Genomic DNA, 72,089 nt, shown 5'->3' on the forward strand with positions numbered 1-72,089 from the left:
AGTAGGTCATAATATGTATCCTTGGAGGGAGGACCCACATCAGTGAGAACATAGATTGAGTAGAATATTGGAATAATTCTGACAGATCAGTATTGAAAATTTTGCCAGATACCATTTTCATTTTCATTTGTTTATTTATTATTTCCCAACCAGGAACTCCCAAACATTCTATCCTGTCTTCTAGAGTTGAACAACATATAACTTCCTAAAATAAAAGCATTCATATTTTTTCACAATTTTTCTCTGGCATATACATAGCTTTAAAAGTCCTTGTTCTAAGTGTAAAAGTTAGTGAACATTAATTTTCTCTGTCTAGATGACAATTTTCTTTTAACAATAAAAGAATGCAAATTTCATGGAGTAATGGCACATGAATTCTTATTGTAATAATTGGAAGTGATCAAGGTCTCTATGCTTTCCCAATTACATATATGGGAGAGAAGCCTTCCTTAGAAATCATGCACCTGTGCCTCTGTTTATGTGATACCCAAGCCTAGCCACATCCATGTTTGTTTGTTTTTTTAAGACAGATTCTACCAGTTTTAAGAATCTGTGTAAAATTAAGTTTTAACAAAGACCACATTAACATTGACTTTTGTTTATTGAAAATCTTTCCACATCCACCGGTGTATATTACAAAATATAAGTGCTCAATTGTTTTCATTCAGCTCTGTTAAGTGAAAAATGAGGGTAGTTCACATTTATATGGAACTTTGTGGGTGGGGGTGGGGGGAGTGGAACAAGTATTTATAAAGTACTTACTAACTGCCAGGTACTGTGTTAATTGTCTACCAAATATTATCTTAGATCCTCACAACCCCGGTGAGGCTGGTGCTATTCTTATTGCCATTTCAAAGTTGAGAAGAATGAGGCCTTAAAGCAGTTAAGTGACTTGATCAGGTTCATGCAGCTCTTAACTGTCCGAGGCCACATTTGAAGCTAGTTTCCTAACTCCCTGATGAATGCTCTATACATTGAACCACTTAACTGGCTACAACTAGCTCACAGTGAACATAGAGGCTGAAAGCACAAATTTTATCCCTAATTTACAGAAGAAGAAATTGAGGCTCTGAGGAGTTCTAAGGATATAAAATGGAAAAAACCTAAAAGACTTAGTTCAGTCCCTTCATTTTACAGATGAGGAAACTGAGACTTGGAGACAGAAAGAGAAATGACTTGTCCAAGTTCATGGAGTTGGTATGTGGCAAAGCAAGAACTCATGCCCAGATGTTCTGATTCAGACCACACTGTTTCTCTTTGACAGTAGATGCTTTCACAAGTCTCTGTCCACATAGCAGTTGATTTGTGTAATGTTTGAATTACATATTCATGCTTCCTCCTGCAATTACACTTCTACAGTGGAGTCCTTCTAGGCAGGAATATTAAGGACGGTATAGAGGGATAAGAAGATTACATGGAATTCAAATAGTTTGCAAATACAGCATCTAAGAGCTACAAGGAAACTTAGAGGCAATTTAGTCTAATCCACACCTGAAAAATAATCCCCTCTACAACTTAATTTATAAGTAGCCAAATAGTTTTTTTCTTTGATACGTTGAGAAGGACAAAGACTTGTGGACAGGGGAGAGAAGAAGAAATATGTATTTACTTAACATCTACTACCTGCCATGAAATAGTGCTAAGCACCTGACAGATATCTCATTTGATCAGGGTGTACTGTGTGTGCCCAGGGAAACCCTAATGTCTCAAGCAAAGTGGATTTTAATTTTTAATTAATTGTATAACATGGTCCTTTATTTTAAAATTTTAAAGTTTGGTTTTGATGTGTGATGCAATGAGCATAAAAGCACATAATTTAGATGTTGCAGAATATTTGCTAACAAAATCAGCCTCCATTATCATAGCACCTTATTACAAATGGTCTTCTCCTCCTTCTTTGTTTTGGTAATTTTAAGTTAGCCCATTATCTGGTTCAAGATAAACACAATGAAAATTACCTGCATCTTTAATAACTCGCTTCTTTATACAGAAAAATCTGGGGGTTTTTTGGTTCATTTTTTTTTTGTACTTTTAAAGTTGAGATCCAGAGTAGCTTCATTAAGAGTGAGTCATTTCATAATAAATACATTTCTCTTTTTTTTTCCAGAATGAGAGCAGATGAGGAGAACTGTGTGTATGTAGTTTATTCAGATTTTAGCAAGTCTTTTTTAATAAAATACCTCATACCGTTCTTGTGGATGAAATATAGAGGTGTGCACTGGATGATAATAGACTTACTTGATGCATTTCAGAACAAGTTTGATGGCTAGACTCAAAGAGGAGTTGTTAGTGGTTCAACATCAAGATGGCAGAATGTCTCCAGTGGAATGCCTCAGGTTCTCTTCTGTTTCATGTTTTTAGCAGTGGCTTCGATGATATGCTCATCATATTTGCAGATAAGACAAAACTGGAATGGTTACTAACACATTGGACAATAGAGTCAGAATCCAAAAAGATGTTGATAGGCTAGAGCAATGGGTTGAATTGAATATGATGAAATTCAGTAGAGATCAGTACCAAGTTTCACATTTGGATAAAAAAAAATCAACTTAAAAGCATAAGGTGGGGAAGCTAGGCTAAGCTCTACTCTCATATCACCAGCTTGCCTATTTGACATTTTAAAGCACAAAGCCTGTTGTTATTGTCCAGTCATTTTTCAGTCATGTCAAACTCTTCATGACCCCATTTGGGTTTGCTTAGCAAAGTTCCATTTTCTTCTCCAGCTCATTTTACAGATGAGGAAACTGAGACAAAAAAGGTTATGTGACTTGCCCAGGGTCACACAACTACTAGTAAGTGCCTCAGGCCCTATTGGAACTCAGAAAAATGAGTCTGCTTGAGTCCAGTCCCAGCTCTTTATCCACTGTACTACCTACCTGGCCCTACAAGTCCTATAGACAACTCAAATTCATCATGTACAATACAGAACTGATTGTCTTTTCCCTCAATTTCACTCTTTTTCTGAATGTCTGTTTCTAGTGAAGGGGCCACTTTTCATCCAATCTGTTAGATTCCTGGACTTGTCATTCTACTCAGTTCCTCATTCTTCCTTACCCTACATGGTTAATTGTATGCTGAATCTTGGTGTTTATAGTTCCATAATGTCTTTTGCCACTACTCCTTTCTAACTATTCATGGAGCTACCACCTTAGTTCAAGTACTCATCAATTCTTTCTTAGATTATGATAATGTTCTCCTGTTTGGGCTCCCTGTCTCATTTCTCCCCACTCTTGCCTTTCTACCACCTAGCTGCCAAACTGATTTTTCTTAAGTGTAGGTCTGTCCACTAACTCCTGTTATTTAAAAGTTTTAGTGATACTCTATTGTCTATAAGACTAAATACCAATTCCACTGTTTAGCTTTTAATTCACTTTCTAGCTTGAACTTATGCTTTCAGCCTCATCATATATTGTTCTTCCTCCCATAGTCTATGATATTATCTTTACTTTTTATCTGTTCCTCAGACATCTCTGTGGCTTTTTACTGGTCATCCCCAAAATCTGAAATGCTCTGCCTCCTCATCTGCATCTGATAAAATCACATCTTTCAAGATGCAATCTAAGCACTGACTACCTTTTGCATGAAGCCCTTCCTGGTCTCCTGTAACTCCTCATGTCCTCCTTCTCTAACAATCTTATATTTTCTATTTATTCTCCAAATACATAAATACTTCCTATGACAGCAATAATTTCCATCATTTCTTAAAGCATAGTATCATTCAGTTGTGTTCCCATACCAAAATTTGTTGAGCCATTTCCCCTATGTAGCCCATAAGAATTATTTAACCTTTACAAGTCATATTGTCCTCACTGTAAAAGGGTAATATAAATGGCACCTATCACATAGGATTGTTATGGGACTCAAATACGTATATAAAATACTTTGTAAACCTTGAATGTGCTATATGAATATGAGCTATTGTTACCTATGGTCTTATTGATATGGGCACTGCCTTAGAAGGTACAGAGTACAATTAATCTGTGTTTTCTTATCCTGTACAATCCTTCTTCCTAACCCATTCTCCCAATAATTGTCTTACCATTATTCCTCAAGTGTTGCTAGGTGCTCACTATTTGTGGCTTCTCACCAAGAGCAAGCAAGACTCAATCACGCCTTAATATAAAGTTACTGGACTTTGTATGGTGTTGGCAGACAAGGTAAGTAGAGTGGTAGATTAGGAGAATGTTATAGATATGATAATCATAGATATTAGTGAAGGCAAAGGGATTGGTATCTATATTCTAATTTTTTTTAATAAGTGAAGTTTGTTTATTTGAAAATAAACGTAACCATCTCATCAAATTTACAGAAACTACAAGCTAGGAGACATAGTTAATACAAAGAATGAAAGTATTAAAATCCTCCCCCCAAAATCTTAGGGGACAAAACGTGAAGCTGAATGTCATAAAATGATATTGAACAGGGGTGAATGTGAAGTTCTGTGTTTATGTTACAAAAAAAAAACCCTTCATAAGTACAAGATGGTGTTCGTTTGAAAAATTTCTCAGGGTTTTAGTAACTGCAAGCTCAAAATGAATCAGCAGAATGGTTTGGGAGCTGAGAAGGCTCATGTACTTGTATATGCTTCAAGGGGAGTAAAGTATCTAAGACAAGGAAAGTGAACTCACTATACTCATCCCTGATCGGACTACATAGGGAATAGTGTGTTCTGTTTTCAACATTTTAGGAAGAACTTTGATAAGATATGGAGAATCCAGGGAAAGACGACCAGATGTTGAGCATCTCTGAGATTGTATCATAGGATCATTTGAATAATATGAGAATATTCGGCCAGGAGGAATAAACAAAGAAATTTAGATTTCAAACTGAGTAATGGACATATCCACTTTCAAGCGACTTGCCATTCTTAGAATCAGTGAATTCTAGTTATGGAAAATGATGCCTAAATAGGTTGTAACTTGCCTAAAATAGCACAACTAGTTAGAGGCAGATTTGAGATTGGAACACAGAATTTTTTTATAACTTTGTATGGTCCGTCCATGCTTTTCTTCTCCCACTCCTATACCTAGGATGTATTTACTCCTTTCTTCTTTCTATTGAATTCATATCTGTGTTTGAAATCCTAGGTCAAATATAATTTTCCTTTTTATTTTCCCTAAGTCAAATGTAAAAACAATTTTTCACATTCATGTATAAAACTTTGAGTTCCAAATTCTCTCCCTTCCTCCCTATCCACCTCCCCCTCATTGAGAAAGCAAACAGTTCAATATAGGTTATACATGTGTAGTCATGCAAAACATACCCAAAATAGTCATATTGTGAAAGAAAACATAGACAAAAAAAAACTCAAGAAAAGTAAAGTTTAAAAAAGTATGCTTCAGCATGTATTCAGACACCATCAGTTTTTTCTCTGGGGATGGATAGCATTTTTCATCACAAGTTCTTCAGAGTTGTCTTGATTGTTGTATTGCTGAGAATAGCTAAGTCATTCCCAGCTGATCATCTTACAATGTTGCTGTTACTTCATACATGGTACATTCCACTTCGAATCAGTGCATGCAAGTCTTTCTAGGTTTTTCTGAGAGCATCCTGCTCATCATTTCTTATAGTATAATAGTATGCCATCATAATCACATACCACTATTTTTTTAGTCATTCCCCAATTGATGGGCGTCCCCTCAATTTCTAATTCTTTGCCCCCATAAAAGAGCTGCTATAAATATTTTTTACATGTAAGTCCTTTTTAAAAAGTCTCTTTTGGGATAGAGACCTAGTAGTGCTATTGCTAAGTCAAAGGGTATGCCTGGTTTTATAGATCTTCGGGCATAGTTCCAAATTGCTCTACAGAATGGTCGAACAGCTCCACCAACAGTGTATTGGTCTCATTTTTTCCACATCCCCTCCAACATTTGTCACTTACCTTTTTCTGTCCTATTAGCCAACCTAATAAGTGTGAAATAATACCTCAGAATTGTTTTAATTTGCATTCCTCCAATCAGTAGTGAATTAGAGTATTTTTTCAAATGTCTATTGATATATCACCTGAAAATTGATCATATCTTTTGATCATTTATCAGTTGGGAAATGGTTCTTATTTTTGTAAGTTTGACTTGGTTCTCTATATGTTTGAGAAATGAAGCCTTTATCAGAGAAACTTGCTTCAAAATATTTTTTCACAGTTACTGTTGATAACTGTATTTCCCTTTATCCTATCCCCCTCCCTCATTTATTGTATTCTCTGTCTTTTACCCTGTCCTTCCTCAAAAGTGTTTTACTTCTGACTATACCCTCCCCCAGTCTTCCATCTCTATCACTTCCCCCTTCTCTTATCCCCTTTTCTTCCTCCTTTCCTGTAGGGTAAGAAAGATTTCTATACCCAGTTAAGTGTGTATGTTATTCCCTCTTTGAGCCAATTTTGATGAGTGTAATTTTTGCTCACTCTCCCTCACCTCTCCCCTTCCCCTCCACTGTAAAAGCTTTTTTCTTGCCTCTTTTATGTCAGATAATTTACCTCATTCTACCTCTCCCTTTCTCTTTCTCCCAGTATAGTCTTCTCACCCCTTAATTTTATTTTTTAGATATGATCCCTTTGTATTCATCTTACATCTGTGCCCTCTCTCTATATACACTCCTTCAAACTACCCTGATGAGAAAAGTCTTGAGTTACAAATATCATCTTCCTATGTAGTAATGTAAGCAATTTAACTTTATTAAGTCCCTTATAATTTCCCTTTCCTGATTACCTTTTTATGTTTCTCTTGAATCATTTATTTAAGAGTCAGATTTTCTGGTGTTTTCATCAAGAATGTTTGAAAATGAGGCAGCGAAGTGGCACAGTGAATAGAGATCTGGCCTTGGAGTCAGGATGATCTGAATTCAAATCCTGCCTCAGAAACTTGATACTTATTAGCTGTGAGACCCTGGGCAAGTCACTTAACCCCGATTTCCTCACCAAAGTGGGGGAGAAATGCTTGAAAATCCTCTTTCTCATTGAAAGTTCATTTTTCCCCTGAAAGATTATATTCAGTTTTACTGTGTAGGTGATTCTTTGTTGCAATCCTCCCCCCTTTGCCCTCTGGAATATTATATTCCAGGACTTCTTATCCTTTTATGTAGAAGCCACTAAATCTTGTGTTATCCTGACTGTGACTCTACCATATTTGAATTGTTTCTTTCTGGCTGCTTGCAATATTTTCTTCTTGACCTGGGAACTCTGGAATTTGGCTATAATATTCCTGGCAGTTTTCGTTTTGGGATTCTTTCAGGAGGTGATCATTAGATTCTTTTTAAATTTCTATTTTATCCTCTAGTTCTAGAATATTGGTGCAGTTTTCCTTGATAATTTCTTAAAAGATGATGTCTAGGCTCTTTTCTTTATCATAACTTTCAGGTAATCCAATAATTTTAAAATTATCTCTCCTGGATCTGTTTTCCAGGTCAGTTGTTTTTCCAATGAGATACTTCACATTTTCTTCCATTTTTTAATTCTTTTGGTTTTGTTTTATTGTTTCTTGATTTCTCATAAAGTCATTAGCTTCCACTTGCTCAATTCTAATTTTTAAAAATTATTTTCTTCAGTGAGTCTTTGGCCAAATTTCCCATTTGGCCAATTTTGCTTTTTAAGGCATTTTTCTCCTCATTGGCTTTTTGGACTTCTTTTACCATTTGGCCTAGTCTGTTTTTTAAGGTGTTATTTTCTTCAATATTTTTGGGGTCTCCTTTACCAAGCTATTGACTTGTTTTTCAAGATTTTCTTGCATCACTCTCATTTCTCTTCATAATGTTTCCTCTACCTCTCTTACTTGATCTTCAAAATCCTTTTTGAGTTCTTCTGTGTCTGAGACAAATTTATATATTTCTTGGAGATGTTCAGTGTAGGAACTTTGACTTTGTTGTCTTCTTCTGAGTGTGTGTTTTGATCTTTCTTGTCGTCATAGTAACTTTCTATAGTTAGAGGTTTTTTTTGTTGTTGTAGTTGTTGTTGTTGTTTTTGGTGTTCCTGCTGTTTGCTCATTTCCCCAGCCATGACTTGACTTTTAACTGTGTTAAAGCAGGGCTCTGCTTCCAGGGTGGAGGGTGCACTGTCCCAACCTTCAGGGGTTTTGTGCAGCTGTTTTCAGAAATATTTCCATGGCCCTTTAAGTTTTTAGTTCTCCCAAGGTGGTATGATATAAAGAGAAGTGTTTACTACTCTCCTGGCCTGTACTCTGGTTTGTGAGCAACCATAAGTATTCTTTTTTGCCCTGGGACTGTGAGGAGGGTCCCCAATCTACTGTGACTGCAAGTTCTGTTGTGCTGGTGCTCCTCCTTATCATGGTACTGCCACCCAGTACTGTGACCTGGATCCAAGTATGGGCAAAGCAACAAAGTCCTGCATCAGTGCCAGCCTTTACTCTGCCATCTTGGCTCCACCTCCCAAATATAATTTTTTCGAAGAATATTTTATTCACCCACTCACCTCCAGGAAAAATAGTTTTCTGTATCTTCTGAACTCTAATATCGTTTAATTTGTTCTTATGCACTGATCATATAAAGCTTTACATTTTAATTATTTTAATTTCTGTCCTCTCTTATTAGATTATAATTGCCTTGAGAGTAAGTGTGTGTTTTACTAAAAGTGTCTTTTCTATAAATTGCCAAAATCCTATTATTGACATTTCTTGATGATTATCACTTTGTTTGGAAATTATGAGATTATTAAACTGAATGTTGGCATTTTGCAGGGAAAGAAGGGGACCAGAAATAAGTTCAGGTTTAAAAGGCCTAAGGTTTCTTTTGCACTTTAATCTCTGCGTGAAGAGGATAATTACAGACGACAGAGAAAATGTCCGGAGAAGGAAATGGCAAACCACTTCAGGATCTTGGCCAAGAAAACCCCAAATGGGGTCATGAAGAGTCAGATACAACTGAAACAATTGAATGACACAGAAAGAAAATGAAGGCTTTTTTTCCCATTCATTTTCTCTATGTTGCAGAAACATGAATCTTTCACTCCTACTAGGAGTAGTCACTGCTCCCATTCCTCTATCTACCTTTTCTGTTATTTTTTGAAATAAACTAGAGTAATTTTAATAATAATTGAAATGCCTTGAGACTAAAATCCAAAGGAAGAGAACTAAGGTAGTGCTATTTTGAACAAGAACAAAAACAAAAAATATGAGGCATAATGGAGGAGTACTGTGTGTCAGCATTACTGGCATAGGAGGGAAAAAAAATGGCAGAGATTTCCAGGAATTGACCTAGAAAGAAATACAATAGACTCTTTGCAGTAATCAAAGAAAGAGGAAGTTCCCATAGATGCCTGAAGAGAACTTAGTGTGGTGGGTGGGGTCATGCGTTTGAGAATAAAATAGTTTAAATAGTCCAAAGGCATTTTGAAAATGGACATTAAAGAGACGTAGAAGAGCTATGCATTTTGGATCCTTCATGCCAATGTAAACTTTCTCAGTCCCATATTATATTCTTGAGAATGTGGACCATGTTTTAGGGAAGAAAAAATAAATAGGGTGCAACTTGAGACTTGAGAAGACAACCTAACAGTGGAGAGAAGGACCCAGTATGCCTACTGGGATTGGAGGGTAGTGGCAGTTGGACAATCAAATACTGGCAGGGAAATACTAGTAAAAAAACCAAACAAACAAAACCCAATAAAGCCTGGGTCATTTGATCCTTATCAGAGGGTAACTTTTGTCAAAGACTTCTTTGACACAAGTGCCTGGATATAATTTGGGGATTTCTCATATTTTCTATCTTATTCTTCCCTGCTCCAGGTGGATGTAGGATCTTCAGTATCTGATACTGAGTAGCAACTCCACTAACATATTCTTCAATTCACAGGGAATCAATTATGGAAGTCTTAATTTATACAGTAAAGAACACAACTATGACAGGCATAGATACGTAGAGAGTGAGAGATCTCCACCCTTTCCCCCTTCTGCTTTGCCTTAGGAACTTGGACAGTCGTCATGGCTTTTAGAACTAATTTAAGGGTAATACAATTAAGAAGAAAATACTTAAGGATTGTTATAGAACCAGAGATAGCCTTTATGAGGCTCTTTTTCCCCATCTGTGTTATTGTTTAGCTTTTTCAGTCATGTCTATCTCATTATGACTCCATTGAGGTTTTCTTGGCAAAGATACGGAAGTAGTTTGCTGTTTCCTCCTTCTCCAGCTCATTTCACAGATGAGGAAACTGAGGCAAATAAGGTTAAATGACTAACCCAGGGTCACATAGTAAGTATGTGAAGCCAGATTTGAACTCAAGAAGATAAGCCATCGTAACTCAGGCATTCTAGCCACCTGGCCATCTAGCTGCCCTGTCTATAACTTAGTGTTAATATTTATAGTTCTTATCTCATGGTTTTGAGAGCAAAGGGGTATCATAGAAGGTTAAAAAAGAAAAACAACTTTGCCAGCTATAAAATTATAGATAAATATGAATGATTTTACCTTTGCAGTTTACAAGGGATGAAGCAATTCCTGTTATCACATTTTAACTGGAAATAGTTTTACTACTTTCAGGAAGCTATGAAACACTACCAGTCCATGGAACTCTTGTCTCTGCTGATCCACATACAAAATTCTCCAATACATAACTCAAAATCCTGATGTTTTGACCTTTGTTGAGTTAAATGCTTGGATCAAGATCTTTCTCTCTACCCCAACTCCTGTTTTCATAATAGGGGATTTCAACTTACTGATACTTCCTCAAATATTCCTACTCATCATTTTCTCAATTTATTCATTTTACATGACCTACACCTGCATTCTACCTCAGCTATACATAGAAATGAGCATGTCCTTCATTAGCTGCCTTCTTCTCCTTTCCCTATCTTGGCCCCTTAGGGAAACTAGTTAAACTCTACACATTTTTCTACATTCAAGTTTCTTGCCCCCATTTTTGGTCATGCCTTGCCAAGACCCAGCTGTCAATTATTCTCTGCATAAATTGCTTTCATTCCTATGTAAAGTCTGTTAAATAGAGGTAGAGAAAATTATGAAGGCAGTTAGGTGGCACAGTGAATATACCACTGGGCCTAGAATCGAGAAGACTTCTGAATCCAAATCTGGGCTCAGACACTAGCTGTGACCCTAGGTAAGTCACTTAACCCTGTGTGCCTTGTTTCCTCAACTGTAAAATGAGCTAGAGAAGGAAATGGCAAACCAGTCCAATATCTTTATGAACAAAACCCCAAATGGGGTCATAAAGAGTCGAGCGCAACTGAAACAATTGAACCACAAAAAGAGAAAATTATGAAAACCTGGTGACTTGAGTCTATGACAGATTTAGATTGTATAATGTCAGCTGGGCCCTCAAATCAGCAAGGCAATCTTTTATACTTACCTGCTTGATTCATTACCCGATTCATCATATCAGCTATTCCAAAACCTATAATTCCTCTTCAAACTTAAAATAACACCTTCTCCTCTGATCCCATAACCTTGTCTTACACTATACTGAAACAAATAATGTTATTCAAGAGGCGGAGCCAAGATGGAGGAGTGAAAGCTGTGACTTGCTTGAGCTCTCCCCCAAACCCCTCCAAATACCTATAAAAAATGGCTCTAAACAAATTCTAAAGCAGCAGAACCCACTAAAAGACAGAGTGAAGCAAATTTCCAGCCCAAGACAACCTGGATGATTGATCGGAAAGGTATATCACAACGGGTGGGGAGAGGAGCACAGTGGCAAGGGCATGCAGGCCACAGTGAGCCTGGAGCAGGCCTCAGAGGACTGAATAGCGGGCAGCTGTGGCGGTTTCCAGACTCCCCATCCATGAACACCAAAGACAACTTAGAAGGTCAGTGGGAAAAGTCTGTTTCTGCAGTGGGAGGGAAGCTAGGTCTCAGCCATTCCAGAGCAGTGCTGGCGGGGGTGGGGCAGTGGCTGCTTCCTGAGCTTCCAGCCCAGACTGAGGGGAATCCAGTGGCTGATCAGAGGGGATTGCAGGGATCTCTTTGCCAGTGCTGAGGCAGGAATCTCTTGCTTTGCCCTGTGCTTACATCTGGGCCACAGTTCTGGGTGGCAGTCCTGGGGCAAGGAGGAGTGCTGGTGTGGTGGAGCTTGTACTGGCTGTGGAGGAAACCTCCTCACAGTTCAGGACAGAAAGGAGTGCTTGTGGTCACTAACAGACAGCACAGGCCAGGAAAGGAGTAAACACCTCGCCCCTTATCATACCACCTTGGAAGAACTGAAAATTTACAGGTCCCTACAAGTATCTCTGAAAACAGCTGTACAAACCCCAAGCTTGGGACAGTACATTCTCCACATTGGAAGCAGACTCTTACCTTAACAAAGAGTTTAAAACTCAAGTAATTGGCCGGATCATGAGCAAGCAGTGCAAAAAGAGTCAGACTATATTATCTTACTTTGGTGAAAAGAAGATCAAAATATACAACCAGAAGAAGACAACAAAGTCAAGCTCCTACATCCAAAGCCTCCAAGAAAAATATGAATCAGTCCCAGGCCTTGGAAGAGCTCAAAAGGGATTTTGAGAAGCAAGTAAGGAAGTAGAGGAAAAACTGGGAAAGAAATGAGAGTGATGCAAGAAAATCATGAAAAAAAGTCAACAGCTTGCTAAAGGAGACCCAAAAAAATACTGAAGAAAATAACACCTTAAAAAATAGCCTAACCCAAATGGCAAAAGAGGTCCAAAAAGCCAATGAGGAGAAGAATGCCCTAAAAAGAAAAATTGGCCAAATGGAAAAGGAAGTCCAAAAGATTACTGAAGAAAATACTTCCTTAAAAATTAGAATAGAGCAATTGGAAGCTAGTGACTTTATGAGAAATCAAGACACTGTAAAACAAATCCAAAAGAATGAAAAATTAGAAACAATGTGAAATATCTCATTGGAAAAACAACTGACCTGGAAAATAGATCCAGGAGAGAGAATTTAAAAATTATTGGACTATCTGAAAGCCATGATCAAAAAAAAGCCTAGACATCATCTTTCAAGAAATTATCAAGGAAAACCCTGATATTTTAGAACCAGAGGGCAAAATAGAAATTGAAAGAATCCACAGATCTCCTCCTGAAAGAGATCCCCAAAGGAAAACTCCTAGGAATATTGTAGCCAAATTCCAGAGTTCCCAGGTCAAGGAGAAAATATTACAAGCTGCCAGAAAGAAACAATTCAAGTACTGTGGAAACACAATCAGGATAACACAAGATTTAGCAGCTTCTACATTAAAGGACCGCAGGGCATGGAATATAATATTCTGGAGGGCAAAGGAGATAGGATTACAACCAAGAATCACCTACCCAGCAAAACTGAGTATAATCCTTCAGGGGAAAAAATGGTCATTCAGTGAAATAGAGGACTTTCAAGCATTCTTGATGAAAAGACCAGAGCTGAATAGAAAATTTGACTTTCAAATACAGGACTCAAGTGGAACATGAAGAGGTAAACAGGAAAGAGAAATCATAAGAGACTTATTAAGGTTGAACTGTTTACATTCCTGCATGGAAAGATGATATTTATAACTCATGAGACCTTTGTCAGTATTAGGGTAGTTGGAGGAAAAAATTATATGTATGTATATAGATAGATAGATAGAGAGGCACAGGGTGAGTTGAAGATTAAGGGGTCATATCTGGAGAATAAAATTAAGGGATGAGAGAGGATTATACTAGAAGAAGAAAGGGAGAGGTAGAATGGGGTAAATTATCTCACAAAAAAAACAGAAAAGAAAAGCTCTTACAGTGGAGGGGAAATGGGGGAAGGTGAGAGGGAATGAGTGAATCTTATTCTCATAGGATTTGGCTTAAGGAGGGAATAACATACACATTCAATTGGGAATGGAAATCTGTCTTACCCTTCAGAAAAAAAGAGGTGGGGGGGGAAGGGAAGAGAAGGGGGATGATAGAGAGGAGGGCAGATTGGGAAAGGGGGTTATCAGAAGCAAATACTTCTGATGAGGGACAGGGTGAAAAGAAAGAATAGAATAAATGGGGGGGCACGATAGGAGTAAGGGAAATAGAGTTAGTTTTTCACATGTCTCCTATGGAAGTGTTTTGCATAACTGCACATGTATAACCTATATTGAGCTGCTTGCCTTTTCAATGTGGGTGGATGGGGAGGGAGGAAGGGAGAAAATTTGAACCAAAGTTTTAAAAACACGTTTTAAAAAAATTTTTTTTTCACATGCAACTGGGAAATAAGGAATACAGGAAATGGGGTACAGAAGTCTATCCTGCCCTACAGGAAAATAGAAGGGGAAGGGGATAAGAGAAGGCGGGGGGAGATAAAAGAGAGTGCAGACTAGGGGAAGGGATATTCAGAATGCATGCCATCTTGGGGTGGGGGGAGGGGCAAGATGGGTGAAAATTTGGAACTCAAAATCTTGTGGAAGTAAATGTTGAAAACTAAAAATAAATTTAAAAATTTAAAAAGAAACCAAATGATGTTATTCACTGGCCTTCTCCCAGTCTCTCTCTCTTTCTATACATAAAGTTTTGATTAATGATCTTGGCATATTCCACAAGTTCAATTATTATCTAGATGATTCTCATATGTATTTTTCAGCCCTAACCTTTCTCTTGACCTTTAGGCTCACATCTCCAGCTGCCTAACTGGTCAACTCAAGTTAGATGTCTAATAGACATGTTGAATTCAACATTTCTGAAAACAAAATCATTACTTTCTCTCCCCAAAACTTCCCCTTATTATTGAGGGAATCACTACCCTGCCTTTAACCTAGGCTAGCAACCTGGGTGTCTTTCTTTACTAATCCTTTGTATTTATTCTAAATATCCAATTCATTGTCAAGTCTTTTCATTTCTACCTTCACCACATCTCTTGTGTATATATCCCCTTTTCTCTTTTGATGCAAGTGCCACACTGGTTGAGACATTCATAACTTCACACATGACAGCCTATAGCCAGCTTGTTGATACCTCTGACTTAATTCTCTCCACATTCCACACTCCACTCAGCTGCTAAAATGGTCTTCCTAAAGCACAGGTCTAATGATGTCACTTCCCTACTCAATAAACTTTAATGGCTCCCTGTTATCTCCAGAATTAAATGTAAGCTCATCTGCTTGGCTTATGCAGTCCTCTGCATCATGGCCACTTCTTGACTTTCTAGTCTTCTTACATTTTACTTCCCTCCGTATACGCTACAATCTGGTGCAAGTTGATATCTTTCTGTTCCTCACATAGAACCCACCATCTACTGGCTCTGAGTCCCTTTTACTAAAGTTTCTTCTTCAAAGTCAAATCCTTTCACTGTATCTTCAGTTTCCTCCCAAGCCTTGGAGTTCTCCTCCAAAGAAAAATATTTCTTCTGAGACTGAGTGAGCTGGCTCTGACAAAAGAGGCATAAGCTTTCATTTGAGTTTCTGCCCATACCACTGGTGCCCAGGAATGAAATGCGGGATGGAAGGGGCTCTCTTGTACTATAAGCAACACACAACCTAGAGAGTTTCCATGTTTCTGGACACAGCTACTACTTGCTTCCATAGAGTTTTCATTCATAATTTTTGACAAATGCAGAGCAGGATGTCTTTTTTGGTGATGGGAAGGGGTATTTGAAATCTTGGTCACTTGGGGTGAAACCGTTTACTTTCTGAGATGAAGTAAATGAAGTTGAGAGAACTAGTACAAGATTCAGGTAAGCCTCTGCAAGTCTGATCCAATTCCAGGGATTAAAATGATGTAAAGACATCAGTTTTTTTGTTTTTCAGGCAGCGTATTGTTTTCTTTCTGTTCTTCAGACTTGAATTAATAGTGAGCTGGAAATAAAGTACAGAATTTAAATGTCACTGTCAGTGGTTCCATTCCCCAAGTTTTCAGCAATCTCTAATGCCTTCCCAGATGAGTTAAACATTGAATCTGTATCTCTTGGACATCTTGGATATCTCTTTTCATGGTAAAGCTGGCAACTGTAGGACTCCTGAAGTGCTTTCTGAAATTCTGGTAGTTAGCAGCTGTTTACTAGCTATATCGAATGCCTGGTATACTGTCCTTTAGTGCCTCTATCTCCTGGATTCCCTAGCTTCCTTTAAAACTTAACTTAAATCCTGTTTTGTTCAAGAAACCTTTCCTGGTGCCTTGAACAGCTAATACCTTCCCTCTGAGATTGCCTCCTATTTACCCTGAATGTATCTTATTTATACATACTTGTTTGCATATTATTTCTCCTATTGGAATGTGAACTTTTTGAGGGAAGGTACTTATTTTTCCCCCTTTCTTAGGAACCTCCATACATGATGGCACCTCACACATAATAAAAGCTTAATAAATGACCTTCCCTATGCTGATTTAACTGACTCTTCTCCCTCAAGGAACACATCTCCATTCCTCAGAAAACAAAAAAAAAAAGCACATTTACTATTTGACAATTATTTTAAATTTTTTTCTTTTATTTATTTATTCAACTTCCCAAAGGTTGAAGGACAATGTGACATAGTAGTAAAATTACTGTCTTTGGGGTTAGAAATAACATAATCCTAGAATATAAGATTCTGCAAAGTGGAAAGAATATTAATGGTAATTTATACCAATTTGTTCTGAGATGAGACTCTCCTCTATAATATCTATGACAGTCATTCATCCAGTATTTTCTTTAAGACATCTTTTGAGGGAAAACCAGGTTGACATCAAGACATACCATTTCACTTTTGAATAGTTCTATGTATTAGGTATATTCCTCCTCCTTCCCTTATGTTGAAACAAAATTAGCATTTCTGAAACTTTCACCCATTCTCTTTATTCTGACCTCTGATGGCAAAAAGAACAATTCTATTTCCCTTTGTATGAGAGCCATTTCAGTACATCAATACACCCATCCCACCCCAATGAGTTTTCTTTTCTCATGTAATTTAACCACTTTTTAGCATAGATGGATATTTATCATAATTTATGCCATAAAAAGGGATCTAGCACTTGGGAATTTAACATTCATATTGGCAATTATGCACCTATATCTCACAGGAAGAAATGCAGAGGAAGTGAGAGCTTTCTGTGCTTCTCAAATAGTCTAATGATGTATCCCTCTACTCAAAATATCTCTTTGTGTTGATTTATTAACCAGCATGTGAACTTGTATATTTTAGCCCATCAGGGCAGTTCACAAGTCTCTATACTCTTGAAGAAACCCCACCTTATTCTTGAATATTTTTGAGTGTACACTAGTCATGGGACCTTGGCATAATGGATTCAGTTCTCCAAAGAAAGGATAGGCATGTTTGGATACTGCCTATAGTGTTTTCGCTCTTGGCATAAAATCAATAGCAACAAAATAATAACGCACATTAACTCATCACCAATATATCAATACATTAGAGGCACAAAAAAGATTTTGGATGAATTCTCTGATATCCCCCTGTGTGTATCCAGACCTGGTGACTCATGATCCATCGCACCATACTACAGTCTCGCACTTCTTTTAAAAAGTGTTTCTGATGTTCTTGAAATGTAGTTGATTTTTTTTTCCAGTTCCGTGAAGATACAGCATTTTTGCCTTTCTTTAATCCCTGGTTCTTAGCACAGTACTGGCATATAGTAATTATTAATGCTTATTGTTTGGCTGAATGTCATAACCAAATCTGTTTGGCAGTTTCCTTATGGTAAACCTGTGAGGGTAAACGAGTCACATATTCTCTGACTCATTGGTGTTTTCAGAATTGTAACACGGCAGGAAAATATAAAGAAGAAAAAACCCTGAGACCTAAGTTATTTCAAACACTGGTAGTAATTTGAAACTTCTTCAGTTCTGCAACCAACCATATTACTTTTTATTTCAGAATGTCATTCATCATCATCCTCTTTTCTTTTCCCTTGTGCTTTACTTGCTTATCCCCTTTACTTTGCCTTTAGTGGCATAACACATGCTCTGAAATGTTACCCAAGAAAACTCTGTAACAGTTTGATAACGTACTTTCCCACAGAAGGTAAAATAATATAACTTGTTCTAAAAATGATACGTGTAATGTATACGTACATGTATATTGTCAAACTCAAAGTCATCTGTGTGTACATCTTCTTAAAGTCATTTGACAGCTTATTAGAATGAATGAAATAAAGGAGCAAAGATTTTGAGCAGGGTTGCCATAATTTCTAATACCTCTCCAGATTTCTACTGCATGGCCCACATTTGTGCTCTTCCAGTTCTGTGTTCTTAAAGTTAAAAAATAATAGTAAGATGAATGATTTTAAGTATTGACATGTAAAATTTTCTCATAAGTCAGGAAAATGTAAAATAAGAGCAAAATAAGATCCTTCTGAGAATAGCTATAAGTGTAAACAACTGAGAATATCATACATGCATGAATGGATTTAAGAAATCAAAGCAAAGATTTCTGTGATATTCTATGTATTTTTAACTTTGAGTAAATCTTTTTTTCTGGCAGAATTAACCACTTATGAATGCTGAATCATTTACAGCTTCATTCTATGTTAAGGAGCAAAGACTTGACTCAATGATGTTGCATTGTCCAAAAGTCAAAAATAAGGAAATAGTTGGATATTTTTGTATTAAAATAACGATGTTTTATAAATTGATCATTGATTTTCTTGACATGGTAGACATTCATTATGACTTTGTGATAAATGCTCACAATTGCAGATATTTTTATTTCAGACATGATTTAAAAACTAATAGTCAAAATTATTATAATCTTACACGAATTTAGAACTTGATTTAAATTACTAGGCTGATCAGAGTGAGGTCCATAACACATCAATTTGTAGACTAATGAACCATATTTCCACGTCAACTTTGGTAATGTTCTGACAGTTTTGCCTCAGTACCTTTGAATTCCAAGTATGTAGAAATGTGTTGCTTGCTGCAACAATGGGTATCTCCCTAAGGAAATCATAGGTCATGACTACTGAATTTGAATTGGTTAACCAAACAGTGAGAACTGACTATCCTATCCAAAGGAAGGAAAACAACCCAATTTAATTGCTGAATTAAAATCTCTGGCAATGATAATGAAACATAAATGTGTTACATGAATGATATAAAAGTTTCATTATATGGTAAATTTGTATTTTTAAGAAAACAATCTGTAAAAATATTAATATCTTAACATAATATGTTGTAAGCTCTGGTAGAAACTTTAATATAATTGCAAACAAACAATATAATTGGTGTTACAGTGGCAGAATGTTACTTAGTTAACATAGATATATTCTGCTAGAGAAGAGCTACAAAACAAAGATGAAGAGTTCAATTAATGTATGAGTAACTATTGAGCTTTCATTTCTGGCTTCTTGCTGGATCTTTTCGCTTCAGTTGACATTAGCTCAAGCACAACAAAGCTATAGCTAAACTTATTAATTGTTCTACAGTGGATTCTTCTATTGGGCTGTCCAACTTCTTTTGATATTACAGTAATTCTCTCATTTATCCATACTGGAAACCTCAGAAAAATCTTGGACTCATCTTTCCTTCTGGCTCTCACATGAAATCAGTTGCCACGTTGTTTCTACAGTATTTTTTATGTGCCTTACTTTGTATTCTTTCTTTCACAGTCTTAGTTCAGGCCTTCATTATCTCCTACAGAACTATTGGAATTCACACCCAACTTGTTTTTCTGCCTTTGATCTTACCAATCCTTGTAATTCATCTTTCACATCACTGATAGGTGAATCTTTCTAGAATCTGTTGAAAAATCTTTGATAGATTTGCATTTGCTTGCAAAATAAAGTTCATATTTTAAAATTAGTAATCAAATCACTGTTTAATCTTTCCTTGGGTTATCTCTCTCTAACTCAAAAAACAAAACAAAAACCAAACTTTCATTCAACCAACCTAATCTCATATTTATGACCTGAACATGCCTTGAGTTTTCCTATTCCATGCCTTTGTAAAAACAGTTGCTTATGTGGAATAGTCCTATATAAAACAAACAACCAAACTTCATTTACCCTGTAGAGATCAGGGAAAATATTCCATTTCTAAGGTAACTATTCTGATCATTTAGTTTGGAAATTAATTCTACATGCTTCCTTCACTATTTAACTAATAATCTGCTACTATGTTACCTGTTATATCTCTGTAATCATTTTATAATTTTGATGGAAATATGTTTTATGTTATATTTATAAGCTAGGGACATTTTTGCTCATTTTCCAATTATCTATCTATATCTACCTGTGGATTTATATATTTATTTATTTAGCTGTTCCTCACACCTTCTCCCTTCCCCATTGGACAATTTTTTAAAAAAAGATAAGTCTCAATATATAGCTGCATATCCAATAAAACAAAGTCCCACACTGACAGATCTAAAAAATGTATGCCTCTTTCTGCATGTTAAATTCATGACCTCTTTCAGAAGGTGGGCAGAGTGTTTTATCATCTTTGTTTGGACTTCTGTTTTATCATTCTATTATTGATCAGAATTTAAATTCTTTCAAAGTTGCTTTTTTTCTCTAAAATTGTTGTTATAGATGTGTGACTTGTACTTCTGTTCATTTTGCTTTGAAAGATTATTTTGTAATGGTCTCAGTTTTCTCAAAAATTTTATTTCTGATGGCGAAATAATATCCCATTATAGTCATATATCACAAATTGTTTAGCTGTACTCAAATAGGAAGCCACTTCTTTACTTTCTAATTTGGGGCACAAAAAAAGCTGCTGGAATTATTTTTGTTCATAAAGATTCTTTTCCTCTTTATTTTTCAACTGTGGAATCAAAGATGTATATAGCTGGACCAAATTTTCATATTATGTATTTGTGGGAACACGAGCCCAAATTGCTTTCTAGTATGGCTAGACAAAATCAGTTCCATCAATAGTGCAATAATAATTTTCCATAAACCCTTGGTTGCTGGTTATTTTTCTCTTTTTACATTTTTGCTCAAGAACCTCAAAATTGCATTAAATTTCATTTTTTGATAGTGATTTATTACATTTTTCATAAGATTGTTGAAAGCTTGGATTTCTTCCTTGAACTATCAATTCATAATCTTTCATTTATTTTTCCTATTGCGAAATGGCAATATATCAGATTAGAATTTATCTTGATGTTTGGTGTGAGATGTTGGTCTAAACTTAATTTCTTCCAGATGCCTGTTTTGTTTTCCCTATTTGTTTAGGGTTTTGTTGTCATTGTTGTTCAAACAGAGAGTAGTCCTTACACTAACAGGAATTTATAAAACTTTGGGTTTATAAAACACTATGGTATTATCTTTTTCTCTGTGTTATGTACTTAATATCTTCTACTTATTGAACTCTCTCTTTTGTTAGAGCACTGAATCATTTTGGTGATTACTGCCTTGGATTGTAGTTTGAGATCTGATACTAATAGTCCTCTTCCCACGTGTTGTTTTCATTATTACTCTTGAGATTCTTAACCTTTTTATTCCATTATATGCATTGTGTTGTTTTTTTAAAGGTTTAAAAAGGATTCTTTATGTGTATGATTGGTACAACATTGATTAAGGAAATTAATTAAAGTAATATAGCCATTTTTATATTTTGGCTTGACCTACCCATAAGGAATTAATGGGTTTTTTTTCAATCATTTAGTTCTATATTTATTCCTGCAAAGAGTATTTCATAGCTACATTAATGTAGCCCCTTGATGACTCTCAGAAGGTGTACTCCCAAATATTTTGTAGCTCTGTAGTTATTTTTAATAGAAACCATTCCTTCATATTGTTTTCTTAAAAATGTACATGTAAAACCAATGAATTGTTATAAAACATTTATATTTGAGTAATTATCCTAGAGTACTTATAGTATCCACTACTCACTTAGTATTTGTCACATCTTGCCTTTCATTGCATCTTTTTGTTCACATATCTTGTTTCAGCTACTATGCAATAGATTTCAGAAGGTAAGGAGCCTAAGATAAAAATTATAGTATGTATATAGATTAAAACTACACTAAGATTTTTATAATATTCTGTATTTTGTCATGTGGTTCATACCTACAAGAGTTTGCAATCTAGTTAGAACCATACAACATGCATAAATGAAACAGAAAACCATATAGCTTAAGTAGTGTGTTACTTTCAAAAAATGTTGAACAGAAGTGAGAGAGAATAAAATGCAATGTGGGATAAGGTATACAAGGAAAACTTCATGGAAGAGTTGAGCTCTGAAGGATTGAGAAAAAGGGTATGGCATGGATAAGCTGGACAGTGTCCATACAAAAGAAACCAGAAGGACAAAGGAAATGATATGCTATGCATGAATGAGTTGAAGAAACTAGCCTGCAGAATAAAATAATTTATTTATCATATGGGTATCCCAAGGAGGAATGAGTAGAAGTTACAAAGAAGAAAAATTTAGGTCAGTGTACCAAAAAGCCTTCTGTCAATTGGAGATGTCCAAAAGTGGAATAATCTTTTTAAAGACATCATCAGCTAATCATTACCAGATGTCTTCAAACATAGGTTAAGAGGAGATTCCTGTTCAAATATGAATTGACTCAAATGGCTGAATCCTTATAGAGCCAAGTTCAACTCTGATTCTATAATTCCAGGTAGAGGAGATAGAATGATCAAAGAATAGTTGGGAATATGTATATGTACATATATGTATGTATGTGTATATAGGTGTTTTTTTGTGTGGAGAGAGAGACAGACAGAGACAGAGATTGGATAGTGCTAAAAGATACAGTGAAAGAAGGTTTTGATTACAGACCATGTAGTATTTTGGGGGGTTTTGATAGACAAGAAATGTTCATTAAGTGGATAAACTGTGGGAGGCATCAGTTGCTAGACTGAGAAGTTTAGATTTGGGGAGAGACAGATTTCAAATTAATGTAAATGAGATTTTTTGTAACAGTTAGAACTATCCAAATGTCAAATGTGCTCCCTCCAGACATAATCGATTACTCATCACCAGAGCTTTTCAAGTAGAGCCCAAATGACCATATGCCAGGGATATGGTAGTAGGGATACTTGTTCAGGTCAGGGCTGGACTGGATGATCCCTTCAACTCTGACATTCCTGATGGTCAGTAGGAAATCACTCAAAACTTAATGAACTTAATCTGGAAGATCCGTGATCTCATCAGTAAGGATATTCCTTCCAATAGTTCAAATTGCAACCTATCCATACTTACCATATTTTTTTTTTCATAAAAATCTGGTCCAGACCTTCAAAATGTTTTTGACAGGTATTTCACCCAAAATGTTAGGAGCTGCGATTTCTTTATTGCTTTTTTTGAGCACATGGAGTGTGTACTGGTTCTCCCTCAGTATACTTAGGTCTATTTTGTTTTTGGACAATGTTTTCTTTGACATTCCTTATCACCTCTATGTCACAGTCTACTCACACCTCAATATGCTCTCTGTAGAAACTAACAAAATAGATAAATTAAGGGGCAATTATTTCCATCACAAAAAAAATTGATAAATGTATCCTATTAATATTGAGTTTCTTTCAACCATTTAAAATATGATTACATTTTAAAATGTAAACTTACATGCATTTTCATTCAAGGGCACTCCTAAACCTTCTGTGAAGGACTGGCCATACTGAAAATTCTGATAAAATTCATTCTTTGTATTCCTAGATAAATTCATTATAAATGAAACTGTTCAATATTTTAAACAGCATCTCTGCTTAAAATGCCTGACTTTTTTGGTTTAACAACAAATTTAAAATACTCAAATAAGTTAAGACAGCTTATTTTTTTGCTGCACTTTAAAAATGGGGGACATATTTGTAATATATATGGTGAATAACTAATGTGCTAGGAAACAATTTCTAATTCAGTTGCATTTATATGTATTTGAGGTGACTGAAAACATAACATTGTCTGTTCAATAGCCAGTTATAACTTCTCAGGAGCCCTTATCATACCATGCCTAAAGTTATCTTACAACTATTTTAATTCATGGATCATTGACTTTCAAAATAATTATAATTTCCTTGGTCAGTACAGGTAATTCAGGATCTCAGATGTCACCATTTTTTTTCTTCTATTCTCTCCCACATGAGATGTTTTCAAATAATTCCATCTACTTGCCTTGCGAAATCATGAATGTCTAGCCATTTGACAGAGATGCTGAGTTTTACTTTGGGCAAGAGGTCAGTGTAGTCCAACTAGAGTTGGAATAAGTGCAAATCAGAGGAGTACGAAGCACATTTAATGAAGGTGTGAATCCAAGGCTTTTTTCCCCCCTTGCTTATCCTGCTTCCCTAGCCTTGAAGAGCTGATGGTAGAATGTAATGCTTGGGGACTAGAGGTGCATCTGTTAAATATTAAAATTTTATTTTTTTAATCTTCCTTACTTATACCAATCTCTTTTATTTCTCACCCATCCATACTCCTCTGGACTTTATCATATTCCCCAGGAGCCTCATCTTCCTCCAAGATCACATTAACCATAGAACTCACACCTCTTCATTACTCATTTTTCTTGGGTCCTTCCCTATCTCTTATTGAAGATGGAAGAGATAGGAAAGTGGAGAAATCCTTCCAGATTTTCCATATAAGCAGAGCATCTAGTCCAACTATTTCTCCATTACCTATTTAGCTGGACTCTTTTGGACCTCATCATAAACCTGTGTTAAGTACTCTCACCCCACACTCCTCTTTTTGGCTTCTTTTTTATGTTGTCTTTCCCCATTAGATTATCTGCTCCTTGAGGTCAGGGGCTGTTTTTTGCCTTTCTTTGTGTCCCAAGTGCTTAGTACAGTGCTTGACACATAGTAGGTGCTTAAGAAATGTTTATTAACTAAGTGAATGGCCAGCCGCAGGAAAACAAGGTGGCTATAAAAGTTTTTAGTAAGTGGAATAAAACAAACAAATTGGGGCAGCTAGGTGGCGCAGTGGGTAGAGCACTAACCCTGGAGTCAGGAGGACCTAATTTCACATCCATTCTCAGACCAAAAACTTAACAGTTACTAGCTGTGTGACCCTAGGCAAGTCGCTTAACCCTGATTTCCTCACAAAAACAAGAACAAACAAACAAATCCTAAGTTTAATTGTTTTTCTTTGGCCTGGCTACAGTAAGCTTGGTTGAAAGAAACATCTCCCAGAAGCATGAAAGAAGGTCTTCAAGTCCATGCCTTACCCTGAAAGGAATTGGGATCTGATAACCAGAGGAACAGAGGAGCCAGCATGACAGAGAGAGGTAGGGAAGAGTTTATTAGAGGAGGCATCGAATACTGAGTGACCAAGTCCCTTCACTTGTCTCCTGCCTTCTATATCACAGTGGTGGTTGTAATCATTGTGGATCCACAAGGAATGTGAAAGCCACCTCTGCACCTGAAGGCCCATGGCTCCCACGCAGTTGCACATGTATGAGAGGCATGCTAGCACATTGATGTGTGCCTGAACATAGGTCACATGCCCCACATGCATGCTTATGTTGCAGTGTGTGTAAAAGAGTGACAAAAGTGGGGTCCAATACTGGATAGAGGACTAACATTAGGGTCAGAAGAGCTGGGTTCAGGTCTTGCCTCTGTAATAGCATAGCTCTCTCATCATGGACAAGACACTTAAACTGGGACTGTGTTCAGCCATTGCAATGTGGAACCTGTCTTGGATGAGTCCTGAAGAAGGCAAATTAGAATTATGGTGGGGGATGCTCTAGACAGCATCCAAAGATTAATGAACTTTAATCTATATCGTGTCCTACTTCTTTCATTATGAAGATGAGGAAACAGGTTTAGTGTTGTTAATTGATAAAAGAGAAGGACTAAAGGGAAAGAAGGGAAATACTAAAAGGAGGGGGATCTCACGCTTTGGAATGGGATGGAAGGGGAGTTCTTATGCTTAATATGTCATCTTTTTTGAAGAATCCACGGAAACTCACAATATGTAAATCTGGACACCCTCTATACCTATCCTTTCTTAAGGAGCCATTAGAACAATATGTTCTTAAAAAATTCTCTTTCTCTCTTTCTGAATGTATATGTGTGTGTGTGTGTGTATATATATATAATATATATGTGTATATATTATATGTATACATATATATGCACACAGTATTCTAATGGCTACTGAACATATCTTTATATACAATGCACACAAATCACATGTGTATACATACATATACATACATGTATATAATCTTCATCAAGAGAGATAATTTACATTAAAGAGTTTCCTGTATTAGGTATGTCAAATTCAAGTAGAAATTATCCCTGCAGGCCACAAATTAACATTATCTACGTTGTGTTATATTCTTTTATTTATTTTGTTATGCATTTACCAATTATATTTTCATCTGATTCTGTTATATCAGGGAATTTTGCTGTGACATGGGATCCATGGGTCCAGAATTTGTAATACGTCTGCCCTGGATCACAGATACAGACCAAGAGAACAAAGAAATCATTCATACACACAGGCACACAGTATGTATACAAACATATATTTGTGTATGTGCATATGCATATATGCGTGTATGTGTATTCCTAATGGAATCCAACTTTTAAGGAGGGTAAAATGTTCTTAATCTGCAGTGACAACATTTTTATTCTAGTCACTTGTGGTATGCTGCCAGTTTGGCTTTAAGATGAGTTAAATTGCTGATAATATCTGTGTATAACAGCAGTGTTGACATTATGTGTAGGAGGCAAAGATAGGGGGGAGAACCAGAGAAGCTTGTGTTTGTGTGGGAGAGGTATTGGGGGGAGGGAGAAAGCTCTTCTTAGAAGAAAGAGGCTCTCACATATTAAATAAGCATGCAGCTTTTGTCTTTTTAATTAAAGCTTCCATCCTGATGATCCCACCATTATTCTGCCTATCCTTTTGCTATATGAAGCCAATTTCACAGCACCTATAGCCAGAGGGGGCCTCAAGATGCATTCAGTGGGACTTAATCCACTTCAGCATGGTGAGAATAACACTGTGAAGTCAAAAGACCAGTTACAAATTCTACTTTTGACATTTAGTGAAGAGAGGACCTTAGGCAAGTCATCGTAACTTCCCTGAGCCACTTTTTCATTATCTGAAAAATGAGGGGATAGAATAGGTGGCCTCTGATATCTTGTTCAGCTCTGTCTCCTGTGGTCCTAATTACATAATTAAGGTTCAGTTTTAGAAAATGTCAGGAAGAAAAAAAAGACAAAAGAAAAGCCTGATGAAAAAGGCTTTGTGGTTTATAATAACTGGCTGTTTTTAGGTAGACAGATCTTCCTTAAATTCAGCCCAACATGGTAGCTGAAGCTCAAACTTTGGATCAGAGAAGATCGTGATTCAGATTTCATCTCTGACACCAGTTCTACCCTCCTGGACTAGTTATTGACATGCAATGTAAAATGCACATGGCTAGCTTGTAAGGGATAGATAAATTCTCAAACTAGGTAAAGGACAAACATTGGAGTCAGGAAAACAATCTTGTTTATTTCAGATACTAACTTTGTGACTGAGAAAATGACTTAACCTCTCTGTGCCTTAGGCAACTCGTTAAGAACAAGTTACAAATGACTGGCTAATCTTCATCAAGAGAGGGAGTTTTCATTTAGTAGTTCCCTGAATCAGAGGCATCAAACTGGAACAGAAATGTTCCAGTAAGCTTAATGTTGACTTAGAAAGCCACACATTAACATTATCTTTGTTTGTATTCTTATTTATTTTGTTATATATTTGCCGTTTACATTTTAATCCGTTTCTGCCATACCTGGGATTTTGTTATGTCATGGAACCTTTAGGCCTGAAGTTTGACACCTTGGTCCTGGATCACAGATACAACAACAACAATGAATACCTAAAGAAGATTCATTCAATACCTGGAGTACCTTAGCAACATTCTAGTATCATATTGAAATTGTTTCATTCCATGACATTATGTAAAGTGATATAATTTCTGTAAAATAAATTATGTTATTCAGTTATCAGCCCTAATTTTTTTAAGTTTCCGTTCTTAAAGGCCATTAGCATTTTTTTTTTCAGTTGAATTTTCCCCACCTAGTACCAGAAAGGTACCTAAGTATTAGCTACATAGTTAACTTTGATACTGCTATCCCTGTGTTAGATTGCCTTCGAGCTGGATATTCCGAGGGAGATTGTACCTATGTAAGTAAATAGACTACTTTATTTGGAGTCAGAACGTTGAAGATTGTGATCCTGGATGGGACATAAAGTATATGTGTGACAATAATCGGGTTGCTTAACCTTTAAACCTCACTTTCTTCTTCTATTAAATTAAAAGAATCACAGCTGTTACTTAGCTGACAGTAATTTGGTCCTCAAAACAGGTAATGACTATGAGGCCTTTGACAGTCAGCAAGCATTCATTAACACTTACTACATTCCAGGCTTCTGCTAAGAAATGAGGTTCCAAAGAATGCCAAAAGCACAGGCAAATATTAAAAGGCTATAGAAGTGTTGTCTGTTATTACTTGAACTAGTTGGGTCTCATATTAATAACCTGGTGATACCAATAAGTTGGAAAGCATGCACTAGAATGGTGAAGGACCTCGAGTCCATTTTATTAGAATATCTGTTAAAGGAACTGGGGCTATTTAGCCTGGGGAATAGAGTTCTCAGGGGGCTATTATATCTGTCTTCAAATATAGTATTCTAAAGGCTGTCCTAAAAAAAGGGGGATTAGAATTGTTCTATTTGCTGTTAGGAGAAAAAGGAGAAATGAATGAAAGTTAAAGATAGAAATTTATGCTTAAAGTCATATCTAAGGTAGGGAAGGAGGACTCCTCAAAATTGCTTTGTAATTATATTTGTTGTTTGTCCTTTGTTTTTGAAGAGAACCAATAGCATCATGGCGTTATGTCTTGACTTGTACCTGAATTGTATACAAGTAAGCCAGAGATGCAAAAAGACATCAGCCTTTCTCTCCCTGAGTCATCAAAGTCAGTGGCAGGACAGAAGTCACGATGACTGTTGGTAGCCTGAATGCAGTGGATGAACTTGGCGTCTTCCATGTCTGATCAATCTCTACATGCTTCACGGCGCCTGCTGCAATAGCCTTCATAACTTTTGGAACAAATTGTTCTCATCTGTCCATTCTGCTGGGAGAAGTCTTCACATGCTTTGGGTAGACAGCCCCCTAACTCACCAACAGGTTTGAAGCCTGTCAGCTAACCTCAACCTGGTTTAGCACATCTACTTACGGGTTTGCCAGGGTATGGCCTCTGCACATGCCACAGCTTCTTGGAGCCACGGGTGAGAGTTGGGGGAATAAGGTGGACATCAAAGGGGGATGAGCAAAGTCCTGAAAAAGGCTCCACAGATCCTCACACCAGAGATGCTAATCCTCCTGAACACCCTATACACCTCAAGTAAACTTGTAACATCTAGTCCAAAGTCCATTGGTATAAGACTCTCATCAGTGCTGCTCTGCCCCTCTTGTAGGGCCTGATCTTTATTTCCACCAAAATTTATGTGTTAACAATTAACTGTCAATTACTTTGGTCCCCAAGTGGAATGTGTCACTTTGGGAGGTGGTGGGTCTTTGCCTTGCTGGATGTTTGTAAGAAGAAATGTGAAGAGCCCTTGTCTGGTATGTGTAGTTAGTGTGCAGATTAGATAGTTAGACTACACGGCACCAAAATTCTTTATTTCCATTGTTCAGCAATATTTAATGGATTTAAATTTAATAATTAAAAAGTAATCACACTTATAAGGGCAATTTATAGTTAACTGTAAATTTTCCTAAAAGGAAGTCCATTACAACATTTATTTTACTGTTAAAGACAATAAGTAATTAGCTGAGTGTAGATTCTTTCAAAAAAAAGATTTCAACAAACAACAAACGATCAAGACACTAAAAATATTCATCTAGCCCCAAGAATGGAGAGCTCTGAAAAAGGATTGGTGAGAGGTGATAAGGATAATTCCTTGTCAATCATTCTGAGCATTGTGTATCTAAATCTTCTATTTAAAGACCATCATACTGTAAGAAATGTTGCAGTTGATACCTTGGCATACTGGTTCCCTACCAATATATTTCTAAGATTTATGGTTGCCTTCCAAATAGGCTCCCTACTTCAGATTTCTTGGAAAAAATGCATGTCTGATGGTTAATAAAATTCATTTTACTTTCCATTTATTACAGACTCTGCTTGAAAAATTTATTGAGCATTGAAGTACATGCTTGATATGCTGAAAAAGAAAAAGGCCCTTAGTGTGCCTAAAGAAGGGAATGGTGACAATAGCCTCACTCCTAATTAATCCTAGGGAAGAGAAGGAAGATGGGGGGAGGTGGGGAAGGGTCTGTTATCAGTTTAGAATGGTAATGATGCTTTTTCTGTAAGGTGATCAAAGCCCAAGAAGCTTCTGGTATTTATCACAGAATAAAAGGCTGTTTTTATACTTCCTGGGCTGAATTCCTTCAAAGACCCCTTTGGAAAACAAAGTTGTGAATTGATGCTTTTGTTATTACTGAGATTAATTAGGAGTCAGTATTAAAGAGAGAAGTTTGGCTGAGAGACAGGTATATAATGTCTCCTCCACTTTTCAGGATAAAATGAAACAGATTTCTTGTTTATAAATTTGCATAATTGTGTATATAATTTCATATTTTTTCATTCGGCACTTGGTACAATGGAAAGAGTAATGGCTTTGGAGTTAATAGATCTGAGTCCATATCCTGCTTCTGCTATATATTACCTATATGACTTTATATAAGTCACTTAACTTCTCTTGGCCTTGAATTTTTTTTCACCTTTAAATTGAAGTCATTGGATTAAATAGCTTCTAATATCCCCTCCACTCCAAATCTATGCTCCTAATTCTGCTTCCACCCAATACCTGCTCTGGAGGATAGTATCTTTTTCTAGGTTCTTAATTGCTTCTTTTGTTCCTTAAACTTATAGCAATACTTTAATAAGCTTGGATTTCTTCCCTGTACACAGTTTCACAGATTACAGCCACTCCCCTAGAGTTTAGTAGATGATCTTCAAACACTATTGGGCCCAAAATATTCCAAATCTTCCTGTTAGCTATGTGTTGTACCTCTCTGGACTTTTCTGGACTGACTTTCAAATGATGGATATGATGTCTGTGACCAGAAACATACTGGAAAGCCTTTCTAGCTTCCAGAATTTGCCTTTTGTTGGCACAGGACTTCTAAAAATCTCAGGATCACTTCCATGAACCAATGGGGCTTCACAATAGCCCTTTACTAGAATTTCTTTTTCTTCTGAATAGTATTTGTTAGAGTTATATTAAATTCATTGTCCTCTCCTGCTACTATTTATTCCTTATACAAACAATGTGGATTCTTAACCACCCCATCTCTTTTTAGAAGCTTTCTTTAAGCCTCCATTTTTTTCTTTTTTCTCCTGTGTCTGCCTGCCAGAAGAGGACAAACTACTTTGAGAATGAAATTCTTGGTTCTGCTTCTTGAATTATATCAAGCCTTTTCTAGTTTGGAAATCTGTGTTTTTCCTTTTTATGGCTACCACTAGGGGATGAGGGACCCCAGGAAAATATATGTATATACATATGTATTCTCACAATCACACATATATATTTGTATGGTATATATTTATGTGGATATATGTCATGTTACACATATGTCTTTATAATCCTGTGTTTAGATACACATCAATAATTGATGGATGGATAGGTAGATTGTAGGTGGATAAATGGATGGATAGATAGGTAGCTAGATAATTTTATTTGCTAAGGCCCCCACGCATATCAATAATTTGATTTAAAATATATTTGAATATTTGAGTCCATGTGAAATATACTCATCTATCAATGAAGAATAATTAGCTTACTTTTACATTTTCCATAAGAAGTATTGTAATTTAAAACTCTCAATTATACAGAGCTGAAACAACTGTCTAAATTTGGCTTACTATTGTAGTCCAAATGACCATTGCCATTAAAATTTCATGCTTCGTCCATGACCTCATTATCATTTGCCAGGATGAGGACAATACATTCCTCGTTGGTCTCCCTGTTCTAGTCTTCCTTTCTCCAATACATCCTCCATCCAGCTGCTTAGTAGAATTTCCTGAAGTGCAGACTTGACAGTGTCATTCCTTTTCTCCAGAAGATTCAGTGACTCTCCACTGCCTGTTGGATGAAAGATACTTAGGCATTTGAAGCCCTTCACAGTTTGGTTGTAGGCTGTTTTTCCAGACAGCTTACACGTTCCTTCTCCTCCAACCACACTGGCAGCTCTCAACGTATGATGCCTCAGCTCCTTTGGCTATGTCTTTGAACAGACTGTGCCTCATTCCTTGAGTTCTACACCTGCTTATCTCTTGTACCTTTAATACCCTCTTCAAACCTCAGCTTAGGGATACCTCCTTTAAAAAGCCTTTTCTGCTTACCCCAATTTTAGTCCCACTCTAAGTCACTATGGTATTTACTTTGTGTAAAATCTATATTTTCTCATACATGAACACATTGCCTCCCTCAAGTAAAATGTCAGGGGTCAGAGTTTGTCTCACTTTTATATTAGTATATCTCCAGGACCTCACAGCATACCTGATGCACAGCAGGCCCTTAACATATGCTTATTGATTAGGCACTGATGCTGCCAAGATAAAAGATATAATCCCTAACCTCATGGAACTTACAGGCCTTTAGGGCTGGTCAGAATGGGATCCTCCAAAGCATAGGGGGAGGAGCCCTCCAGTGTGGGATCTGTAGCAGGGGCCCAGATTGCCTGAATTTAATGGTGATACTGGGATTCTGAGTACTGAGCCCCTCTATTGCATAGTTATTATGGAGTATAATGATGACCTAGATGTTGTTTTTGTGCTGCTACCTTTCACATATCTCAGGTTTTTGTTAAGTACAAGAATAACTGAGATGCAGCTGTGTACTTACATATAAAAATGTATATATATGCCCATACAATGAATATATAATTTAGTGTATATATTATATCTAAAACTGTACCTCCAGATTATAGGTAGATGGATGGACAGATTGATCAATCGATAGATGATAGATACAATATTCTTGTGCATATGTTGCTGTCCATATATAATTGTGTTTGTAAAGGTGTGCATGGTTGTCCGTATACTACATATATGTATATATGTATGTGCATGTGTGTGTGTGTATGTGTGTGTATATATATGTTTGTTAAGGTATTCATGATTGAATATAAGCTCTTTGAGGCCAGGAATTAACTTCATTTTTGTCTTTGTATATTCTTATTCCTGGCAGAGCAGTTGGCACATATTAGTCACTTAATAAATGTTTATTGATTGATAAATTGATACATATATATTGCATAGTATACAAAGAGTAGATATTGAATTAAATTTATAGCTTTCTGAATTCATTGATTTGTAGAATAAAGTGTTTATGGTCAGAAAGAATACTGCAAATTTTATGTAGATCATATAGAAAAGGTTTTATAGGCTAATAATAATTTAAAATAATCTCTTAAGATTTTCTGTCTGCCTGGCAGTATGAATTCACCCATACAAATGAATATTTCCATCTACGTAGTCCTTGGGGGTGGGGTAGAAATTCATTGATACATACATACATATATATATATAATGTATGTATGCATATATGTATGTGTATATATGTATATATACACACACATGTGTGTATGTATATATGTGTATTTTATATGTATGTATGTATGTATGTGTATATGTGTGTATATATATATAGATTTTTTTTTAATAGGCACTTCCTAAGAAACACCCAACCAGTTCTGAAGCCCTGTTTTCAGTCCTTTTCTCCACCTGTCTACTATACTCTATGCTGTTGACCACCATCTTCTGGATACTCTCTTATCTCTGGATTTTTGACAGACTACCCTCCTGGTTCTCCTCCTGACTTTCTAACCAATTCTTTTCAGTCTCCTTTGTTTATTCATCATCCAGTTCACAGTTATAGACTGTGTGTGATTCCTAAGATAGAATCCTAAGCCTCCTCTTCCTTTCTCCCTACATTCTTTTGGTGACCTCATCAGCTCACATAGATTTAATCATGGTCTCTGTACTGATGATTGTCAGATCTGTCTGTTCAGCTCTAGTGTCTCCCAGGTTTCTACCCCACATCACTAGCTCTCTGTTGGATATTTCAAACTGGATGTCCTGAAGACATCTCAAATGCACCAAGTCCAGAACTAAACTCTTTCTCTTTCCTCTAAACCCAGCCCTACATAAAATTCCTATTTCTGTCTAAGGCACCAGTTTTCTTCCTATCTCCCAAGCGTAAAGCCTTAGTATTATCCTGACTTCCCCTCTCTCACTCACTGTGCATATCCAACCAGTTGCCAAATTTTGACATTTCTTTCTCCATAGCATCTCTTGCATCTGACCATTTCTTTCTCCTCACACAGCTTCCACCTTCATTCAGGTACTCATCATCTCTCTAATTGCTTGCTCTCCCTCAAGTCTCTCTCATCTCTCTTGCTGTGCCTCAAGTCTCTACTCTTCAGTACATCCTTCACAATATTGGCAGAAATATTTTCCTTAAGCCCAGATCTGACCATGCCACATCCCTATTAAATCAATTCCAGTGGCTTCCTATTGCTTCTATAGCCAAATATAAACTCCTCTGTTTAGTTTTTAAAATGCTTTACGAACTGACCCCACTCTATCCATTCTCCTTGCATATTTATTCTCCTTCCTTCATTTTGCAATCCAAATAAACTAACCTTTCTGGTCCTTATCCATGGCATTCGATTTCCCATCACTGTCCCTCTCTGTTGTCCATCTCTGCCTAGAACGCGCTCCATCCTTACTTCCAGCTCATAAAACTTCTTTTCTTCCTTCAAGATTCAACTGAAATGTCATGCTCTATATGACTCCTTGCCTCATTATGGAGAATGGGGGGAGAATAAGCATTTCTATAGTGCTTTCTAAGTGCCAGGCATTGTGCTAAGCATTTAAAAAATATTATCTCATTTGATTTCATTGCTTCCAATTGCTACTGGCCTCTCTCCAGAATGACTTATACTTAACTATTTTGTATTTATTGATATTCACTAACTTTATATTTAATTGGTATAATCATATGTTATATGTAATTTGAATGAATCACACACACATGTTACATGTGTTGTCATATACCAACACAGAACCACATAACCTACATTATATATATAATTTTATATAAAACAAATATAAAGAGAAACTCTATATCAGACTGTCCATCTATCTGTCTGTCTGTCTATTTATCTATCTATCTATCTATCTATCTATCTATCTGTTTGTCTCCTCTGTTATACCAAGTTCTTTGCAGGTAAGGATTGTTTCATTAATTACTTGTGTATCCCCAGCAACTAGCATAATAACTGTCATTTAATAAATAATTTCTGATGTATTGAACTCCATGGAAACATGTTCCCTGAAAAGGTTTGTTGTTAAGTGAGAGGAAGGATGTATCTTTAACCTAAGAATGTATAATACAACATCATGCCATTATATAACACAGTTTGTTCAGCCATTCTTTAGTTTTGGGGTGTCTGTTTTTGGCATCACAATCAAAAGTTTCCATGAATTTTTTTTTCCGACTTCCGTTTCTGGGAGCCAAGATGGCAGAGTAAGAAGGTAGTTGCTCTCACCTTCCCCTATCAACATCTGAAAACCCAGAAAATATCACCCCAGAAAAAACCCTGGAACAGCTGAACCAGAAGAAAGACAGGGAGCAGCAGAGCAGTAGCCCAGCCTTACTTTAGCACACCAGGAGGAGATCCTGGTGATTCAGCCTTCTACAGCAAACAGGTCTCCCAGGGCCTCAGCAAAAATAAGGGAAGGGGCACTACAAAGGGCCCCAGGCAGATAAGTACCCTTCACCATTCATCTGAAAGGAACTGAAGAGTTTTAGAGTTCTACTTAAGTTTCAGCCTTGCTGATTCCAGCTCAACACCAGGTAAGTTGTCAGAACCCTATAGCCTCTAACTGCCAACCAGGAGGAGATCCTGAAGCCCAGGTGGTAGAGCAGGCAAACACCAACACCTGGACCTCTGAGTGCCTCAGTGAGGGTGGAGGAATCTGTGGAAATCAGCTCAGAAAACCACCAGGTGCCTCGGCATTCTACAGCAAAGTGCCTCAGTATATCTAAGGGAGGCAACACTGCAACACACTGCAAGGAGCCCCAGACAGATAAACACCCTGCAGCACCATTTTAAAAGGAGCTGAAGAAAGCTAAAGGAAAGGAAAAGCAGGCAACCTAGAATTGCCTGAAAGTTCCAGCCTTGCTGATTCTAGCCCAACATGAGGTAAGCTGCCAGAATCCTACAGCCTCCAATTGCCAACATAAGAGTCCCCAGCACACAAAGCCAGGGACCAAGACCTAGGCTCCCAACACAAGAAGCTTGGGTCAGTGCCCTCTGTTCCCCAGCAGGAGAGCTCAGTCTCTTTAAAGGCCAAGGAATAAAGAAACACTATGAGTAAAAAGAAACACACCGTAGATTCATATCATGAAAAGAGTGAAGATCAAGGCAGAAATTCTGAAGAGGACAACATTGTCAACAAACCCACATCTGCAGCATCAATAGGGACTATGAGCTGGTCTGAAGCCCAAAAAGCCTTCTTAGAAGAGCTCAAGAAGGATTTTAAAAGTCAAATGAGAGAAGTAGAAGAGTCCTTAAAAAATACAATTGGCCAACTGGAAAAAAAGTACACTAAAGAAAACAAATCCTTCAAAAATACAATTGGCCAATTGGAGAAGAAAGTAAAAGAACTAACAGAAGAAATTTTTTTTTTGCAAGTACTATGTGATTTCTTCCTGTTAATAACCTCTTTAGGCTATTGTAGCAAGAGTACGTCTGGTTCAAATTTAGAGCTATTTGCTTCATAATTCCAAGCTGTGAAAAGTCACTTTTGACTGAATATATGGATACATCTTGGGAGAACTTTATTCATAATTCCGATATAGGATGAACTTACACATTTTAATGAATAAATTTCTTATAGATTTTTTAATTTCTAAAGACTTGAACTCATTCCCTCAATAAATGTATTACTGTGGAAGGATATAATATTTTATAGCTTGAAAAATGTCTCTATGATTTTCCTAGAGTAACAAGTAAATGTGCTGTTGAGAATCTAATAGCATAACTCCAAGTCTCATCCCCAGCAAGACTAAGAGAACCATCACTTTCTTTGAGCAAACTGAATAATGATTTTTTAACCAGATGAAGCATAAAAACAATAATGGCCTTTCATTAAATACTTTTTTTTTCAGTTTCTGAATTTAACTTTACATTTAACCACCATATAATTATCTTTTCATTGTGCTATACTTGTGATCTCTTTTAAGGTTCTCTTGTCTAAAAATTATATGAATTTCTGACATTCCCTACACTTAAATATATATTCATTTAATTTTTTTAAAGTTAAGAATCAGAGTACTTCCTGAAATGAAAATTAAAAAGTCCAATCTGTTTTATTCATGTTTTGTTTTTCTTTAAGAATACAAAGTAGAATAGAATACTATACTTAACACTTCTTTGAGGACCCTTTCCAATATGAAATTATTACTGATAATAGTATAATTCTCATATTATACTTGCAATTGGCATGTAGAAATAGCTTCAGAGCCAAGGCCAATTTAAGAGAAAATAAGAAAATAATTATTTTCTTGATTTAGGGTTTGTTTATTCTTATTCATAAATATGGAGACTTTGGTCTAAAATAAATGTTTTTTAAAGCAATGATTTAAAAATAAATATCTCCTTGAATATATTTCAACTTTTGGTATGATAATTTTATAGTAATTAACAAAACTTCATTTTCTGATGAGCCTTTCTTGTGACAAGATGTCTCTGACCCCTCTTTCTACCTGTCCCAACTCCAATCTGTTCCTTTTTGGGAATCCTGCATATCTGAAAACTTCCATGTGTCATGGTCCACTAGGACTTTGCTGCCTAATTTTTTTTTTTTTTGGTTAGGCAATGGGGTTAAGTGACTTGCTCAGGGTCACACAGCTAGTAAGTGTTATGTGTCTGAGACCACATTTGAACTCAGGTCCTCCTGAATCCAGGGCTGGTGCTCTATCCACTGCGCCACCTAGCTGCCCCTCACTGCCCAATTCTTGCTCTTGGTTAATACCATTCTTACATCTGGTCAAGGCAGAGCCTGTCCTGGTGTCCCATGCTTCAGGGGGTCCCAGGTTTGGGAAAACAGGCTAATCATAGGCACAGACCAATTACTAACAGGTAAGGGAGATTAAATCTTCATGCTGGGCTGGAGCGGACTTTGGCCTCCTCAGGGGAAGGGTGTTGTCATTGTTCGGTCTTGTCTGACTTTGTTTTTCTACATATTCGGTAAGTCCTAAATTTTGTGGTTTGAAGTTATCTATTACAGACTTCCTACAACTTGCTTATGTAGTCTGTAGTACTGGATAAGTCTGAGCACCTTAAGAATAACCTTTCTGTATTTTTGGTGGTATTTCCCTCTGAGTTTTGTTGTTGTTTAGCCATTTTCAATTCTTTGTGAATCCATTTGGGGTTTTCTTGGCAAAGATGCCAGAGTGCTTTGCCATTTCCTTCACCAGCTCATTTGACACATGAGGCAACCTGAGATAAAAAGGGTTAAGTGAATTGTCCAGGGTCACACAGTTAGTAAGTGTCTGAGGCTGGATTTGAATTCAGAAAGATGAGTCTTGCTGACTTCGGCCCTGGCACTTTATGCATTGTACCACCTACCCACCCCTAAGTGCTTTTATTACCCCCATTTTATAAGTGAGGAAACAATATAAGAAAGGTTGGGTTTATGGCTCAGTAATACAGCCAGTGAGTGTCTGAAGAATGGTTTAAATTTCAGTCTTCCTACCTGCAAGTCTAGTGCTCACTCCACTGGGCTGCCTAGACTAGACATCCCAATCAGTAACTTCAAAACTTCAGAAATAGCAAATGTGGAAACTCACTTTTTTTTAAATTCCCTGTTGTTTTGAAGGGAATGGCAGAAAGGAAAGGAATAAGCATTTATATGGTAACTACTACATGTCAGGCATTGTGCTAAGCATTTTAGAAGAATTACCTCATTGGATCCTCACAATGACTCTGAAAGGTCCATACTATTATCTCTATTTTACAGTGGAAGAAACTGAAACAAACCTAAGTTAAATGACTTGTCCAAGGTTTTATAGCTCGAAATATCTGAGGCAGCATTTGAACTCAGATCTTCTTGACTTCAGACCCAGTGTTCTAAGCACCTACCTGCCTCTGGGTAGGAGGAGAGAACTAGAAGTAGTGGGTATTATTTGCAAAAGGTAGATTTCAGCTTCAGTAAGGAGCTGTTAAGAGGAGGTAGCTTGGCTTAGAGATGTTTGGATCCTGATACAGGCTGGCTGTGTAACCATGGGCAGGTCAATTACACTCTCAGTAACCTAAGCCAGTGTTTTCCAAATGATTTTGGCACTGTACCCCGTCTAGGTTTTTTTTTTGAAGTTTATTTCTAAGTTATATGCATGTTTTACTTTAGTAATATGTTATATTATGAAACATACAAAAATAGACATTAAAAAGGAAAATAGGTAAAATAAATAATTTAATTTTTGATACAAAAACCTTTTTGCTCTCACTAAAATATTGGCTTTTTTTTAGTCTTTTAAAATGGCTATCATCATACCCTCCATATTCTGAGCAATTAACTACTTCTGATGTCCTTAATTTTCTTCTTAGAATTCCTAATATACCTGGGCTGTTTAAACAGGATTGGCTGTTTAAAAATTCTTGATACTTAACCTAAATTCTTACTTATTCACAAAAAAGCAGCTACTTCTCCAAATATATTTAATTATGTAATTATTAATGTTATAATAAAAAAATTGTAATAAGCTTAAGTTAAAAATTTCTCCCTTCTAAACAAGGGACATTTTGCAAGTTGCTGTGAAAGTACAGATGCATGCCAACATAGATCCTATAGGATGGTATCTTATGTTACATAAAATTATGTTAAAGCTTGGATAATATCTGTATATTTAAATTTTGTACTTTGTGTTTAAACTCTCATTAATAATATAAATAAATAAAAAACTCTCAAAAATAATAAACTATCAATAAAAAATAGTGAGAAAAAGGGTGTACAAAAAAGCTATATGAAAATACTGTTATGTTTGTGTCAGTGGTTAAAATATTAGTTCTACTAAATTTTGTTCTTTTTAGTTATAATTTTGAAATATTTTATATATTTAATTTGTTAGTATTACTTTTAAGAAAATTAAATTTGTTTTATCTTGTTTCTAAAAGCAGGTCACTATAAGATGTCATGATAGCATCAACATTCCATTCTCTGATTTCTTTGTATTACCAACACAACAAATAATATTAAAAAATAATAATCTGAACTTTAGTGTATAGTGGACCAAAAATTATCTTTTAAATTATCTATTTCATGAAAATAAATATCATTATCAGAGCCTTCTATAAAGGGCCTTTTTCATGAGAAACATCTATGATAAAATTTTCTTCAACATTTTATTCTCTGCAATACGTTATTGCAGAAAGCACACTTTCAATTTTTCCTGGAATATGCATAGTTGAGGTGCAATGGTGTTATTCAGCACATTCTAACTTCCATCTAATCAACTATGAATTGGCCAGGGTAGAAAACACTTCCTGAAAATGAAGCTGTGGGTATTTGTGGCATGATGAAGGACTACGGGCAGTTTAGGAGTGAGGTGAGCCTTAATTATATCAGCCATTTTCCTGAAATATCTGAGGAATCATGTTGGCATTAGTTGGGAGCGTGGGTGGGAAGATTCAGTCTTTTATCTTCAGTCGTCTCACATGCTCAGTGGAAGTATAACTCAAATGGTCAAGGAAACTACAATAGTAATCCAAATTTAGATAGTCATTTGAGTTTGGGACTGTTCAGTGTTTTAATTTATTACTTCTAAAAAGGCAAATGTAAGCTCATTATTTTAAATCTTTGTCAATAAATCAGTGTACCCAACATGGGCCTATGAATTTTGTAATTTTTTTAAATGGATGAAGCTCTGCCCCTTAAAAAAAATTGTCTGGAAGCCTCAATACACCAGGGACAACCCTGTCCCTGCTTCTGTATATCACAGATGCCTATTCGGTAAGGAATGGGATCCAAAGATTGCCACATTGAACTAGGAGCTATGAGAAGAGTCATAACCCAGGTCATAGGTCTGAAAGATTACCTCTTGTAGGATCATGACTATATGCTCGTCTCTTTGTTGTTTTCTTTGACCTCTACTCTTCTTTTCCCTTCCCCGACAGAATACTCTGAAGCATGTTAAATGAGACTTTGTCTTGCCTTAGGTGACTCAAAATATGCACGTAATAAAGAATCTTTTTTTTAGGAAAAAAAAATTTAAGCATCGCTATCTGGCTTATTTCTTTTGCAAAGGCCCCTGTCTTTAATTAATTAGAAAGTGAATTGGGACAGAGAGTCAATTCACATAAGTAATATATTAGATCGTACTTCAATATTCCAGTGTTTCATTAACTTAAGTCAAACTTATCTTATGCAATTTGAACACAGTGCTTCAATGGAGACAAGTGATTACTGACCCCATTACTTTATTCTGAGCCCTTCTGCTGCTCAGTTGTATCTCTGTTCAAGTTGTAGCTCTCACTCTGCCCAGTTTGAGGTACTTTGGGATCTTCAAAGTGAGTAATTAAACTTGTGCCCCTATTCCTTGTGGCCAAATATAAAATGCGTGGAACATGACAGATAAGGTTAAGTATGATTGAAGCTCAGTGTGAAAGTCTATGTCACATGATACATTGAGAGAGAAATTGTGGTTATCTGAAAGCTGTGGTTAGAGAAACAGTGGTTTCTAAGGAATACATTTTATGGCACTGTAAATGTCTTATTTTATGTTTTACGAACCACAAAGAAGCAGGTCAGGTCAATAGCTCAGTACTGAAACCTTTTTTCATATAATTTCAAGCCAGGAAGAAAAAGATTTCTTTTTTTCCCCCTTGCCTTACCTTGCCTTGTTTTGCCTTTCCACCCCTCTCCTTCCCCTCTTCCCTCCCTCCCTCTTTTCCTTCCTCTATTACTCCTTCCCTTCTTTCTTCCTCCCTCCTTCTCTCACTCTCTTCCTTCTTTCCTCCTTCCCTCTATTCTATTTCCTTCCTTCCTTCCTTCCTTCCTTCCTTCCTTCCTTTTCCTTCCTTCTTCCTTTCTTTCTTCCTTTCTTCCTTCCTTTCTTCCTTCCTTCCTTCCTTCCTTCCTTCCTTCCTTCCTTCCTTCCTTCCTTCCTTTCTTCCTTCCTTCCTTTCTTCCTTCCTTCCTTCCTTCCTCATCTTTTTCTTTAACTCTTTCAGTATTTCTTGGTGAGTTTTGGTCCAATAGCATTTTACTTCAAGGCTTTTTTGGGTTGCTCTTTTGACATCTTTGTCTTCTTCTGAGTTTATGTCTTGATCTTCCCTGGCACCGTAATAGCTTTTTATGGTCAATTTTTTTTTTTATTGTTGGCTCATTTTAGATGTTATGTTAACATTGAGCTCTGCTCAGCTGGAGTTGGGGGAGGTGCTGCCCTAAGCTTTAGGCTTTTTTATGTTGTTTTTTTCAGAGATAGTTCTGGGTCTGGAAGTTTTTGGTGCTTCCAAAGTGTTATGATACCGGGAAAGACATGGTAACTGCCCTCCTGGTCTGTGTAAGACTAGGAAGAGATGCTGGTCCCATGCAGTGCAAGTGCTAGTGCTCCTCTCTGCTATGGTACTATGACCAGGGCCCCTGCTCACTTGTAACTATAGGCATTCCTCTCTGCCGTAGAACTGAAACCTAGAACTATGTATGGGCAGTAGTTGCCAATCAGTACCAGCTGTACCCAGAGCCAGCAAAAAGTCCCTTTTAATTTCTTTCTGACTAGTTGTCCAGCCCCTTTACCATATCTTTGCTTAGGGTACTAGAAGCTGCTGCAGCTACTGTTGCTTCTGCTGAGTATGTGAGCTTTGGACGGGCTTGTACCTGGATGTCTCAGATTTATCCTGTTGACCTTTTAAGTATTTTTAGGCCAGAAAATGTTTCACCTTGACCGTTCGTTGGCTCTGCCGCTTCAAAATTTGGTTTGAGGTATTATTTAAAGTGGTTTGGAAGGGAATATTTGCAGAGTTCATCTTGGTGGCTGCTCCTAATCTGCTTTCTTGGTTCTGCCTCCCTCTAGGTTACTTTTCCTCCTTGCTCCCATTCAAGTACCACCCCTGACCTTGTATGTTATTTTCCCACATGGGAATGTAAACTTCTTGAGGGCATGGGGTGTATTTCTTTTTTGCTTGTATTATTTGTATTTCCAGGGCTTGATCCATAGTAAGTGCTTAATAATCACTTAATCAGTTCTAATTCAATGTAGCATTTATATGAATCCCTAATTGTAAAATCCATTAAAATCCTTTGTTTGAGCTATAGCTGTGCGTTTACTCCAAGAGTCTGTCCCTGGCACTCTTTCCTTCCTCCTTTTCCTCCTTCTTGTTCTTGTTCTCCCTCTCTCCCTGTCTCTCTCTCTCTCTCTCTTTCTCTTCCTCTCCCTCTCCCCGTCTCCCCTCATCTCTCTCTCTTTCTGTCCCTCTCATTATCACCTTCCTTGTGTTTAATTATTGCCTCTTTGAATATAACTCTTTCAGGTTTCTTCTCTCTCCTGAGTTCTACTTTCTTATCACTGTCTATAAGTTGTTTTTAACTAGATTGCGTATAAGCAGCTCAAATTCAACATGTCCAAAATAGTACTGTCTATTCCCTCCCAACCCATCCTTCTTCAGAACTTCTTTACTTCTGTCAGGGGAACCAACATTCTTAGGGATCCCATGTTCACAGCTTCAGAGTCTCCTTTGCCTACTTCTTCATACTATATATCCATTTGTCAAGCCTTTCAAATTTTGCCTCCACGTCATCCTTCTCATTTGTCCTTTCTGTCTTCTGATCTGGCCACTCTCCAAGTTCAGGTCCCTTTCCTGGACTTGCAGAAGCCTCCTAATGGGTCTTTCTGCCTCAGTTGCCTCCTCACTCCATTTAATCTTCCACACAGCTGCCAAATTGATATTCCCATTGTATAAATCAGCCATTTCATTTCCCTACTCAATAAACTCTAGGGACTATCTTTTTCATGTCGGATTAAATACAAACTCCTCTAGTTAGCATTTAAAGTCCTTTACAATCTGTCTTCAATCTCACTTTCTCATCTTATTCTACTCTCTTACCTTCAATCTCCAGTCCAGCCAAACCAACCTTCTTGCTGTTCTTCACTAATTATATTATCTCCCACCACCATGCCTTTGCACACCCTGTCCCTCATGCCTGGAATGAATTTCTACACCCATCCACCCTCCTCCACATCATGGAATCCTATGTTTTCTTCATAGCTCAGCCCAAATAACACTTTCTGCATGAGGCCTTTAACTTCTCTCCATAGAATCATCATGCATTTCTTTTATATATACTTATGCATATATCTCCCTGGAACATACCACAATACTTGGCACATTGTAGACATTTAAAATACTTATTGGTTGATTAATTAGTTTTTTGATTAGTTGATACTACACATTTTAGAACGACATTAAAAGTAATAAAATAACTGGCATTTATATGATGTTTGAGGTGTATTTTACATAAATTATCAGATTTGATACTCATAATAACCCTGTCACTGAGGTACTATAAAATATAATTATTATGTCCCTTTTTGAGGGAATAAGCCTCAGAGAAATTCAGTGATGTGTGCAGGGCCACAAAACTAGTAAATGTCTGAGGCAGGGTTTGAACCTCTCCTTCTTGATTCAAATTCCAGTGCTTATATGATGTTGTTTCCACAGTGAATATGTATATGTGTGGATATCCTTGTGTGTTTAAAAAATGGATTATTCTAGGCACTTTTAACTTGAGTGTATTCCTATCTTAGGTAAACAAAAAAATTCTCATTGGTTCTAAGAAGCACTACAGATTCATCGCTTATATGGTTTTGATTCAGAAACCATAATTCAGTTGCTAGGTACTGTTGGTCTAATAATTTATTCCTCTTCCATATTGTCCTAGAAATTTGAGACAGGATCAGGGTCAGTTTGTTCTAAAGCTGGGTTTGTAATTTGGTGATATATTAAGGGGTCTTCTCAGTTTCAAGACTATTTTCAAGAGGAAGACAAGATGTTACAGTGGAAAGAGTACTGGATTTCAAACCAAAAGAGCCTGGATTAATATTCTGGTTTTGTCATTTGCTTAGTATGTGATTTTTTCAACATATTTCATGTTTCAGGTTCTCATTACCCTCATCCGCAGAAATGAGGGAGCTGGAAGAGAGAAGCTCCCGGGTCTTTTCATATCTAATCTGTGATTCTATAAACATATTGATAAGATCCCTGAGGACTCATCTGATACAGTAGAAATAACATTTCATTTTGAATCAGAGGACCTGAGTCTGCTATTTCATGACTTGGCCAAGTCACTTAATCAGCCTGGGCCTGATTTCTCATCTATAAAATCAGAGATTTTGACTAGTTGATCTCAAAAGATTCCGTCTTGCTAGAAATCCCAAGAGTAGCTAAAAGCTTTTTTTAAAAAAAATAATTTATCATTTATCTTCTATTTTAACTCCTTATTAAACATATTATACAGCATTTTCTATGACATTATTCCCCTTGACAGAGAAAATACTAATAAAAGTGAGATAAGCAAGTATTGCTTCTCATCACCATCAGTTATCATTCCCCCATTTACCCTGAGTAGTAGTCTTGTTAATTCTTTAATGTCCACCATTTCTCTAATAGAGTTAAATACATAATCATTTTTGTTGTCCCTAGTTTCCTCATCAGCTTCAGTCTGTTTTCAAAGGACCCTCTTCAACTTTTGTATTTATCCCTCATTACCTGCTTTTCAAAACCAGTCTCTCTATTGAAACAGAATGCCTCCGGGGGATTGAACTAGTGAAAAAGAACTCAATGTAAGAAATTTTCTGGAAAGTCAGGATCCCCAACAATTTGACTGGTTTGTCATATGAGGAAGAGAATTGGAATATTTTGTTTGATTGTCTTTGACCACCTTTTGAAAGTCATAAAAGCGCACACGGAGTTGAAAATCAGTGGTTCTGTATTTCAATCCATAGCTAAAAAGAAAAATTTAATCTCATTTATATCCTGTATAACAAATGTTTCTCCACCCTTTACTTGAAGAATTCAAATATAAGGGGCAACTTATTACCTACTCAAAGTATCTCATTCTGTTTTCAGATACTTCTGTTTGCTAAGTACTTGTTTTCCCTCATATCAAGCCTAAAATGTTCCACTTTATAACTTGCGATGCTCCTAGTCTGCCTCAAGTAGAACAAATAAGTTTAATCCCTCTTCTGTGTTCCCTTCAGATACTTTGAAATATTTGCCACACCCCCAGTTCTTCTCTTCTCCAGGTAAAATCCCCAATTTCCTATAAAGTATCTTCATATAACATCCATTCAAATACCTTTCTCATCCTAGTTGTTTCTCCTTTGTATGCACTCCAGCTAATCAATGTGCTTCCCAAAGTGAAGTTCTTCTAACTGAATCCAATCCTCTAGATTTGATAATCAGGGTTTTGGTGTAAGATGGGAAACTGACATAGGTAATCTTTAACATTTATTCCAATTCAATTTTTTTTCAAAGAAAAGCCAAAATATAGCTTATGCCCACACAGAGCTTACAGTCTAACGAAGGAGACAACATACAAATATATATGTGTGTGTGTGTGTGTGTGTATGTGTGTATGTGTGTGTGTGTGTGTGTGTGTGTGTGTGTGTATTGTGCTGAGTAGATGGAAGACACCATGAAAAAAGAAGACATTAACAGTTGAGAACACTAAGAAAAGATTTCTTGGATTAGCTGAGATTTGAGCTGAGTCTTGAAATTACTCAGGAAGACTGAGGCAGAGGCCAGGTAATTCAGAGTTTTTGGGACAGCTCATATATATATACAGACTTATTACTGGAATCCTTAGTGCGTGGGGGAGAATAACATAAAAAAACTGGAAAGGTAGTAAAGTATCAGATTATAAGGTGTAAGTGCTAAATAAAGGAGTTTATGTTTGATCCTAAAGGTAATAGGAAGCTGCCTGAGTTCACTGAGGAAGGGACTGATATGATCAGAACTATAATTTAGAAAAAAACACTTCAGTAGCTGAGTGAAGGATAGATTGAAGTGGGAAGAAAAACAATCTCCCGAAGGTTTCCCTGAAAATAATACATAGAATGCTTGGACAGGGAGCATGGACAGGCAGGGCTCACTGAATCTACTGAACCAACCATGTAATAGAGTCACCTAATTGCTGTCTCTCTGAGCTCTGTCTCCATTTGCTGATCTTGGCTTTGACGTAGAGCCTATCTTATTTCACTTGCACCCATGGGATCAACCTAGGATGATGCCTTCAGTCCTGGCTTTTGGCTGTACCTTTCATTAACATACCTTACCATGAGGATTTGCTCCTGCTTAGATGCATCTGACTATTTCACTAACTCTTCACCAAGGTTAATTTGCTCATACCCACTCACCCATCAAAACCATTCATTTGTCAAGTTTTGTTGCTGTTTCCTCCACTATAGAGGTCTTGCCACCATATGCTTCTTTCTACTTAAAGTACAACCATCATAATTTTACCCTAAATGCCTTTCCCCTGGACTATTGAATCTGCTTCCTAGTAATCTCCCTAAATCCATCCTCTTCCCTCTCCAAGCTATCCTCCACTTCCCAGACCACTGTATGTCACATTTTCTGTACTTAGATATCCTTTTCTACTTCACTTACTCACCAGCAACCTAGGCTGTGCTTCTGAGTCTTTGCTCTGATAAATGAGTTTTTGCCTTTTCTTACTGGAGCTGGGGTCTTCAAGTCATATTCTGGCCCACTTGGTATAATATTACTAAGCTCATGCCACCCCTCCCTTTTCTAGCTCTCCTTTATATACTGTGTTTTGCTGTTTGAATGTAAGCTCCTTGATGGCAGCCACTGACTAAATTGTTTGTGTATGTATCTATAGCATTTAGTACAGTGCCTAGCACATAATAACCACTTAACAAATTATTAGTCTCTGTCTCTATCTCTGTCTTTTTCTCTTTTTGCCTCTGTCTCTTTCCCCATTCACCTATCCATCCATCCATCCATCTCTCTATACCTTTATCTCTCTCTCTATCTCTATTTCTCTACCTATCTCTCTGTAATTTAAGTGGATCCATTTAAGTTATCTAAATGTATAGATAAAGCTCATAGGTGTCATGGATGCATAGATTGCTCTCAGATCTGGCACACCTCTGCCCAGAGGAGAGTATTCAAGGGAGAGTAGGAGATGGCCCATGAATGGATCACCTTCTCTATCTCCAAGAGGTTAGAATTATACCTATTAGCCTTCAAATATCTTTGGTCTAAGGGTGTGATACTTTGAGGTCTCTAGGTTCAATGTCACTTTTCTCAATTTCTCTTAAGGAAGAAAGAAGCCATTAGCTTCCTCTTCGTAGTTTAAGCCCCTTCCCACCAATTGTTGGCTACATAAGAAACAGTCATAAATAACAAATATTGAGTCAATACATTATCCAAGATAGCAGAACTCAGATTATTTTTATGTATTAGGCTATGTCAAAGTATATGCTAGAGTTTATAAACTCTTCAACAATGAGTAAGAGAATATCTCAGCTCATACCAAGAAAGAGAGCCCAATCTCACCCAAGAAGGTCTGTTTTACAGTTTCTAAGGAAGCAAGCTGGAAATCAAGGAGATGTGAAGGGACTATGTTCCTTTAACATGCATGTAACTATTTTCTCCTTGTGTTTATCCTTTCTATATTTCCTCAAGAGTTCAGAATTATACATGTCCCTCCCAAAAACTCTGGCATCAACTCAGTCCCTTATACAGATTCACAACTCCAGGTCATGCTCAGTTTTCTTTTTGCCATGTTGTTGGCCTTTCTCCTTCCATATAGAAAGCATCATGAAAAAAGCTCCAGGTTTAGTTACAAACCAGATACATATCTGTCTACAAAATTGATATTTCAGATCTGAACTTACTGTTCCCTTATTCAAAAAAGTGAGTAGCTCCTTTGTTTAACATGAGTAAATTAATGAAAAAAAATTATTAAACATTTGCTATAGCCCCAGAATCTAGAGAACGTAAGAAAGATATTTCAAAATTATTGTTAAAAGCAATAGAAACAAATGTGTTGACTCTGCCTATAGGTTGACACAATCTGCTGGTGCATCCAATGTGACAATAAAGAATTAGGTTTGGACAAGGCTCTCCTCTTGGAGATATTTGGCTAAGACTCACACAATGTTTTGTTGGCAATGAAGAATGAACCTTGGAATGTAAAAATTCTGTAGGTAGTATTATTACTCACTTTGAGTAATGTCTGTCACAACAGATATGTCAGAAAGAAATGGAGTGTCAAATGAATCTTAATGATAAAAGGACTTGTCAATAGCCACTTCTTGGCCACCTTTATAGAATTTTGGGGAAAAAAAGTTTGTTTGATTTTTTCAGTCTCTCACCTAGAAATTGGGTACAGTTCATCCAGTTGAATGAAATGACAGGATCATATCTGCCCATGTTTTAAAACCAAACACAGCTACTAGCAATCATCATCAGAGGTATGAAACATAAAAAATATGAATTCTGAAAAATAAGTTAGTCTGAGACTCAAGTAGTAGTGACTTCGGTGAGTGACTGATATTAAACCTCCTTCCCTTCCTTCAGGGATTTGTTTATTTGATACTGAATAACACTAAGACTAGGTCCTGATTTCAGTGTCTGCCTTTTTCTGTGACCTGTCCTTTTCATAGCTATATAATTTGTGAATCCTCATCTTGAAGGAAAAGATAAGTAAACCATCACCCAACACATGTTGTACTTTACCCATAGGGACCAGAGTATATCCCTTGTGCTCACTCTCAAAATACTCCATGGTGATGAGGAATCAGCATTTTGTAGAGCTGAATAAAATTTCATTAATTGATGGGTCATGGTCATTATCATTAATCAAGTGATCCTTTAAATAAGAAAGTCCTAAAATAACTTGTTTTATTTTCACACTTTGTTTAGCAGGAGTAGGATTGGAATTACCAGGAAGAGTAGACTCAAGGTAAGATAGGGAAGAAGGTTAACCAGAGTTTATCCTGTTCTATATCCTTCATTAACTCGGGAAATTGAAGCCCATTGATGTTAAAGGACTTGCCCAAGATCACTTATTTGGTCAGTGATAGCAGGAACAAAATACAAGTTTCCTGCCTTCTCACTGATGTTAATTCTTTTCTGTCAGATTTTTTTTTTCTTAACTGCATTTAAAAACAATTTTAAAAATACTTTTCTCAATTACAGATTCTCTCCTTCCCTTCTTTTTTCCATTCTTGAGAAAGCAAGCACTTTGATATAGATAATATGTGTGCATTTATGCAATGCGTATTATGGTGCTAATTCTAACACACCATAATACTTCTCATAGTTAATCCCTTATAAAGTATGATTTCAGAAGCATCATGAGGGCTTCCTTGAATATTTGTAAATATGCCTCCTGATCAATTGTTAAAAATTATAACAAAAGTTTTATCCAAGGGGTAGCTAGATGGTGCAGTAGATAAATCTCCGACCTTGGAGTCAAGAGGACCTGAGTTCAAATCATAAAATAAAACTGAAAAGTTTTATCCACGACTATTCTTGCGATAAATTGATGTGTATCATACTATGGATAGCCGCACTGCATATAACTTGTTTTTATTTTTAATTTTTAAAAATATTGTAAACAAACACCACATAGAATGTTGCTGGCATTTTTTACAACTGTACAATTTGACATGTTTAGTACCTATTACATATGAAGCATTGTGCCAGGCACTGTGAGAATAAGTGACAAAAGTGAAATTGCCTACCATCTATGAGCTTATAGCCTATTAGGATGACATAAAATTAACCTGTTTATTTTTAGATTGTTTTTCACCTAAAATATTTGAAAGAGGAAATATTTCAGATCTCTAGCCAGGGTGGCATATTTATCTCTTCTGCCTCATATATTAGGATGATTTCTTGTGAAAAGATGGAAGGGAAGGGCACATAATTGTTTATAACTTTGGTTAAATTGAGCTCCACAAAAGCTATCTACAGAGTAAAATACTGAGTGCCATCTAATGCCTCACCACAACCAGCACAATGGCTCCAGGCTTATATAGACCAGGTTTTATCCTAGGGCCATTCAAAGGATCAGTTTCCCTCTTTTGTTAATGCCCCTCTAGAGTTTTACTTGGGGGAAATTTCCAAAATAATTTTAACTATAACTTTTTTCTTGGTTTTTCCTAAAATGGGCAAATGTGCTTTCAACTTCTTCACTTGGTGTCATTCTGTGTACAATGTAGGAATCTGGTCTGGAACAGGCCGTATTTCAAACATCACAGAAAATGCATAAAATGAAAATGGCTCATAGAGGTTCATAAACAATTTTCAGAAACATAGAAATAAAATAACATTTTAGACTACTTCTGATTCAGATAAAGATACTTTGTGATTTGGTTGAATAAATACTGTCCATTTGTCTTGGACCTACTGTAATGAAATTGATTTGCTACAATATATGGGTTTGCAAGTTCCTACCTCTTTGCTTCCTCCCACATCCACATCCCAATGGCACGGATTAAGTCAATCAGCTGCAGGTCAGTGAGAATCCTCTTATTTCTCCAATAGGTATGCTATTAAGGAAATCTTTTTTCCTCTAGGAAATTGGTCTCTGTCTCTCAAAATCAGAAACTATTGATTTGTGAGAATCAACAGAACTTGAAAGTTAAAAAAAAATCATTTTAAGTTGCTCAGAAAGGAAACAGGAAAGTAGCATAAAATGCCTATTAATTGATGCCTCAGGAATGCATTGCTAATCTTCCTGGTCAAGCATAAGTCACATTCCATGTGTTTCTCCTCTAAGTCACCCTGCTTCTTTGGCACTCTGATCTGAAATTACAAGGAAGAGAATGCGTAGGGAAAGACAAGCAGGTCAAGAAAAGGGTCTGACACAGAAAATGGTAGCTCTTCTAATAAGTATCCAACCTCCTGTGCAATCATCTTGGAAACAGTCCAATTCATTAAGAACCAAATGAAGTGGTGTCATATATCATTTCAGCAATACATCAGAGTTCATGGGTACTTCTTTGGGAGGTGACTTTCCAGTATAGGTCCATCATTAAGTTAATTGTGGGATTACATAGTTTGAACAAGGACTCTATTGATCAACCCTGTTACATATTTAACAATTATCAGGGAAGCATGAGAAAAGGCTTGTGGAAAGGAGCTGTGAAGCAGTTCCAAAGGGATTGTTCCAAAGGGATGAAGTGAGAAGATAACTTATTTCTGGTAGAGGAACAACCTGTAAATGGAAGGAATGATGCTGAATATTGGCAAGCAACGAGTCATGCAGCTACTTCCCACCAAAGGCCAGAGCCCATTTGGTTAGAGTATAGTATGTGAGTGGGTGTAATGGGTAATGATCTTTGAGTGAAGTGACTTTTTTTTTTTTACTTTATCTCCATTTTTTCTAGACCAGTGCTTGGCCCAGGGCCTTGAACCTTAGGGATATAATAACAGTATGTTGAATTGTTTTGAAATGAATTGTGCTGAGGGGAAGGTCCATTATATGACAATCAGTGATGCTGATTGTAAGATAAGGCCTTCAGTAATACTTGCATCTTTTCAGTTCCCTTTTCATAATAGAAGTGCTTTCTGCTGGCCATGATTATTTGAACTCATAAAGGGTTATTTTGCTTGGAATCAAGAAATGAAGAGATTTATATCCTAGCCCCTTGCCCCAGAATTCCATGAATTTACTTTGCTACTGACACCTGACTCACTTTGATGAAAGAAAGCAAAAACCTTCCTGAATTTTCCAAACTAAGTACAGAAAGATAAGTTTTGTTAATGTTTAATAACCCCCCCAGACCTCGAAGCAGAGTACTAGGCTGGGAATCTCATTGGCATCTTCCCTTCCCAGAGCTCATTTCCATACTGGGTCATCCCTGTTTCCAGCAGAATCCATCCCAAAGCATTGTTTGAGATGGATTTCCATTTTCTTGCCAAAGGATACCTTCCTTAAAGAACCACTCTTCCAATAAAATAATGCTCTCTTGGTGATGTTACACACTTACTATTTATATGCAATTTAAATTTGTCCTTTTTTTCCTGTTTTATCCAAAATTTTCCTCCAGAAACCTATTTAATTCTGACAAAAATTCCCCTAATGCCCTTGGGCTGCTTAGGCTTTAAATATGGGTAAATTCTGATGATAAATAGTTTTTAACTAATGAATACATGTCATCATTTGTTGCAGTCTTTCTTCATAAATCACTTTCTCTTGTGCCCAATCAAAGAAAAAGAAATAGGTTCTAACATTGTTTTTCCAGCCCCAAAGTTTGCTTGTTTTTAAACTCAGTTCTGAATACCAAGTCCTATTATAAACTTACAAGACTGACTTCCATAACTATTCATAGGCATTAAAAATGGTGCTATAATATTGCAAAAGGTCCCCAGGTAAGTGACACTTTTGCAAATTGTTGCCTGACCTAGTAAGCAAATCAGTTCTGGGATTGGAGAAAAGAGTTGGCTAAGACATCTGTTATAGTTACATGCTTTCTGGCAAAATGATTCCTGTAGTTACCCAAAATAGCTTTCTTGTAGTGTATGTGTTTTGGTTTGGGTCAGCTTTTACTTTGTGGGATGGGGTAAAGTAACAGAATGTTTGAAGTAACTATCTAACTTGCGTACATAAAGCAAAATTGTAGAATTCCAATTTTTGTTGTAATTAGAATGAAAAACAGGGTTGGAGTTATGATGCCTTCTACTTTTTGAGAACTCTTTTTGAGCTAAAGATTAGAGAAACACTTGTAGTATTGCTCCCAAATAAGTGGCAGGTGCTTTCCCTAATGCAGCATTGTTCACTGGCCCCAATACTTGTGTACTGAGGACAATTATTAATTTGGTGATGCTGTATGGTCTGAATTTTGGAATACTAAAATCTTCAAAAATGTTGGCCCATTTGAAAGTGTCCTTGAGGAAAATAATAAGATTCATGGTGGTCCAAGTAGCTTTTGATACATTCTGAAAGATAACTTCATGCAAATAGTGACCTGAGGTATAGTATCATTGAGTAAATGTATGAAAATACCTGGAAATAGAGTTAAGTCAATCACTTAGCAAGAACAAAAGAGAATGGATGGACAGTCTGTGTGGTTCACTAACACTCTTGAAACATGAAAAGATCTAGTGGCGGCCCTCTGCATTTTGGGTAGATTGTCTGAAGGGAGTAAGTGGGAGAACATAAACAAGAATTTCATAGGTTGAGGAGGTGTGAGGAGGTTTTTAGTTTGCATGCAAAAATATAATCACAGATTCATTGAATAATTTATGCAGTTAATTAGAGGATGAGTTTAGGAAATTTTGACAACATGGAAATGGATTGGGAGATGGGCAAGTTTTACTTTCTCCCACTTTTCCCACTTCATATCTATGACTCTTCATATTTTTCCCAAAGTTTATGAAACCATTATGTTCTGGCACTATAGTATTCCTCCAATAAAAGATCGTCTGATTAAACTTGGTTTTGTTCTTTTAAAATATTTTCTTGGCCCTGCAACCCTACTTTCTTTTAAACCCATCTTAGACTTCTACTTCTGTTCTTAGCTCTATGTTGCTTCTATGACTGTTTAATTATTGGACGACTTGAGACTATCCACTCTTTATCAAAATAGCTGTTCCTTGCCCTGAGGAGAGCCCTGGGTGACAGAGCCGTGGTTGAACAAAAAGGTGAATGTGTTATTGTGTTCTTACCACATAGTAAAACCAGGGCTTTAGAAAATGACTTTGCCCCTAAACAGGGTTGGGAAAACAGGGGAGAAAGGGATGAAGGGAAGAGCAAAGAAGAGGCAAGAATGAGAGGCAAGAGGAGAAAAGAGGGCAGAAAGGGGGAAAGGAGAAGAGAGGAGAGGAGAGGACTATAGATGGGAGTTATGGTGGTAATAAGCTACAAAAACCTTTACATGGGATTTGCATTGATGGGTCAAGAAAAGTATACTCTGCCTAGTATACAAATGAAATATGAAACAGGAAAAGGAAATATTTAAATCTTAACATATATAAATTTTTTAAATTAAATAATATATTAAAATATAAATCAAAATATAATATACTGTAATAATATATTTCACATTGATGCAAATTCAAGCTGCTTACAAATTGCAACTTTTTGCAAATTACATGTATATAATGCAACATATTTGAAGTTACCTACTTGGAAGTATAATTACTACTGGTCTTTCACTAGAATATTATTTTTTAAATAATTTTCACATGAAATCTTGTTTACTTGGAAACTCAAAGAAAACACATGTTTTAAATTAAATTGTATTTTTAGTAAAATGCATCATTAGGCCATTTAATGTTTTATTATTTAAGAGTAAACATTTAAATATATACTTTATCATAATAAAATTGTATTGTTGTTGTTCCCCATTTGGAGGGTTTTTTTTTTGTTTGGTTTTTACAAAGATACTGCAGGGGTTTACCATTTCCTCCTCAAGTTCATTTTACAGATGATGAAACTGAGGCAAATAGGGTTAAATGACTTGCCCAGGGTCACATAGCAAATAAGTGTCTGAGGTCAGATTTGAACCCAGGTCTACCTGACTCCAGACCCAACACTGTATGTACAGTGTCACTAAGCTGCCAGTAATAAAATTGTACTCTAAATTCTCAAATTGCAATTTTATTCATAAAAGGTACATTAAAAAATCATTTTGGGAATGTTGAGACAGTATGTTAAAATGAGACTGCCTTGTCATATTGTCAAAGTGCAGAAGCAAGTATTCATGCTGAGGTGGGAATACTGAGAAATTCTCAGTTCAGAGCGCAAGTTTGAGTGCTGTTATTCAGAATTGTGGGTACGTTGAACATAATATATAAATAGATAAATATGTGCACATGCATATGCATATATGATATATATATATATAAAACCCATTAAAATGTGATTATATTCTTTCCTAAATATGTAATTAGTAGCTCTTCAGTTGATTTGAATCTATATTGGACATTCATTAAATATTGAATATCATTAGTATTTTCTTTAAAAGTCATTGATTTTATAACAGATACCAAAAGCAATCAACAAATAGTACAAGTGAGAAAGACAGAAAAAAAAATATGCATCAAGCTCCAACCACCTTAAAGATTCCTTTACTCTGGTTATTTGCACCAGCCTACCCCCTCCTCCCTACTTGTCAGTTGTGGGTAGTGCTGGGGCATTCTGTTGCCCAGCCAAAAAATGTATATATGTTGTTCAGTGAGACAGCATTGCTTGTTGGTTCCTGAATCAAGGAACTTGGGTTAGCATCTTTCCTTAGATACTTCCTAGCTGTGTCAGCCTTAACAAGTCACTTCATGCTTCAATGGCTACATTTCCTTATCTATATAATGGGAATCATAATACTTGAACTATCTGTGTCACAGGTTTCTTGGGAAGATTGTGCTTTTCAGACCAGAAATGGGAGCTATTTTGTTCTATGAACTGGTAGAGTTAGAGTCTGTCCCACCATAGGATTTCTCAGAAAGGACTTTAGAGATTAGCTATCACTCTCACACTACCCCCCCACTCCCACCCCCACACACCAAACACTTAATTTTATAGCTGGAGAGCTTGAGACTTATGTAGGTCAAATAATTAGGTTAAGATCATATCGTATGAGGTAGGAGAGGCAGAACTAGTAAGCAGGTCTATTTATTCTCAGTTCATTGTTAATGGTTATTTTTGTTTGTTTGTTCTTTGTTTTATTGTTATTCTTTAATTATTTCCTCTTTCCCTGGGCAGCTAGGTGGTAAAGTGGATAAAGTGCAGGGCATGGAGTCAGGAAGAGCTAGTATAGTCCTGAGCAAGTCAGTTAACCTCTCTGTGTCTCAGTTTCTTCATCTATAAAATGGGAGCAAAAATAGGTCCTACCTCACAGGCTTATTGTGAGGATCAAATGAATTAATATATGTAAAGTGCTTTGTAAATATTAAAGTGATTTTTCACTGCTAACCAGCTAGTATTTCTTCACTTCCTTAGCTTAGGTAGCACAGTGTACTTCAGAGAATACTAGATATACTATCAGAAGACCTGGGTTCAAATCTTAGGTCATCTAATAATGTAGAGGCCTTTGCATCTCTAGAACTCATTTCCTTCAATTGTAAAAGCAAGTGTTTGGACTAGATAATATCAAAGGTCCCTTCTGTTGTTCTTTAATCTTCCTAATTGTGAACGGGCTTTAAAATATATCAGTGAGCTAGCACATGTGCCCCAAGATGACCTGTACTCTTTTTCTTCTTTTTAAATTCATTAAATATCAGACATTTATGAAACCCCCACTATGTGCCAGATACTATAATAAACTTTGGGGAAATAACAACAAAACATGAAACAATCTCTGCTCTGAAGGAGCTAATACTCCATTAGGAAAGATAACATTTACATATATGGGGAAAAATTATAAAATAAATATATTCAGAGGCATAGCCAAGATGGTGGAGTGAAAGCAGGGACTCGCCTGTGCTCTCCCCCAAATCTCTTTAAATACCTCTAAAAAGTCACTCTGACAAATATTAGAGTGGCAGAACTCAGAAAGAGACAGTGAAGCAGATTTCCAGCCCAAGACAATCTGGAAGGTCGGCAGGAAAGGTCTGTTGCACCAGCCTGAGAGAGGAATGTCCAGCCCAGACAGCAAAGACTCAGCCTAAGCAAAGCCAGAGCAGGCTTCGAGGACTGAATCAGTAGCAGCTGTGGTGGGTTCCAGTCTTCTCGGCCCACAGATACTAGTGACAACTTAGAAGGTCAGGGGGAGAGGGGTCTGTGGGAACTAGGTGAGAGAGAAGCACAGTTTAGCACAAGACTGTGGGGTGTGCCAATATAGCTAAGCACCAGCAAACCGGGAACAGGTCTTGGGAGGGACTGAATCAATAGCGGCAGCACTGCTCCTGGAGCTATTAGCCCACAGACTGAATGTTTGAAAGTCACCTATTCAGACTTCTGAGAACCAAGATGGAGGAGTAAGTCAATCTCACTCTCCCTTATTGACCTTGAAAAACCCAGAGAATATTGCCCTAGGAAAATCCTGAAATAGTAGAGTCAGCAGAAAGACTAGATAGTCTTTTAGCTCTTGAGGCTAGGTGATTAATGGGAAAGGTCCTTCTTGGTATGGCTGAAGGGGACCAGTACAGGAAGGGAAGCATCCATGCAAGCCTCACCTCAGCAAAACAGTAACCAGGCCCTTAGCCCCCAGCACAAGAAGCCTGGAACAGAACCCCCTGTGCCCCAGAAGCAGAGATCAACTCTAAAAGCCAAAAAAAAAAAAAAGGCAAACAACATGAGCAAGAAGCACCATAGAAAAACAATGGCCATAGAAAAGTATTTTGGTGACAGGAAGATGAAAACACAAATACAGGAGAGGATAACATTGTCAATTTACCCACATCTAAAATGTCTGAGGGCAATATGAATTGGTCTGAAGCCCAAAAAGCTTTCTTGGAAGATCTCAAGAAGGATTTTAAAAATCGAGTAAGAGAGGTGGAAGAAAAATTGGGAAAAGAAACGAGAGGTATGCAGGAAAGAGTGAATAGCTTGGAAAAGGAAGGACAAAAATTAGCTGTAGAAAACAAGTCCTTAAAAAGTATACTTGGCCAAATGGAAAAGGAGATACAAAAGCTAACTGAAGAAAACAATTCATTAAAAATTAGAATTGGGTAATTGAAAGCTAATGATTCTCTGAGACATTAAGAATCAAAACAAAATCAAAAGAATGAAAAAGTAGAAGAAAATGTAAAATACTTCACTGGAAAAACAAACTGATCTGGAAAACAGATCCAGGAGAGATAACTTAAGAATTATTGGTCTGCCTGAAAGCCACGATGAAAAAAAAAGAGGCTTGACAGTGCCTTTCAGGACATCATCAAGGAAAACTGCCCTGAGGCCTTGGGACCAGAGGGTAAAATAGCCATCAGAAAATCCACCAATCATCTCCTGAAAGAGATCCCAAATTGAAAACACCAAAGAGTATTGTAGCCAAATTCCAGAATTATCGGATCAAAGAGAAAATCCTGCAAGCTGCCAGAAAGAAACAATTCAAATATCATGGAAACACAGTCAGGATTATGCAAGACCTTGCAGCTTCTAAATTAAAAGATTGGAAGGCTTGGAATATAATATTCCATAAGGCAAAGAAGCTTGGATTACAACCAAGGATTAACTACCCAGCAAGCTGAGCATAATCTTTCAGGGGAGGAGATGGATATTCAATGAAATAGGGGACTTCCAGACTTTCCTGATGTAAAGACAAGAGCTCAATGGGAAATTTGACCTTCAAATACAAGACTCAAGAGAGGCATAAAAAGATAAACAGGAAAGGGGAAAAAAATGTTATTCAATGAGGATAAACTGTTTACATCCCTACATAGGAAGATAATATACAACTTGTAGAAGGGGTATATATAGACAGAAGGAGTGTATTTAAGTTGACTTTGATCTGATGAGAAAAAACCTAAGGAAGTGGTGAAAAGGAACTGTAATAGGAGAAGAGGAAAGGAGGAAGCAGAAAAGGGTAAATTACATTACATGAAGAGGCACAAAGGCATATTACAGTAGAGGGAAAGAAATGAAGGAGATGAGCATTGTTTGAACTTTGCTCTTATCAGATTTGGCTCAAGGACAGAATAACATATTCAGGTGTAGAAATTTAACTTGCCATATAGGCAGTAGGAGAGGAAAGAGGAAAGAAAAAGGAAGTGGGGATAGAAGGGAGGGTAGAAATAGTAAGAGAAAAGTCATAGGGAGGGGGATGGTAGAAAGGAAGGCAGATTGAGGGAGGCAGTGATCAAAAGCAAAACTCTAATGAGGAGGAAAGGGAGAAAAGGAGAAAGAAGAGCATAAATGGGGGAAGGAGGAATATAATGGAGAAAAAGACTGATAGTAATCATAACTCTCAATGTGTATGGGATGAACTCTCCCATAATACAGAAATGGATAGCAGAATGGATTAAAAACCATAATCCTGCAATATGCTGTTTACAAGAAAAACGTTTGAAACAGAGGGATACACCTAGAGTAAAGGTAAAAGACTGGAGTAGAATATATTATGTTTCAGGTGAAGTTAAAAGAGCAGGGGTAGCCATCCTGATCTCAAACAAAGCAAAAGCAAAAATAGATCTTATTAAGAGAGATAAGGAAGGAAACCACATCCTGTTAAAAGGCACCATAGACAATGAACCAATATCATTACTAAACATATGTGCACCAAGTGGTATAGCATCCAAATTCTTAGAGAAGTTCAGGGAGTTACAGGAAGATATAGACAGCAAAACTACACTAGTGGGGGACCTCAACCCCCTCCTCCCCAAACTTGATAAATCTAACCACAAAATACACAAGAAGTTAAGGAGGTGAATAGTGTTTTAGAAAGTTAAATATGGTAGACCTCTGGAGAAAATTGAATGGGAATAGAAAGGAATATACTTTTTTCTCAGCAGTACATGGCACTTACACAAAAATTGACCCTGTACTAGGACATAGAAACCTCATAATCAAATGCAGAAAGTCAGATATATTAAATGAATCCTTTTCAGATCATGATGTAATAAAAATTATTTGTAATAAAAGGCCATGGAAAGATAGACTAAAATTTAATTGGATAATAAATAATCTAATACTAAAGAATGAATGGGTCAAAAAACAAACCATAGAAACAATCAATAACTTCATCCAGGAGAATGACAATAATAAGACAGCATAACAAAACTTATGGGATGCAGTGAAAGTAGTTCTTAGGGGAAGTTTTATATCTCTAAATGCTCACATGAATAAAATAGAGAAAGAGGAGATCAATGAATTGGGCATGCAACTAAAAAAAAACTAGAAAAAAAAACAAATCAAAAATCCCTAATTAAATACCAAATTAGAAATCCTGAAAACTAAATGACAGATTAATAAAATTGAAATTAAGAAAACTGTTGAACTAATAAATGAAACTAACAGCTGGTTTTATGAAAAAAAAACAATAAAATAGATAAAGTTTTGGTTAATTTAATTTAAAAAGACAGAAGAAAACCAAATTACCAGTATCAAAAATGAAAAAGGTGAATCTACCACCAAGGAAGAGGAAATTAAAACAATAATTAGGAACTGTTTTGTCCAAGTGTATGCCAATAAATTTGACAATCATAGTGAAATGGATAATATTTACAAAAATATAAATTGTCCAGATTAACAGAAGAGGAAGTAAAGTGCTTAAATAACCCCATCTCAGAAAAAGAAATTGAACAAGTCATCAATGAACTCCCTAGGAAAAAATCTCCAGGGCCAGATGGATTTACAAATGAATTGTATCAAACATTTGAAGAACAACTAATTCCAATACTATGTAGGCTGTTTTAGAAAATAAGTGAAAAGGAGTCTTACCAAATTCTTTTTATGATGCAAATGTGGTGCTGATGCCTATGCTAGGAAGTGTCAAAACAGAAAGAAAATTATAGACCAATTTCCCTAATGAATATAGATGCAAAAATTTTAAATAAAATATTAGCAAATAGATCATAGCAACTTATCATGAGAATAATACACTACAACCAAGTAGGATTTGTACCAGGAATGCAGGGCTGTTTCAATATTAGAAAAACTATCAACATAACTGATCATATCAACAACAAAACTAACAGAAACCACATGATTATCTCAACAGATGCAGAAAAACCTTTTGACAAAATACAATACCAATTCCTATTAAAACCAATAGAGAACATAGGAATAAATGTCTTCTTCCTTAAAATAATAAGTAACATTTACCTAAAACCCTTAGTAAGCATTATATGTAATGGGGATAAGCTAGAAGTATTTCCAGTAAGGTCTGGGGTGAAACAAGGATGTCCGTTATCATCACTGATGTTCAATATGGTATTAGAAATGTTAGCTTTAGCAATAAGAGAAGAAAAAGAAATTGAAGGTATTAAAATAGGTAAAGAAGAGACAAAGATATCACTCTTTGCAGATGATATGATGATATACTTAGAGAATCCTAGAGAATCAAGTTAAAAAAAACTGCTTGAAATAATAAACAAGTTTAGCAATGTTGCAGGATATAAAATAAACCCACATAAATCACTGGCATTTCTATATATTACTAACAAAGCCCAACAGCAAGAGATAGTAAGAGAAATTTCATTTAAAATTACTGTAGATGTTATAAAGTGTTTAGGAGTCTACCTGCTGAAAGAAATCCAGGAACTATAAGATCATAATTACAAAACACTTTTCTAACAAATAATGTCAGATCTAAATAATTGGAAGAATGTCAGTTGCTCATGGGTAGGCCGAGCTAATATAACAAATATAATAATAATATTTTACATATAATTTTATATATAATAAAAATGAAATAATATAAAATATAAATATTTACATATAATTTTATGTATATAATAATAAAAATGAAATAATAATAAATATAAATATAATTAAAATGACAATTCTGCCTAAGTTGATTTATTCGGTGCCATACCAAAATACCCAAAAATTATTTTGTAGAGCTAGAAAAAAATAATAAGATTTGTTTGGAATAACAAAAGGTCCAGAATATCAAGGGAACTAATGAAAAGAAATGCTAAGGAAGGTGGCCTAGTCATTTCAGATCTTCAGTTGTGTTACAAAGCAGCAATCATCAAAACTACTTGGTATTGGCTATGAAATAGAGTGATGTATCAGCACTTCTAGGTTAGGTAAATAAGCAAAACACAGTAGTCAATGACTATAGTAGTCTACTGTTTGATAAACTCAAAGACCCCAGCTTCTGGGATAAGAACTCACTATTTGACAAAAACTGCTGGGAAAACTGGAAAATAGTATGGCAGAAACTGGGCATAGACCAACATCTTACACTATATACCAAAATAGAGTCAAAATTTAGATATAGAGACTGATACTATAAGCAGACTGGGAGAGGAAGGAATAGTTTACTTGTCAGATTTATGGAGAACAGAAGAATTTATGACCAAACAAGACGGAGAACATTTTGAAATGCAAAATGGATAATTTTGATTACATTAAATTGAAGAGTTTTTGTACAAAGTCAATGCAGCCAAATTTAGGAAGGAAACAGAAAACTGAGAAAGAATTTTTACAACCAGCATCTCTGATAAGGGCCTCATTTCTAAAATATATAGAGAACTGAGTCAAATTTATAAGAATAAAAGTCATTCCCCAATTGATAAATGAACAAAGGATATGAACAGGCAATTTTCAGATGAAGAAATTAAATCCATCTATTGTCACATAAAAAAATGTTCTAACTCACTATTGATTAGAGATATGCAAATCAAAACAATTCTGAGGTACCACATCACACCTATAAGATTGGCTAATATCACAAAACAGGAAAATGATAATTGTTGGAGATGTGGTAGAATTGGAACACTAATGCATTGTTATTGGAATTGTGAACTGGTCTAGCCATTTTAGAGAGCAATTTGGAACTATGCCCAAAGGGCTATAAAAATATGCATATACCCTTTGACCCTTCAATAGCACTTCTAGGGATGTATCCCAAAGTGATCATGAAAATGGGAAAAGGACCTAGATGTACAAAAATATTTATAGCAACTCTTTCTGTGGTGGCCAAAAATTGGAAATTGAGGGGATGCCAATCAATTGGGGAGTGGCTGAACAAGTTGTGGTATGTGAATGTAATGGAATACTGCTGTGCTATAAGAAATGATGAGTAGGTGGACTTCAGAAAAACCTGGAAAGACTTGTATGGACTGATGCTGAGTGAAGTTAACAGAACCAGGAGAACATTGTGCACAGTAACAGCTATGTTCTGTGATAACTAACTTTGATAGACTTAAGTCTTCTCAGTAATGCAAGGATTTAAGATATTTACAAAGGTATCATGATGGAAAATGCTATCCATAGCCAAAGAAAAAACTACGGAGTTTGAATGCAGATTGAAGCATACTATTTGCTTTTTTTCTGTTTTGTTTTGTTTCTTCTTTCTTGTGGTTCCTCCTATTCTAATTCTTCTTTACGACATGACTGATGTGAAAATATGTTTAATAGGAATGTATATTTATAGCCTATATCGGACTATACACCGTCTTGGGGAGGGAGAGAGGAAAGGAGAGGAGAAAATTTAAAACTGCAAAGCTTATGGAAATGATTGTTGAAAACTAAAAATTAATTATTTAATTAAATATAGATACATGCACATATATATATGTGTATATATATATATATATATATGTATATATATATACACACACATATTTAAAATATGTGCTAAAATATAAGGTAATTTTGAAGGGAAGGTATTTCCAGTAGCTGGAAGAATGAGGAGATCCCTCATTTGGAGGTGGTATTGATGCATAGTTGTAAAGATAACTAGAGATTCTCAAATACAAAAGTCACGAGGGAGGGCATTTCAAATCTTAGCAGATAGACTATATATATAGATTAAGCATAGAAATGAGAGGTTGAAATGCCATGTGTATGGAATAGTAAGAAGTACATTTTTGGCAGGGCTGAAGGGAGTATGACAGGGATTATATATTATATAGGTGTTTATAGTAAATAGACTGTATATATGTGCTAGCTGATGCATTTGGATACATACTACATATGTGTACATGTGTGTATATATGTGTGTATATGTGGATGTGTATACAATAGTTAGAGAGATAGGTGGGAGTCAAGCTGTGAAGGGCTGTAAATGGTGAAATCTATATTTGATCCTAGCTGTAATATGTAACCACTAGAGTTTATTGAGCAGGGGAATTTTATGGTCAGATCTGTGCTTTAGGGATATCTCATTAAATGCCATTTATACAACAATGCACCCAGTGCTCTTTGACTTGACTTCTTATTACCATCATGACAGAAAGTGAAAGTATATGAGCCTTTTCAGAGAGCCAACTAAAGCAAACATATTTTTGTCCTAGGTATTATCTGTTTTCCATGAGATCCATTAACATTTCTAATCCTTTCCTAAGCATTTTTAATTTGGCAAGGTAGCACAACAAAAACAAATAAATGAAATATAGTGCCATATATTTCTTACTCTTTTGGGGAGTTAATTCTATGAATTTGTGGAAGTTTTGTGAATTCTCTTTGGCTCTAGATGAAACTTTCTCATAATTGTATGAAATAGTACCTGGGGGTCAGCACCCAAAGGTTTATCCTGGACTTGGTGTCTAAACACTTGACTTTTAAGTTAAGTGTTAATGTTAATAATATGGGCTCTGTCCCAGGGGCACCCAATTCTTTCAATAGAATTTTATTAACAATTTCTGCAGGATACCTAAGAAGATGCTGTGTGGTAAATTGAAGGAGGCCCCATCTAGCATGTCCATGGAAAGAAGCAGGATCAAAAAATACTGAAAAAAATAGCTTCAAAGAGTGAGACATGGCTTTCCCAAGTCTGGAATCAATAAGGAATAGACTGACCAATCTATCAGAAAATAATCAGTCAGAAGGTGGTCTATTCAGGACAAAAGTGTGAGGTAGTTTGGAAAGGGAGGAGGTATATTTACAGACAGCAGGAATAGGCTCTATGAACAGTGACCACACTGATAAATCAATCAACCTTAAGAGAGACACAGAAACAGGGAGAGACAGATGGTACAGTGCAAAAAGTGTTGGCATTGTATTTGGTATATCTAGGTTTAAATTGTAACACTGGCTGACCAGGTCACTACCTTTATGAACTGAATTTATTTCATCTGTTAAATCAGGATAATATTACTTATAATACCTACCTTGTGGGATTGTTATTCAGAAAAAAAAAATGTTAAACATAAAAAATCAATTGGAATGATGAAACTTTTTTATTAAACAAATATTTATGAAGTGCCTATGATACACACAATACTGTGGTGAAATGATATGGTGATATACATACATATGTGTGTATGTATGTGTATGTACATGTGTGCACAAATATGTATATATGTATATGTTATTATTGATATGGATATGTGCATGTATGTATACATGTATGAATATGTACATATCTATGTGTGTGGACTGGATGAAATATGGGGGCTATGTAGTTCAATCAGTACCTGACAAAGAATGCTTCCAGTAATATCTCCAAGTGGTCATCCAATTCTTACCTAAGAATGAATGTGCTATTTGGAAATCTTTTGCACTTTTTGATAGGTCTAATTGTTAGGAAACTATTCAGAAATTTCCATACATTGATCCTGCAGACACCAGAAAAATTTAAATGCCTCCTACGTGATAGTCCTTGAAATACTTGAATAACTGCTAATAATCGTGCCACTACCGACAACCAAATCTCCTGTCTTCTGCTTTCCTGCCCTCCCCTCCCTTTTGCTCCACTTTCCTTCCCTCTGCTCGAAAGAAGTATTTTTTTTTTCAGTTGTTGTTCCTGGAATCCAACCCATGTTAAACTATTAAGTGGTCAATAATAGTCAGAGATTAGTGAGTAAAGTTCCTAACTGTATTTAGGTATTGGTATATATCTTACTATAGTTGTGCATCACTTGTATTAATATGAAGTGAGATACAGGTGAAATTGAATGTAGTGTGGTGGAAAGATTAATGGCCTTGGAGTCAGAAGCTCTGAGTTCATTCCAGTTCTTATGTTTAATATTATGCAACCTTAGGCAACTCACTTAACCTCTCTTACACTTAGATTCCTCATCTGGAGATGACAATAACCTATTTCACAAAGTTACGATAAGGAAAATGTTCTGTCAAATGTAAAGTTCTACATAAATGTGAGTTATAATTATTACTTCTTGTGTGATCCTGGACAACTTATTTAACCTCTCTATCAATTTCCTGATCTATAAAATGGAGATGATCATCTTTGTGCCAACTACTTCAAAAAAACTTGTTGGGAAAACACATGTGTATATATACAAATATATACTTACATATATATAGCATTTTATAATATAAATAGTATTTTTACAATTTTAAGTATATGTAGAGAATGTGTACAGATATAACATGATGAGTTATTATTAAACATATAGTTTTATTTAATAATGCTACTTCATTGTCTTAAATAAAAATCTGTTTGATGGCAAAAGTAGCTCCATAATTGAATGGGAAGTTATGGTATGTTTTTGTTGGTGCCATCAAATATGTTATGTAATATAAATTCTACATTGGCTTTCTTCTCAATCTGTCGGTGGCTTCACCCTTACAGCCTCATCCTCCAATTATGAATTTTTTTCTGAATCTTCATTTGAGGAAGTGCCAATACCAGCCAACATACCTTTTTTAAACCCAGAGGAGCCCATGGAGCCCCAGACAACCTCTTTCCTTTGACCCATTACCTTCTCCCTCCACAACTCATCTAAATCTCTTTAATTTATTTTCTTTACCCATTAGAAGATAACTGAAGTTTCCTTGAGGGAAGGGATTGTCTTTCATTTTGCTTGTTTTCCTAGGGCTTAGCATGGCACATAATAAATGCTTATTATCACTGGAAATAACTTAATCACCTAACACTGATTTATTTTCCAGCTGCTTGAAATTGGGGGTGGTGAAGTTAAAACTCTGTAATTTACTTTTCATCCATTTGGCTACAATCAAAATAATAGGCAGGTCCCAACAAGTAACATGACTGGGCTGAAGAAAAAGCATACTTGCTTTTAATAAGTCAAGGCCTGATTCAAAAATGACTTTTTACCTTTAAAAAAACAAACAATTCCTTTGGCTTTCTGATCTATTAATTATAGGTTATTGAAAGCTCTGCCTCTCTCTCATCTTCTTTGCTGACACAAGTCCAGAAGGAAGGAGTCTTCTGGATTCCTCTTGCTTATTCCTCTCTTCTTCTTCTGACAGGAAGAACAATCTTAAAAAATTTTTCATTTTTTATAATTAGTTTATTTATTTTTAGTTTTCAACATTTACTTCCATAAGATTTTGAGTTTTAAATGTTCTCCCCTTTCCCACTCCTCCCCCCCCAACCAGATGGCATGCTATTTGATGTAAGTTCTATTTACATACCCATATTAAGCATATTTTCCCATTAGTCATGTTGTAAAGAACAATTAGAACTAATGGGAGGAACCACTGGAATGAAACAATAAAACAAGACAACAAAGGAAAAGGAGAGCACATAGTATGCTTCCACTGCATTCAGACTTCATAGTTCTTTCTCTGGATGTGGATAGCAATTTCCATCGTGAGTCTTTTGGAGTTAGATCATTGTATTGCTGAGAAGAGCTAAGTCTATCAAATTCAGTCATCCCACAATGTGGCTGTTACTGTGTACAAAATAATTCTTTTATTTCTCTGTAGTGCCCACCTAGGAAGAAATTCCTGAGTGTAGGACAAGTTGCCTTTATAATCCACTTCCATTCTGTTTTCAGAAATCTCTTTGTATAGTCTTAAGTATGAGATCCTCAATATATAAAAGCCAGGGTGATGCATTTATGTCTTTACTGAACTTGGTATTTTCTTGTTTGACCATATACTTGTTAAGTCTTCTTATAAAACTCAAATTTTTAGGAAAATTATCTTTATTCAAAGTTGATCTGCTTGACAAGTATCCTACTATCAATTGCTAAGAGGTTCAGATTTTATGCTGCAAGGATTTGGTACAGGATAGGTAGCAGGTTATCCAACTAGATGTATAGTTATCTTCATTTGCTGTTGCGTGGTGCTCCTTTCTTCAGCCCAGTCACACGATTTGTTAGGAACCACCTATTGTTCTGGCTGGAGCCAAATAGGTAAAGGATGAAATGCTATGGTCTCCCATGCCCTGGCCCTATTTCAAATAGCTAGAAAAAATCAATGTTAGATGATGATGGTATATGTATGTGTGTCTATCTGTTTCTGTTGTCCTTTGTGTATGGGACTCCGTGCTGCCATGTCACAGTTCTCTCTGGCAAGATGGAATATCCGTAGAAGTAGGTAGATGCCTTCCAATCCTGATGTTCTAATTCCATGGGCATATATATATTTTAGTTTTAGAATTTGCTGGCCAATATGTCTTTTACCCTAACCTTATATTTCAGACAACCATCTTTTCCAGCAAAAAACAAAATAAAACAAAACAATTATTTACTGATTGGGAAACTGGTAAATTTGTAAGAATGAATTCATTCATATGTCAAATGAACATACATTTATAAAGTATCTACAACTGTAAAAAGTATCTTGCTGATTACTGATGAAACTTCTAAAACTACCATACTTATCCTACAGAGCAAATCTGGTTCTTGGAGGGAGACAGAAAGAGAGACAGAGAGAAAAAAATGAATGAAACAAGGTGAGTCAAAATAAACTCCTGAAATATTCAAACCTGTACAAATGCATTTGATCCTAAGAACACATTTTTGAACCAATAACCAATTTGAACAAAATCTTAGAGAATCAAACATGCTATATGTGTGAAGGGGAAACTTAATGTTGTATGTGTTAATGGCATCTGTAAATAGACTTTGTAAGGGCTGAAGCTCATTAATATAATTCTCGTGGGGTGAGTGGGATGAATAGCTCTATGGTGATCCAACTAAGGAAACGTGACAGAAGACCTAGCTCTGTAAAATTTTCAAATCTGACTAGCAATATCCAAGAATGAGATAATTTGCATCATCTTTCTATGTGTCCTTATGGTATATGTTACCTTTTTCCCACTAGTTTCCTCATACTTCAGGTCATAGACCTGAAGACATGTGCACCTATGTGCTCATGACAAAATAGGACAAGGGAGGAGCTGGAGGAAGTAAGTTAGTTGTGCCAGGCATGTGTGTAACATAGCCCATTCTTATAAATCTAAAGCTTCTGATCTGTTAGGTAATGACATCCTTGGTAGTGACACCCACACTGTGAGTTACAACAAACTCATTTGGTTCCACTGGTTGACAGTAGAGGCCAAATTGTATAAGTGTAAAGAAATGTATTGAGCAAAATCTAGTAACACCTTTTAGCCTTTGCAAAGGTTAAGATTTTATCAGTATATCACCTAGTTCATCAATTGCCCCATTCTGAGGCTTGCTTTGCATTATGCTAGTGTCCAAAGATCTGGAGTTGATGGGAGCTCTAATGACAATCAGCTACAACATTCCCAACTGTGACTGAAGCCATGGAGGTCAGCCCTAAAGATATGCCAAGCTCTCTTTGACAGTTTGCATACAGACACCATTTATTCAGGACTCAGCTCTGCCATTCTCAGAAGATGAGCAGGTATTGAACTGTCACACTGGGACTGAACAGGTGACAGCTGATGCATTTTAGATCAGCTGCCTTCAAGACTGATTTAGCCAACCTGACAGGGAGCAGTAAAACTCGGACCCACCACCCACCCTCCCATGACCAAGCTTATTATTTCATCAAAGCTACAGGAATATATGTTGTATTTAATATTGTGCCCCAAATATTTTAAACCCCCTCCACAATTTTCCAATCCTTATGAACAGAAATGACAAGATGTGGAAATTTTAAAGGTGGCCTTCTCCTCTCTCCCTTCTGTCCTCATCTTGCCATTAAAAATAATAAAAAAAAAAGAGAAAATTTATGCTTCTTGGCAGCTTAACTAACTTAACTGCATTCATGATTACAATTCCTTTTCTCTGGATACTGATTATTTAAAGGTAATAATAAGGTTCAGGCAGACTATTCCCCTAAGTGTGCTACTTTGCATGAATTGTGCATACTTGTGAGCCGATGTGTTTTTATTTATGCCTTTGAATTTTTAACAATTATTCCTTAAAATCATTTTAGTCATTGTATGAAGGCTGTGATTTAAACAGGGAGGTTCACTTTAGTTTAAACCTGCCTCAATTTATACATATACAAATCAAAGAATGATTCAAAAAGACAAAGCTGTTTCCCAGCTGGAATGGAGATCAGATTTTTTCCCTCTTGAAGAAATTAAACTCCCAACCAATCTGTGTGCAGTTAGGCAGTCTTTTCATATACTGATCTCTGCTATGCGTTAACATTTGAAAGACTCTATTGGGACCATGGAAAAGGCAATTTCTTTTGCACTTTTATAATAAAATTTCCCTTATAAGTGATGTAATTCTCTGTTCATAAAGTGAACCATCCTTTTCTGCAGTAGTTTGAATCATAAGAATACATATGTATTCATACACACATCTAGGCATTGTATATTGGTAAGTTCTGAAAGGGCCATTTCTCTTTCAGGTGCAGGTGTTCTTGTCTAATCATTTCAGAACTTGAAAGCTTATTTGGAATTCTGAGACAATATACCTGGATTTTCCACATGTCAACCCAATATAAGAGTTATCAGAATTCCTTCCCCCCTCATACACTCACTTCTTACATATGACAGTATTGAAAATAGCAACATTTACACAGAAGTCACCTAAGTGGTATTCTCACTTCATCTTTGGTGCAGTAGGGAATGCAATAGTTTTAGTGATGATTGACATTACATCTCACCTCTCATCCTGTCTTCATGAAAATGCTCAGCTGCTTCTAAGGAGCACAACTGTTGGACAAAGCACAGAGTTCATGGATTTGCCTTTGGGAGGCCTAACGTGAATTCCAGCCAATCAAAAGGCAAGCTGAACAATGGCATATCTGATATGCCAATCATTAGAAAAAAGGCAACGACCCAAAGAGGCAACAGGGCCAACACAATGCTTTCTTCAGTCTATACAGGCCGACTCCTATTATTGCTCTTCTCATCTTCCTAGAAAAGACTGAGTTTGCAAAATACGCTAGCACAAAAAAATGGCTGCTGCAAGTAGCCAGAGCTTCAGGGAGCCAGCTTTCTCTGTCTCTCTATGTACATAAATATACGCACATATATCTATGTCCTATACACACACATATATGTGTATCTACACATGTAACCTATATATGTATTGCAGATCACAAAACCCCAGTTTACCACATATCAATAAAAAAAACAAAATGCTTTCCATGTCTTGGATCTTTTTATTGAAGCAATAATTATGTGGAAAAACTTCCCTTTCCTTTAAAATGAACTTGCCTCCCCCAATTTTAACACAATCTAACATAGATTTATTAACTGCAGATTAGGCGCAAGGTAGTGCTTTTAGAAAAGAGGATGCAAAACAAAATTCTCATCCTTGAAGTACTTATGTTCTGCTATAGGTATACAATATTTAAAGAGAGAAGTAAATAAAAGATAAGTTGAAGGAAGGGGGGGAGGGACAGAAAGAGAGAGAGATTACTATGAGCAAAGATAGGTAATACATGAGCTGAGTCTTGAAAAGATTCTAAGAGGCATAAATAAGATACAAAAGACATCATTAATCAAAGAAGAATATGATTTTTAAGCAATGAGAAGCACTGTTTATAACAAGTTTTCTCCACTGATTATTTTGCTAATCCAAAAATTAGAAGAGAGGGGAAGAAAAAGAAACAAGG

The 72,089-nt window shown here is 36.3% G+C and overlaps 1 pseudogene; it reads right to left on the reverse strand.

The window, feature by feature from the left end:
- Positions 1-15,135: 15,135 nt before the first annotated feature.
- On the reverse strand, positions 15,136-34,516 carry LOC110216424 (zinc fingers and homeoboxes protein 1-like; annotated as a pseudogene).
- Positions 34,517-72,089: the final 37,573 nt, after the last annotated feature.

Source organism: Phascolarctos cinereus, unplaced genomic scaffold (genome assembly GCF_003287225.1).
Source record: "Phascolarctos cinereus isolate Bilbo 61053 unplaced genomic scaffold, phaCin_HiC Scaffold_5;HRSCAF=322, whole genome shotgun sequence".
NCBI classification, from domain to species: domain Eukaryota; kingdom Metazoa; phylum Chordata; class Mammalia; order Diprotodontia; family Phascolarctidae; genus Phascolarctos; species Phascolarctos cinereus.